This window comes from Coptis chinensis, chromosome 6 (assembly GCF_015680905.1).
Source record: "Coptis chinensis isolate HL-2020 chromosome 6, ASM1568090v1, whole genome shotgun sequence".
In the NCBI taxonomy this organism is placed as follows: domain Eukaryota; kingdom Viridiplantae; phylum Streptophyta; class Magnoliopsida; order Ranunculales; family Ranunculaceae; genus Coptis; species Coptis chinensis.
In genome coordinates, this window is record NC_141461.1 from 56,068,162 (window position 1) to 56,140,250 (window position 72,089).

A 72,089-nucleotide genomic window follows, 5' to 3' on the forward strand; every position below is an offset into this window, starting at 1 on the left:
AAGGAAGCCCATGGCCCATTAGCAATCCCGGAAGGTCAACTAAGTAGCATAGTGGAGCAGTCCAATCAAAATTTCTTATATGGAATCACCTTTTGGATGTGCTGTGAAATGTTAGGAAAATAACGCAAGGGTCTAACACTCTAACATATGCTATTTGATTCATTTGCGCAGACCTAACACACATATATATCTTTCCAGAACATGGCATTTAAAGTTGGATTTTGTGAAATTTATATAAAATTTCAACCCATATATGCAACAAAATCTTCAAAGTTTAAAAAAAACAACCCATATATGCAACAAAATCTTCAAAGTTTAAAAAAACAAATTATAAGAGATTTTACCTGTGACCGATGAGATGATTTTGGAGATTTAGAAGCGGATGGTTTTTGTAATTTATCTACCTTAGGACACACCTTCATCCTCACGTTTGGATTTCTCTCCACGACACCCTTTCCCATCTCCAAAGTTGCACTTGCTTTTTTGTTTTTACCCATTTCTTTTCAAAAACTTAATTTGATTGAATGGAAGTTTTGTTTTTGAACGTGGGGTTGGACTAAATAGAAGCGTGTCCTGTAAGATTTTGGTTTAAACCAAGGGAGGCAAAATACACGTGTAATGCACATGCCAGGGCAGTTTTCAATTTGTTACATTTCGTAAGGAAACTCCTAAAATTTTCAATTTTCGCTTTCTTTTGTGCTCTTTTTTTTTCAGTGATAACCCTTTGATATTTTCGATATATAAACCAAGGCCCAAATTACCGTCGAGATTTGAGGTATGTGATTTCATTCGTGTTTATTTGTGATGAGTTATTTAATATATTGGATTATGAAAAATTTTATGTTAGGATTTCCAATTTTTTTCTGTAATTGCACGTGATCATGTGTCTATAGTTCCTTCCGAGTCACCCGACCCACACCGTATCAAAAGCCGTTGACCCAACCCTGTTGATCTGCACAATTTCAAGACTCTAACTCTAATATTTTTGAATTTTGTTTATATTTTCTTTTAACTTTTGTAGGAATTTGGGAGATAAAAAACTTATGAGTTCAACATCAATTTAAATATTCAAGTTTGAACATTGGGCAAATATCAAGAGTTCAAATTCAACTTTCGAATTTTGGAGAAGATGAATCATTCATCCTTGTATTAATTTCGAAATCTTTCAGTTGATATTTTATTGTTTTGTACCATAGATCCTCGTTGCCATCTTCATTTTATCATGTTGTGGAAAATAATCAATGTACAAATGGTAAATCATGAGAAAGAAAATTCGAATTTTAAGATATGGCTTTGGGTTCAAGTTTTTTTTTTTTTTTTTTTTTTCATTGATCGATTCTACTTTTTTTTCTCTATATTGTGAATTGGAAAGATATTATTACCTGCAGAATTAGAATTATAAAGTTTTTATTTTTGTAAGAAATAAAGATCTTCGTCATAGCCCAATCAAAGCCCAAGCCCTTGAGCTGGAGATGGCTATTTAAAGAATCAATAAGTAAGAGCTCATGGAATAAATTGTGCTATCAAGAATGGAAGGAAATCTACAAATTAAAGATAATTGCAACCACCTCCATATTTTATTACCATTTTCACATCATGAAAACGATTATTTTGCAATTTTTTTTAATTTTTGTTGATTGACAAGTTCTATACAACATAATTAAATATTCAAACAATTTTGTGCAGCTTTTCAATGTAATAAAGAGCAACAAATTGGTCTATTGTAAGTGCCTTCTAGCTTAGTTGATAAAACCTTTGGGTGGTGACACCATAGGTATGGGGTTCGAACCCCGCTACACACAATTGAGTTACTGGATCTCTTTAAGAACAGGCTTGCCCACTCATCAAAGGTCTGGGGTTCAAACCCTGCCAGCATCAAAGCATTACTAAACTCATTTAAAACAAGCTTGCCAATAAAAAAAAAAAACAAAACAAATTCGTCTATGTATTTATTTCGAATAAAATAAGATGTCTAGATTTTGGTTAATTTTATGCCTCTGTATTGTGTTATATTTTATTGCGATGATACATATTATGTAGCATACATTTGTAAGGATGATACATACTATATACCATCTATTATTATAAACGACCCCAGAAGATCGTTTGGCTCTATAGTCCAGCGATCTGAGCCGGTCGTTAAGTCCAGTTTCGTCTGTATTGCCAAAGTATGGATGGTACATACTATATACCATCCATTATATGGAATGTTACATACCATATACCATCCTTGTGAGCACCATTATCACTTGGTTCTCACCATTCTTACTGAAACTTTTAGACTACCAAAGTAAGGATGATACATAATATATAGCATCCATTATTACAAACGACCCCAGAAGATCGTTTGGCTCTATAGTCCAGCGATCTGAGCCGGTCGTTAAGGCCAGTTTCGTCTGTATTGCCAAAGTATGGATGGTACATACTATATACCATCCATTATATAGAATGTTACATACCATATACCATCCTTGTGAGCACCATTATCACTTGGTTCTCACCATTCTTACTAGAACTTTTAGACTGCCAAAGTAAGGATGATACATAATATATACCATCCATTATTACAAACGACCCCAGAAGATCGTTTGGCTCTATAATCCAAATGAATGATCCGGTCGTTAAGGCGGTTTTTCTCGTATTGCCAAAGTATGGATGGTACATACTATATACCATCCATTATATAAAATGTTACATACCATATACCATCCTTGTGAGCACCATTATCACTTGGTTCTCACCATTCTTACTGGAACTTTTAGACTGCCAAAGTAAGGATGATACATAATATATACCATCCATTATTATAAACGACCCCAGAAGATCGTTTGGCTCTATAGTCCAGCGATCTGAGCCAGTCGTTAAGGCCAGTTTCGTCTGTATTAATTGCCAAAGTATAGATGGTACATACTATATACCATCCATTATATGGAATGCTACATACCATATACCATCCTTGTGAGCACCATTATCACTTGGTTCTCACCATTCTTACCGAAACTTTTAGACTGCCAAAGTACGTAAGGATGATACATACTATATACCACCCCAGAAGAACGTTTTGCTCTATAGTCTAGCGATCTAAGCCGGTCATTAAGGCCAGTTTCGTTTGTATTGCCAAAGTATGGATGGTACATACTATATATATGTAATGTTACATACCATATACCATCTTTGTGAGCACCATTATCACTTGGTTCTCACCATTCTTACTGGAACTTTTAGACTGCCAAAGTAAGGATGATACATACTATATACCATCCAGGTCGTACATAACCATAGAAAACGATCTCCACATATCGTTCACCGACAAAACTAGCCTTAACTACCTCCTCAAATCGCTTGTCTATAGAGCCAAACAATCTCACAAGGTCGTTTAGATCAACTTGAAGCGGTCTCTAAAGGTCGTTTAGAGTGACTCCGAGAGGTCTACCCAGATCGTTTAGAGTGATTCTGAGCGGTCTGACATTATCGTTTAGAGTGAAATTCAAATTCAACATCGCGGTATCCTTCAAATTCAAATTTAAATGTCATATTCAAATTCAACGTCAAATTCAAATTCAAATTCAAATGTCATATTCAAATTCAACGTCAAATTCAAATTCAAATGTCAAATTAGAATTCGACGTCAAATTCTAATTCAAAAGTCAAATTCTAGTTCAAATTCAAATTCAACGATGTTTGCAATGTTGTAACATTCAAGGACTCTAAGCCCGAAGGCTTACGTTGCCCGAAGACTTATCAACCCCGAAGGGAACCTAGGCCGAAGGCTCTAGCCAATACACCATTTTGAGTAGACCCAACCGCCTCCACTTTGTCCATGAAGACTTGCTTTCGCTTCTCAGTCCACCCATCGTAGCAGCACCTAGTCTCTAGCTCAAAGGCCCATTACATAATTACACAAGAAAGAAATCCCAACCAACATTTGGTGGGATTTGAACTTGCAACATCTATCTCCCATGAGGAGAGAGGTGCATAACCAATTGAGCTAGAAGCTCTTGTGTTGAATGAAATAAACTACAATGACCTTTTTATATATATATCCCAGCCATACTTGATTAATAAGGAATGAAACTAAACTTCTAAATCTAATTAAACTCTATATAGATGTCAAATTGGTCTATTTATTTTTTCGAATAAAATAAGATGTTGTACTATACTGAATATTAAATTTAGTTTATGCTGCCTTTGTTTGGAGTTTGGGGCAAGGACCAAAATATCAAATTCGAGCAATATATCGTGTACCCAAAAAATCGAGATATATTAGATATTTAACAAGTATTTGACAATGTCAAACATGAACTAAATACTCAAAACTTGATATTAAGCTAGTAACTAGTTTGATATTTAACCTTATCAAACTTGATACTAGCTTAACATGTCAAACTTGATGGGGTCAAGCACTTTGGTATGCCAAAGTAAGGATGATACAGACAATGTATCATACATACCTGTCATTCGTTGTCTGCAATATGTGAGAAAAATGTATCTACTTGGGTAGCCGCCTCTAAAATAGGGTTCTTGTCATACAAATCCAGAGACATGGTAATTCAAAGACATAAATCCAACAAGTCATGGCATTCCAAAGACAAATAATTCCAACAATTCAGTCATCCGAAGACACACAATTCCAACAAGTCATTGTCATCCAATGACAAAAATTTCACCAAATTCGTATAGTTAATTACATTAAGCAACAAATAGTTAATTACTTGTCCAATTCTAAATCATGAAGTTGCAGTAACAGGTCGCGGCATGCACTAGCACTTTCCTAGGTAACACAAAGTTCAGCAGCCAAGGTGTTCTGTACCGTACAATCTATCACTTCTCGTATACGTAGACGCCTTTTAGATGTAGAACTGGACCCTTGTTCACGTCTTTCAGAAGTAGAACTAGAACCTTGTTCTGAGATTGGTGTTCTACTATCAACCAATAGACAAACCCACAACCTTTTGATTGATCCTGTAGTTAAATATTGGAAGTTTACAACCCAATTAGATAAACATGTTTAATAAGAAACAAAAATAAAATGATACACAATTTATTCCTTTACAATACATCATACAACAACCGATCTCGTGCAAATACAATATCGTCGTTTTTTTTTTTCCATTCCCAGTCACACCAAATACCTTACAAAGACCACCTCCACAAGGACATAACACGGCTTCGTCGGCCCATAGGAAAAAATCACAACTTGATTTTTGGGATTTATTTGAAGATTTAAGCGTCCCAGGCTTCTAAAATAACCCAAATTACATGTTAAAATCACCAGTTAGAATCCAATATAAAATTCTTCAATAATTCAAATTAGTAACAATAAACAAAAATGGCTCACCTAATTGGGGCAGTTGTAGTACTGCTCACCTGGATTGTCGTTGCTTCTTGATACGTGTAAACATGACGCGTCAAGAGGACAATAACATCTTAAAAATTGGGGGGCAGGGAGGGATTATGTTTTCCTCGGCCATCCTTTTCTGGCTTACAAAAAAATCAAACCCTAGTAAAATTAAATAAATAAATCTAACTCACTAATATCAAAATCAATTATTGAAATTAACACCTGAGAGCGGAAGAGCAAACAACCAGAAGTGGTACGTTGGTGTTGTGGGTAGAGAAAAGTAGTAGTGGAAAAACTGAAGGAAAATAAAAATAAAACAGACTTTATTAAACAAATGGCACAAAGAGATCGTGACCAACCTTATCCAAGATGTTTATGCCAGCTGATATAGAAACAGATTAACAATGACAAACAACCTTCATATGTATTTACAAGACCAAACCAACCACTGTATGTGTAATCAACTAATATGACAACAATCATGAATAAAATTATGAACTGAGACAAAACAAACAAAATTATTTAAAGATAAGTAAAATCAACTAATATGACAAGAAAGATAGATAACAGTATGAACCGAGAAAGAACGAACAAAAATTATTACTAAACATGCATATATTATTAGTTTGCTAATAATATAAAAGTAATTGAAAAATCAAGGTGTAACAACTCAACCTTTAGTACAAAGTTAGTTTGCTAATTCAAACATTGTCGAGACAATTTCAATTACTAACACGTATTACATTCATAATTTCAATTACAAATCATCTGAGAACACTGTTTCTTTGTCAGAAATGCCATCCCACGACTCCACCCCCCTTCGTCTAAGTGTCTACCATTGGCCAAGAGGAGAGTACAAATGTAGCATGCACACAGGTTTCCAAGTGACATCCTATAAACCTAAACATTTCTTTCTATATCCAGTCATAGTTAGTGCTTTAACCTATGCATACAAGCAGTCCAATAACCCATGTACCTTGATTGATACTGCTTTCTTCTCAATGTGTCTCCAGATCCATTTATACTATAACTTGTGTTTATACCGAGATTATGGCATCAATTTGCATATAAACATCAAATACACGGATCTCCAGAAGAAACCCAGATAAATACTATATACTATATTGAAATACTAAAAACACATGAAATAAAAAAGAGAAAAAAAAAGAGAAAGAAAAATTTTAGGCCTGTCGATTTAAAACAAACTAACTTGAAACCAATAAGAAATAAGAAAAATCTAATACTTGTCGTGCTGAACCCCTCTTCTTAAAACTTGATGATTGGAATTAGGGATTTGAGACAAGAGGGTGTAAAGAAAAGAAAGAAAGAGATGATGATATTTTTATAGAGCTTCTACTATGCGCAGGATGAAATTGATCAGAGAATGCTGTCGAAATTGAAGTGAACGGTTAGATTTTCTATTTGACCGGAGGGAGAACGAAAGTAGCTCCAAAGTGGAAAACCTTTTCTGTTTTTTTTTCTTGTTTTGTTTGTTAACTTGTTTGACAACTTGTTCACTCATTCTTCTAGTTTTTCTAGTAGATAATGCTAAGCTATCACTACTTGTTTAAATCGTTGTTCTGTCCTACTGAAGACCAAAACAAGGAGATAACTAGATAAGACTATGAATTGGTCTAGATCATGACTGCTTCAAAGTAAATACACAACTTGACATACTCATTTGAGGAACTGGAAGAAGTAATGTTCGAGTTATATTCACTAATACTCAATAGTTATTTGGTGATGAACTAATGATAGAACTGGAAGAAAAACTCCTTGAGTACTCGGCCGATTAGGCTCGATTAGCTGATAAGCCAAGTAATTGTGTTCACTATTTCAACTATTTCAATGTTAAACATTGAACTCGACATTTCGCCGATTCGACCAACCCTCGATTCTATAAAGTTCTACACTTTAATCCTATTTTTTTTGGTTGATTGACTGTTTTAATTGTTTATTGATTGAGTGGGTTCTTAATTGGCTTCATTATGTTGGTATTTCAAAGTTAAATATATTTAATAATTATTTGTAAAAATAATATGGTGTTATGAAAAATCGTTCGATTAATCCTGATTAATCCCCGACTGATTACACCTACTCGCTACTCGCTTTTCAAACGAGTAGCGATCTAATAGCGATTTAACTGCACAGATAATGCCTAAAATGAAGGAAACTAACCAACTGATGGACTATAGACATTAGACCTATGATTCTAGATTATGCACACAGAACATAAACAAACACCCAATCCCAACAACCAACTAATGCTTAAACCAAAATAAAATCTTAAACCAAACAATCCCCAATCAAACTCATAGTTTCTAAAAGAAATCGACTGAAATAGTAAGTTTAACTAATTGCCACAAAACAAAACAAAAAAACCAACTGATTCATGAAGAATTTGGATTAAAAAGAGATAGAGAGAGAGAGAGAGTACATTTTGCGAGCAGACGGTGGGTTGATGTGGCAATAACACTCGATGATTGGAATTAAGGATTTGAAAATGTAAGAACACTAAACGAAACTAGCGATAAAGGGGAAATTTTCGTGTTTTTTCTTTCTTTCTTCGTTAACCAGTTTTGGGCAACTTGTTCACTAATTGTTTCGGTTTTACCCTCGCACAATATGTGGCTGAGAAGGCTACGCACCACATCTATAGTGCGGCATGCGTACTATAGAAGCCCTAATATAAAAAGGCATGGGCTACCACGAGAATATTCTCATAGGGATGAGGGTTCCAAGACCGTTGGATGTGTGATCCAACGGTCCGAAAATCAAAAACAAAAAGGAAGAGAGAATGTGAGTTTGTTTTTTATTTTCGGACCATTGGATTGGATGCACATCCAACGGTCTCGGAGCTCGTCCCTATGGATATCATCAGGATAAACGAACTCATATAAAAATGGCAATACAATTTGATATAGGGGCAAATATGTAATTGAGTCAAGTGAGTTATCAAATCAAATCTAGCTTTAATAAATAAGTTTTGACAGTTTTGCCCCTAGCCTTTTTGTATATTGACGATTTTACCTCTCACTTTCTATGATTGTTTTATTGCAAAATCTAGAGTGCCTGGAGTAGAGAATATGGGCCCTCCTCTCAGCAACAAAAAGTGTGTATATACTGCCCCACAAAGTCTTGAATCAAGAGTCCTGAATCCAGTGCACCAGTCTAGCGCACACTAGAATCGCTATTGTTTTATCCCCTTTTTTTACTATATTAACAATTTTACCCCTATTTTTACTTCAAAGAAATCGCACTGTCCTTCCATCTAGTTGTGATAATTTGTGATGATAATACACTTTCAGTGGGTCACCATGTGCTTGGAGTCTTGGACTCTAGCAGGTTGTTGATAATTATTCCATGTACTTTTATCTTAGTGTGTAAGACCACGTTTTCTTAATGTTGTAAATATCCAAGTAGTGCAACACTTTTTTTTTTAACGGAAAAAAAAATTTTCATTAAGATAGAGCAAATAGTTCATACAAAGCATTCTGGACTCGATGGTATGAACATAGTTGTTATCCTTCAAGACCCAACTTCGCTGAGTCAGCCAAGAGGTGAAGTGGGGAGAGCCGAAGCAACGACCTAGGACAATAGACAATCGAATGAACATAGTTGTTATCACAAGTAGTGCAGCTTCCACACCTACTAACTTAATATTTTATATTTGTAACTACCCTCGTCCTTTCCATAACTAATAACAACATCGGTGTAGCATAACGAACTTGTGCCAAACAATCGTTTGATTTTGCTTGACTTCCCACCAACCTCTAATCAGTATTTTATTCTCTTGGAAGTTGGAAGACTGGGATACCAATGCATAGAATTCGCCATGCTGTTGCTAATTAGTTTATACTAGCAAGATGCACGTGCTCTGCACTCGATGTCAAATAATAGAGCTAAAAACATGATTGTTTGTAATTCACTAATTCTCTATTATTTAAAAACATGATTGTTTGTAATTCACTAATTCTCTATTATTTAAAAACATGATTGTTTGTAAGAGCCAACAGAGAGCATAAGACTATTACGAGAGAAAAGCATATACGCTAATAGAGCAAAAACAATTGCCATTTTAATGCAAAATATTTGCTTTGCCCAGCATATGGCTTGCTCAAAAAATAAACAGATGGAGTCCTTCCTTTGTTATGTGATGAAGCTGAAGGAACAATTGGTGATCTGGTAACAGTCGCACCTATGCTAATTCCATTAGATCAACCTCGAGTCCCAAATGGCGCAATAATAATCACAGATGTATTGCTCGACTTCCACGTTCCGCTTTCCTGACTAGGGAGCTTCACACTATAAAGACGTACACAACTCTATCAACGGCAAAGTAAGAACATATATATGTTACCTCAACCAATACATGTATAATACTATAATGTAATTCTTACTACGTATGTGTCACCAGTCCCATGTGATGTACATTATACACTCCATACCTGCTGGTGCCTGTTCTTTTCTCTTTGTTGGTCCATTTGTTTGTTTGTTCTTATTAACCACCTACAAGGTATAGGCCAATTAGACTTCCATGTAAATAATTTGACTTACTAAGTGTGCAAATTACTTGCGTGTGCAAATTAATTTTCAAGGCTATTGCATTCGTCCTTCCCTCTAACGTGACTCCAAACTTATAAACCTTGTTATAAGCTCTTTTCTTTTGCTAGAGGATTTTCAAAAACAATACTTCTGAGTAGTGTACTATGACCTCAAACTACCTAGCTACTCGTCTCAACACCAATTGGGTTATGTTATAAGGTCATCATACAAATATCCAATTCAATATAAGCACAATATTACAATATGAACTTTGGCCTGAGGCATACATTTGTCATTAGAATTTAAATAACAGCTAAATCATAGTTTACCCTCCAATTCCAATCTAATTATTTTTCGGAAAAATCGCGCGGATATCGGAACACAAATATTATGGCCAAATTCAGAAAAATATCGAATCGGAATTTGGAAAATTGGGTTTTCGGAAAAAAGTGGCACCCCCAATCGTAGGTCCTCACGTATTTTTGAAGAAGATACATACAATGGTTACAGAAAGCCAAAACAATGTACTCACTATAGGTCCATTGCTCATAGCATACTCCTTTACAAACTTGCATGCCTGCTTCACTGCGAGAGCATCCATACCGTCCACCTGTTACAATACATTCACATGTGAGAATCCATTGGTAACAAAAATAATCTAAAAATAATTACTTAAAAACCACTATAACTAATTAATCTTTCTGTGTCATGTAAGTCTTCTGGTTTGAATTGAAATAAAGTTCCAAATACTTACTGAATATAACGAAACAAATATGGCTATGAATTATCAGACCATGACGGAAATTATTCCTTTCCACCTAAGTAGTAGCACCTATGACACTTAATCAAAACTATTACCAAAAAGGTACACACAATCTAGGTTCCGACTTACTTGAATAAAGTTTGATCAAGCATTGAGGTTTAGATTCACTGACGCGCTCAATGGCATATAGTATGTAGATACAAATAAAGTAAAGCAAAATAAGGAAAGAAAAAAAGGTTGGAAGGAATAATGTACATGTGACAAAGCTAGAGAATTAATCTTGTACTATTAACTTTACAAATCTGAAAATGCAACCACTTCTCACCTACAAGCGCTATGGTGTTATGACACATGCATCACACAGCATGTGATTCGGTTTTCAGAAGTTCATAGGATGAAGAAACTCATATTGCTAGGACATGTTATAAGGATTTTCAACTTACAAGAATAGCGTCAACCTTCAGAAACTTGGAAGCTGTATAAAGGATTAAGAGTAACTTCAATCAAATGCAGCAACTAATATTGCTTTCCTCGAAACAACCATGTTAATGTACAGGAAGTATTCGTGTCTTAAAGGTAAAACCAATTCCTAGTTGTCACAAAAGTTATCATTCGTTTTAGTTTGGCAAAACATATCCTTCTTTTATGTAAATCCTAAGAGCTACTTGACTCCACCTCGCCTGCCCTAACATGGTACTAAGGAAGGACATTACCCTGAACCCACACATGTTAGAACATCATCAATTATCCGAAAATCTCCAATTACAAAAAATTCTTTGGAAAATCAAAATTCTAAAATATGAGCACGCACCCCATAGCCAAATCATAAAAAAAAAAAAGGCATCTTTATGTCGAGAGCAACCTTTGGCACTCTCAAATCATCGCTTTTGGAGTTTTGGGAAATGACAAAACCTCAAAATGCATTATGTTCCTGTACTCCCACCTTTGAAATAGTACTAAACATACTAACACTAAATGCACATCAAGACCAAAATGATAATTACAGTTTTTTATGAGCAAACTATCTGTTAAACAATGCATGGACGTCTGTCCCTAACAGAAGGAACAAGAGCGATAGAACATCTTGCAATGGAAGATTTGTAGAGGAATAACTCACACAAGGGCGGGTAAAACAACAGAGGCTCACTTTTGGAGTTTTGGGAAATGACAAAACCTCAAAATGCATTATGTTCCTATACTCCCCACCTTTGAAATAGTACTAAACATACTAACACTAAATTAAATGAACATCAAGACCAAAATGATAATTACAGTTTTTTATGAGCAAACTATCTGTTAAACAATGCATGGACGTCTGTCCCTAACACAAGGAACCAGAGCGATAGAACATTGCAAAGGCAGATTTGTAGAGGAATAACTCACACAAGGGCGGGTAAAACAGCAGAGGCTCATGCTTTGTTAGTTCCAACTTCCAAGTCACAAAATCTAATTATTTTAAATTAGCAGTTAAAGTTGAAGAGGATCTCATTGCAGAATCCCAATTACAAACAAAACCTTGGAACTTCAATCTTCTAAAAGATAAGGTCCTAATAGCACAATCATACAAGACCTCTTTTACATCAAGAACAACCCTTTGGCACTACCAAATGACCTCCCGAATGTACATTGGTAACCAAAACAGCATAGAAACGCAAAGTCGTAGAGGGTATAGCTTACATAATGGAAGGTAAAACAAAAGAGACTACGGATTTCTGATGAAATTATCAGTTAAAGTTAAATAAGATCTCATTATTATCAGCAACCATAGATTTAGTGCATAATGCTAGACATCGCACGAAGAGGCTCAAAAAATGAGTGAAAAATGAGGTGTAGAAAGGTTTAGTTGTTATATTTTAGTTTCTTCCTACTTCTCCATAAACCAATTTTTGTTAAAATAGATGCATGCAAGCATCATAGATCACAACCTTGTAACTATTTACACCATCTACTTAGTAGCCGATATGAAGCTTCATCAAATTTATTACCAAGACAACTACAACTAATCCACAAATTTGCTACCGACCGCCCAATCCTACCGGTTCTTATACACTTATAGAGGCACATGAAGTCCAAAAGTGTGATACACAAACAACCATCACACTTGCAACTTCCATACAATGAGAACTACAATGCACAAATGCACCTCATTTCACCAGACAAACAAATGCCTATTAAACCAAATCTTAATTGTAGACAGTTTTATACGTGATAAAACTTTAGCAAAACAAATACGAAGTATGGAGGTTGGTATTTTTGCATATATAATTGGTATAAATCATGGTGCAAATGTTTAACATCTGAGAGCACCTTAAGGCATCAAGAGTTACCTAAGTAATAAGAAGAGTATCTTGCTAATTCAGCCAATCATAGGGCCAAGGCCAACAGACCGCAAGAATAAAGGATAGTGACAGGGATAAGTAAAACATTTCTAATATAATCATTTAGAAGGGAATCTGATTCCAACCTTGAATGTGTGTTCAGAAACTAAAAGATGATTGTGGAACTGGGAAGTTCGGCTCTGCAACGCCAGTTAAGTGTTTAGTAGTTCTTTCTTATGAATCAAGTGTTTGCCTCATATATCTCGAGAGCGGGACAGCTTGGCATTGCTCTTGCTTTCCTATCCGGAGGGACCCCGTGATAATATCATTTGTTCATACACGATGGAAGGAACACGGTTATCAAGCACATTATCAAATTCTTGTTAAGATAAAACTTAAAAGATTAATCTAGATGAAGAAATGCTAAAACTTAATAAAAATCGCCATTTAGAATGAGGCACAGAACTGCACAGAGATTAAAGTACAAGTTACCCAGGCAATCCTCCATATCAAAATACAGGGTAAGAGGCACATAACTCACAGATCAATTATAGTCATGCTAAAATAATAACTCTTTTTTATCATTGTTTCCATGATGTCATCTCAGAAGCAAACCAATTTCTAAACTAACACCTTCTTACTATTCACTTAGTTAGTATAGGACTCATGGGGGAGTCATGGGATCGTAAGAGGTGGAGAGGCCCTCCATAAAGTGCATGAGCATAAAAATTGTCCTCATGTGGCAAGGAATATCCATGTGGAGCAGTGGTAATTGCTCAAACAAAATCCTTCGAGTTACACTTAAAAGAGTCCTCCAAAGCTACGGGTGGGAAAACATCTGAACTAATGTAGCAACATCTGAACAACTGAACTCTTTCTAATTCAAATTTGAGAACCAGCACCAGTTGATACGATTCTGACAGACATTCTGACATGTTCCCCACACTAAAGGCTGCACCTACTCATTGACAGACTTAGAAGGTATAATTCTAATCAGTACACATCCAGAGCCCCTTACCCGTTTTTATAGTGGGCAAGTCAAACCCCTAAGAACATGACTAAACAACTAATAGCTAGTATCGCCACCTTCCACTGATTTACACACTTAATGTGTGTTACTATGTGTGTGTGCTTAATGTAAAGAACATAATAACCACAATAAAATAAATTTTCCCTCACCTTCAATCCAGGTACATAATCACCACGGCTTATAATAAGCGGACTCTTAGCGACTCTCCATTCCAAGCAGTCCCCATTCCATCTACAAAACAAAGACAAACCCAAATAAAAAACACATAAACCACAATGAAACAATCCAAAAATCATCCAAACTAATACTAACAATGATTATTCTCGCAAACCAAAATCACAGGAAAATCCCAAAGAGTGTTTTAGTTATTAGCCAAATAATTACTATCTGTCTGTCAACCCCTTAGTTCTTAACTAATATTTCCAAATAACCTTCAAACACTCAACCATATATATAACCAAATCCTAGTTTAGTAAAAGCACAACCATAAAAGAAAAAAATGTTACTTATATCACAAGAACTAATATTTGAATCATACCAACAGATCTGTAAGTATTTGTATCCTCGGGCAATGGTCGTAATTCTTCCAGTGTTTAAAAAGCACGTTTTTTCTCCGTCTCTTTGTTTCGCATTTGAGCCACCACCTGAAAAATACATTTAGTGTAAATTAAAATATAATATAATATAATATAAATGAATACAATTTGAGTACACTAATTTATTTTCAGAGTATTACCTGTTTCAACTTGCCAATATCTTCTATCATACGGCCTTGAATCTCCACAAATGCCTGAACCCGAATGGGTTAGTTTGTTTCGACTAAATTTATTTTCCGAAAGAAAGAGTTTATAAAAAAAAAAAAAAAAAAAATTACTGCTTTGGTTATTGTTTCGACGTCTGCCATTTTCTGAGTGAATGGGAACACACACTTTGGAAGACAAAAATATAGTTTGCAATAGAATGAGAGTAGTAGTTTCATTGTGGGAAAAAAAAATTATGAGAAACATAAGAGATGGGAGAGAAGGGAAAAGAATCGGTTCCAATTCTCTAATTAGACTTTTCCTTTTCTTAACCTCTTATTAAATAACCCAATTATTGCTAATTAAATGACATTTATAGTGCATACAATTGAGAAATGCGTGGATTTGGTTTTCTAATATACTGCCACATGAAAAGACTGATTGCTCCTATTTAAAGGTGTTAAGCAATATTTTTATTTAAGGACAATACCGGTACTGAAAATTTATAAAGGCATTAAAAGACAAAGTAGTCCTCATTAATAAATATCTAGGCATCTGATTTTATTATTCATCAAGGGCATTACGCGTCAGAAAAAGACCCGGATGAATTTAAGAGGCTAAGATCATTATAGGATATACTACTAGTAGAGATTATTAACATCTGGTCATTCGTGGATGAGTATTATTACTAACTGTACGTTTATTCCATTTTACCAAGCAAACCAAAAAATCTTTAATTGAGTCCTTAGAACATATTTACGAGAGAAACCAAAAAAACACCAAATTTTTTAACCAAACCAAACACCAAACAAAAAAAAACACCAACTAACTTCAGGAGCAACATCAAATATTCGACATCAAATGTCGTGGTTTTGGATAAACCGCACCATATAGCCCACGCGGTTTTTTCAAAACCACGTCACTGAAGCCCATCTTAAAAGCCCAAGCCCACACAGTTTTCCAAAAACCGCGCGATGTATTTTTTTCTCTCCCCAAATCTCTCATGCGGTTTTGGCAAAACCGCGTGATTGAAGCCCACTTAGAAGCTCAAGCCCATGCGGTGTTAGAAAAACCGCGCGGTGTTTTCAACACCGCGAGAGAGATTTGATACAGCACCAAAGCTGGAACCAAATTTTGGCCGATTTGGTGTTTGGTTTGGTTTTTTTTTTGTGTTTTCATCAACATGTGTCTCTTCTGAAGATGAAAAAACACCAAATTGTTGGAAATTTGGTGTTTGATGTTAAGAAAGTATCTCTCCTAAAAATGCTCTTAGGGCATCTCCAATGGTGGTGTAAAATTACACCTCCACGTAGGCTTCATTTAAATGCTATTAGGATTTAACAACTTCACACTAATTTATAGACTATATATATCCACACTCTATAGCTCCCAATGGAGAGAAGTAAAAACAAAAAAGATTTAAAACTCAAACGTCAGTTGGAGTGACGCCCTTTTTTAAATATGTCAATATGTCACTCCAAATGACGCACGAATTTAAAAATTAGAAATCAACACTTAAAAACTAAAGAGGTAGTGACGTCTGGGCATACTTTAAATTCGGACGCCACTTCGAGCTTTTTAACAATTTGTATTTGGGTGAGGAATTCTTCACTTACTCTATTAGCTATTAGCTTATTAACTACGGTTTACAACTTCCATTGGAAGGAATTTTTTGAATTTAGAGTGTAAATTTTACACTTTATACTATTTACACCTCAACATTGGAGATGCTCTTAGGGCATCTCCAATGGGGGGTGTAAACCGTATAGAGTGGAAATTTTACACCTCAAATATATAAAAACTCTCTCTAATGGAGGTGCTAAACCGTAGGTAATAGTGTATTAGTTAATAGAGAGGGTGGGGAATTCCCCCTCTCGCTATTAGTTAATAAAAAGCCCGGACGTCACTTAAAATAACGTCCGTTTAACTTAAAAACTCGGACGTCACTTCAACACACGTTTGAAGCTTTATTTTTTAACTCGGACGTCACTTGGAGTGACGTCCCAGTTTAAATTAAAGAGGGACGTCCGAGTTTAAAATCTATTATTTTTACACTCTTCCATTGGAGAGTATAGAGTGTGGATATTTATGAGTTATACAATACTATACAATTAGATGTGTAAAATCCTAATGGCACCTACGTGGAGCCTAGGTGGAGGTGTAATTTTACACTCCCCATTGGAGATGCCCTTAATAGGATAATTACAAAAGGTTGCCACCTTTCCCTACATTTTATATATATATTAATTCTCACGTCTTCTTGTACATCTTGTCGAGCTTGCTATATTACCGTGTTTTACATGTTACATTACATACAGTCAGAGACTCTTTGATGTATAAACTTCAATAGCCATTTGAACATATCACCTGTCCTCATGAAAGTGGATATATATATATGCAGGTTGCTTGATATATTATTTGTCTTTGTTTTTGCTGAAGGGACGAACAATTTTAGTCTTAGATTACTACTAGTTTAGATTAGGAAGTCGTAACACGCAAAACAATCAAGTTGAAGTTGCTCAAGTGTAGTGGCAGTCTCAGTGATACACTGATACATGTATATACCCATAATTTTCACATTTTCCATTGATTTTTTAACGCCTCTCTCACACGAGGATCAACATAAGGTGGCCATCCCTATCTTAAATTTGATATGAAATATTGTACGTAGGTGATGATAGTCTCAGCAGCCATCTAGAAGGGAGTACTGATATGAAGTATTGGACGTAGCTGATGATAGTCTCAGCAGCCATCTAGAAGGGAGTACATCCACATTCCACCAGAAGGCAGTACATGCAATTTTATTTTCCACCGAAGTCCCCTTTTTCACGTTTTCTAGCCCCATGCCGATACATTTCCATCCCTGATTCCTAGGACTTTCCTTGTTAACGTGTTGCTGCTTCTAGCCTCTTTCAAAGTATTTTCCCTCTAAAATTCTGTGTTAGGGTACTATCAGGCTTGGCAAAAATGGTGAATTACGATGGGTTAAATGAAGATTCATTCTTTTCTTACGACTTTTTCTTTGCTAGGTAAAAAATAGTTCATTAGAATAATGTTCGGGACACGATTAGATAAACACAGATTATTCAATCACTTGCAAAATAAGTATGTACCAATTGATTATCCATGTTTTTATATCTGTGGTATCTTTGTTCATACACATCAACATATTCCTATTCAATTATTTTCAACCCAAAATTGGTCCCTCCAAATGTTAGACATCTGGAGTAGTTTAGGCATATTTCAACATGATACTCAATTATTCAAAAGAGTCAATCTTATTAACAACAAGGATTTCACCCAACGCTGTTTGTAAATGCTCTTAACAACCTTCTTTTAAGTCGCCTTCACATCTCTAACAACTTGTATTCGCTTCTTGACTTCTTGTTTTGCCTGTCTATCCGAATGCATAGACATGGACACATGCAGTGCTGTCAAATGGGCCGGGCCGGGCCAGCCCAGCCCCTCAAAACTTGGACTGTCTGGCCAAAACGGGCTAATAAAAAAATATAGCCCTTCGCCCCTTCAGCCCATTATATCCGAGAGTCGGGCTGAGGGCCAGGTTATGAGTTTTTTTTACTCACTAATACCTCTTACAGTCAGGACTGGAAATTATTTAATTGCTGAACTCTTGAAATTAGTTTCTTCTTATGATCACCTTAGTGATCAAACAGACATTCATAGATGAATTGTTAACTTCGATCTTCTTGTGGGATTCATTGGTAGACATTAATTTTCCTCTACATAGACACAGTCATTCATCTTCAACAACAATTTGGTAAAGCACATCCATCTTTTTCGATCTTGACCACTTCATTACAATTTACACCTATCAAGCTTCTTTCACAAATAGTTCAAACACGTTTATAGTCCTCAACACCTCACTAAGTTCCTCCATAGGTGCCTCTGTTTCCTCTTGTTCTTTCAAGGGAAGGAGATATTTTTAACTGCAAGACACTAGCCAATCAACGAAAACACAGAAAACAGACAAATAGAAAAAAAAAACATTTCGTGTAATTGTTATATCAGATACCACCTACATCTTGATTCAAATACATAATGTTTTTCTATTAATGAGTATCATTACCATTTTCCCTGGTCTAACTAATCCCTATGCAACTTCTGCAGCAGTGTTGGCAACCGCAATAACATCAACTTGCCTTCCCATTACCGGTCCATCCAAAAGTACATAAGCGTGAGCTACTACAGCTATGTGACATCCCATATCACTGCCAACAACTCAAATCCATCAGCATTAAAACAAAATAATAATTCAAATCACTGGGTATTAAACACTTACATCTTCAAAATATCCACAGCTACCAAAACAGACTCATCGCTAGCAAGTGGAGAAAGTGACACAAGGCATTGTTCACAGATAAGCATGTCAGAAAGGCCACTTCCCTCTTAATCTTCTTCTTAACATTCTTGTACACATTTCGGGATGGAGTGATTTTCATGAAATGATATTAGTTAATATTTCGTCTTCGGAAAGAGAGGAGCCATTGGTAGATACTTGTTAGTAGCTTTGTAATACCCAATACTGCACAACATTTAGCTTGATATTGGCTTACAAAGTTCTTGACAACTTTGGGTCAGGTGAGGATAAAACCATCAGAAACAATGCATTTTGATGTGGTAAACATGTACTGTTTGTCTGTTGTCTCTACCACCCGTAATTCCATCACCACAGCCTTGAGGTCGTGCACATTGAACATTAAAAAACCGCAGGGTAGAATTACTCAGAAAGATGTGGATCGAATACCGGCATGGTTCTCTAAATCTTTGGGTGTGGTCAGCAAAAGACAGACGAAGACTTCAGACTCCAGCAAATTCAGGAAATAAAAGACAGTGTACAAGTGTACAACACATTTGAAAAGAACACTAGTGCCTATATACTCAAACTTAGCCACCAGCCCACCACATCCTAAACTTTCTTTATTTGTGGACTACAGTTCTGAAAGACTGTATGTCACATTGCACAGAACAATACTCTACTTCCTGCTTCAACGAACGTCTGTCATGATTCAGCAATCAGGTCATGACTTCAAGGCATACCTGAACATGTAGCACAACGAGTCAACGACAATATACATGCCTTTTAAGAAAAATGTGGTCTGTAACCAACTTAATTATTACAATAAACTTCATACACATTAACAAATAAGAGAACTTGGCGTACCTTTCTGAGTTCAGTGTTCTTCAAGTGACCAGTGCTACTGGAAATGAAAGATAATTGCATAAGTTAATAAATTGGAAACAGGTGAAATAACCACTATACCTCAAGGCAGTGCCGGAGGTATTGGGTTAGCAGTACTATATATTAAGAATAGAGGTTACAGATTTCAGGATTCAAGTCATCAATTGGGAAGTCCTAATTAACGACTAACATAATTACATCGAGGTGTTGTACTGTTCGGGTCATTGCGATGATTCCGGGCTAAACAAGTCCGGCGGTGTGATTTTTTTTTTTCTTTAGACTTTTATGTCAGCTAGTAGATTGTAATATGTTTCTCATCAATAAAGTTTTGTTCATTAAAGGAAAAAAAATTTAAAAAATAAAACTATTTGTTTACCTAAAGAGTTTGGTGACATGAATGCCCACAAGGTTAGATTTAGTCGTGGAACTACGTGTCCTACTAGGAAGGGTAGACATGCACATTGGCGACGTCTAGTACTATTTATCTTCAAACCTAAAACAACATCTTGTTACAAGTGTAAGTGAACTCGAAGTGCTTAATGTTTCTAAGCAATACAATATTTACTCATGGATGAGAATGGTGATCCAGCTGAACCATTGTTACTACAAAGACATGATTCACAAGTTGGGCTAGCTGGTCAGTCATCGGATGCAATCGAAGAGTTACTTGCACAAAATAAGACCGTACCTTACAGATGGTGGCTTAGTCTTGTGGGTTGGGAGTCTAGAATATTGTGGTTCCTTTCAGGAGCTTCAATCATTGTTTCAATTTTCAATTTCATGCTTAGTTTGATAACTCAGATGTTTACTGGGCACTTGGGTGCATTGGAACTTGCTGGAGTCTCAATAGCCACTGTGGGAATTCAAGGACTAGCTTATGGAATCATGGTATATATATGCTTCCCTTATAATGACTTCTTCAACATCATTATTACTGATTTATTGTCATTATCATCCCGCAATTACATGAAGATTTGCGTAAGTAGGTTACTCGCTAAGTCGCTAACAGTGATTCAGTCTCAGTGTACATTATGGCTCTGCTTGTCCTTATAAAAAACAAAAGAAATGAAGAGGCCGGACATCCCTTCTCATCTATGAAGTTGACTTCATTAAAACAAAGAAGAAAACTAATATATAGTTAGACAAGCTTGTAGACTGAAAAACTAATTGATCCGCCAAATTAAGTCAAAAGCCATAATGCACTCAAAGAATCTTGCGTGTAAAATACACTGATTTGAGCAGCCAACTCAGATGGCATAAACCAATTGTATCACTACCAAATATGCAAAATTTACATTGCAAGTCTAAAAAATGTGAAGGCAATCTCAAGTATCAGGACAAGGAAATTAAGCTACATAAGTACATAACTAAGCAAAATAACATAGAAATCACCTGTACACCATCAACTATTCTTGAAAGGTAACACCGAGTCACCGACCCACCATAGCACTACACAAATATATGACCTGAATATGCAATGTGATACCTATACCACCACAATCAGCAAACATAAAATTAAACTTAGTAAGACATAGTAATACTTAAAGAATAATAATTATTATAAAAAAGATATTGAAAAAACTAATCGTACCCTTCCAATAAATGGCCTAGTCACTAGTCAGACCATTCATCTCCCCACCAAAAATTTATCCAAAATTACCAACAAGTCTGAATTAGGAAAATGAAGCATGTACTTAATACTTGTTCGATAATGGAACACAAAATGTAACCAAAATTTTATCCCCTTGTCCAAAACTCCAAAATAGACATCGAGTTACAACTCGAGATCTTGCATCAGCTCTTCCATCACCTTCACACCATGATCTTGGAGCCCTTCTTCAGCTTGAAACCAATCCTTCAAGCACATCAAAGCCTCAATAGTCTCCGGCAACAAAGAGCTGCGGTACTTGCTGACCACCCCTTAATCGGGCGCTTAAAAGTCGATTCGATGGAACTGTAGAAACAGGTGAAGTTAGTAAATCTCGAGCCATTGCCGACAGAATTGGATAAGTACCTTCCTGAGTTTTCCACCAATCCAAAACGTTAAATGGTGGCTCTTTGTCGACTTTAATGACTGGCTGCTCCAAATAATGTTACCAAATCGGACTTGTTAGTATTACTAGAAGATGCTCTCATTTGTAACAACAAGTCAAATACAATGTCATCATCATCACCGAATTAGGTACCTTTGATTCAAACCAAATTCAGTATTACCCATTTTCTTTTCATATTCTTCAAAGAGCTCACCAATTTGGTTTTATAAGTCTTCATTTTCAACTGATTAAATGTAAGTTCGAGAGTTTGGTACAACTTGAGGCTCGATTCATAATTCAGTCCACACACAACTCAAGAATCGTGAACTTGTATCGGGGGATCCATGCATGAAGCCGGCCCAAGAACCAAAGGAACATCTTTCCAATATCTATCATATTTTTTTCTCATGCTAGTATACATAGGTTTGAAAGCAGGTTCACTATCACATTTTTTCAAGACCAACAAGATTTTACTCAACTGATAACAAAAGGCACTAGATGTAACATACTGACTCCCTGAAAACAACTTAGTCGCATCCTGGTAAACCTTGAAAAGATCTCTAATAGCAACAGCATTTTTCCAATCAGCAAGAGTAGGAGTATTTGCATACTCCTCACCATAAAAGAAGAGATCAATAACTTTTTGGTACGGTATTGCATCTCTCAACATTATAAAGGTGGAATTCCACCGAGTCGGAATGTCAACGGGCAATCTTTTTGTCTTCATGTTCAAAGATTTACAGTTCTCAAAAAACTTTTCCATTTTACCTTGAGAAGACTTGAGATGTTTCACACTCTCTCTAATGTTATTAAGGGACACCTCAACATGCTTTAATCCTGCTTTTACTATCAGATTCATGACATGTGCTGTACAACGAAGATGACACAACTCTCTACTTAATGTAGCATCACCAAAAAATTTATCTTTCAACTGAGACACAGCACTATCATTGTTAGACGCATTATCCAAAGTTATAGTTCCTATCCTATCACATATCCCCCAACTCAACAAGTTGGCATACATTGCATCACTAATCGCTCTTCCAGTGTGAGGTGCAGGAAGCACGGGGAAGCTAAGGACTCGTTTATGAAGTTTCCAGTCTTTAGTTATAAAGTGGGCAGTTATACACATATATCCTAGCTTCTGATTTGACGTCCACAAATCTGATGTTAAACAAACTTTACCAGGAACACTTCTCAAGATATCTTTCAAAGCAGACCGTTCTTCTTGAAAACTCAACATCACATCACTTCTCATTGTTGAACGACAAGGAGGTTTAAACTGCGGACCAAATGCCATCTTAATCCATCTATGAAAGGTTGGTTTCTCAACTTTCACAAATGGTAATTCCTCAACGAAAGTTTCTCGGCGGGCAATTATCTTATTAAACTTAAAGGAATAAACCACACCATTCTCAGTTCTACCAATTATTGTTTGACCGCTTCTCGGTTGAAGTTCTAATAACACAAGATTCTCGCGATGCCTAATGAAGGTGACTAGTCCCTCCCCTACCCCAAGAGAAAGAGGAGTTTCACAAATTTTACAAACAAAGACTATATTTAACGGATCCATCGTTTTTACTTCACTACCATCGTCATTCTTATCACCTTTAACATTAAAATGGTCCCAAACGTAAGATCTTGGCGTTTTTACCAATGGATCTTGAAGTAATCGTACTAGTAGGGGTCGGAGAACCAACTGACTCTACAAAGAATCGAAGGTTCAACTAGAGATTCTACCTCGAATCACAATCCAATATGTTATCCATCTAGTAAAGAAAATATAACAAGTCAAGGAAGCAAACCTAAGGAAATAATAATTTGTAACGCTAGTCGCAGTTGTCAACTCTGCATTTTAAAACAAATGAGTATATAATAGAATATTAGTATTTATTTTGATCGATGAGAGAAGTAACTAATTTGAGGGGCGATTGAAAATCATTTTACCTCGACAAAGACACTTTGATGTGATTCAAGGATTTCTTATAGCTTGGTTCTCCACCACTACCAAAACAACAACCTGGACCATAAACAAAAAAAAACCAAAAAAGGTAAGGAAAAGAAAGCATATGAAGCTTAAACTTAACTTGATTGACTTGATTGGCTGTAAAATCTCGCCCACAACTTCAATTGTTACAGATCCAAATCCAAATCCACCATTTAAGGTCTTTGTTAGGTGGATTTTACAACGATATCGAAGTTGGTTTAGGACCTCCTAAACCAAGAGATAGGCAAAGAAGAGCAGAAATGACGAAGATGAAAGACAATGGTACGAGAAAGAAGAAGAGCTCATGATGCACAACGGAGAGAGAGAATGACCGATGAACAAAGAGTTGAACAAAGAGGCGTGTAAGAGGAAGCGGAAACGAAAAGAGAATTGACCGAACTTGAGAAGGTAGTGCTTAAAGAACGAAGCGCGAGCTCGTGATAGACAAAGGAGACAGAGTATGGTGATGAAGAAAGAGCTCGACAGAGAGAACTTACTCGTATGTCTCAATCAATAAAAAAGAATAAATTTGAGCAAAGAGCAACTCGAGAAACAAAAGGAACAAAGGGCTATTGCTATGCGTCGCCGGAGAATCAATGCCAGTAGACTTTAAAATGAGTTAGCTTCTCTTTCTTTAGCCCATGTTTTGTTGGGCTTAGACGTTGGCCGAACACGTCTTGTTTTCCGTCGATAGCGAGGATGAGACACTGGGAAATGAAGATGGAGAAAATTGTGAAGGAAAAAGCTGATTTCAAAAGAGTTTTGGCCATGGAGAATCAGTTACATAACTTCCTATAAAGATGGAATTTTGTTTAGAAAGATTTAGTGAAAGATGCGGAAATCTAAAGTACAAACTAAAGATATAATTGTATTTATTGCTCCCCCAAACTAAAGGAACGTCAGAGATGAATAATTGAGTCGCCAAGAAATACAAAAGTGGAAGATCTAACACAAAACAACAGGTGACAGAGAGACCATTTCCCGATCTCTCACTAGATATTAAAATAATTGAAGTATAAAAAAAATGAAAACTAATCTTGAGAGATTCAACCTGTCGGCAACCATGGTGAAAATGAGGGGCTGGGAAAATGAGGGGTTGGGAAAATAGGGTTTGTTGTTTAGTACTTTTTATATTAAGTACAATGACAACTTTACCCAATTTCTAAAGGGTAGATATTATAACCCTAAGGGTATTTTAAGTAAAACAAAATTTTAATATTGGTAATAAGGTAAATAGGTAATTATAGATGAGGGGCTTATCATGGGCCCTGAATGAGGGCCTAATAGGGTCGGGTTGTGGGCGGGCTTAAGATTTGAAAGTCAGGCCCTTACCCTCCCCTCATATGTTTGAGGTCGGTCGGGACCTACCCCTCAAATCATGTGGTGGCTTTGTTTTGAGGGCTTTTTCAGCCCATGGGCCGGGTCGGGCGGGTCGGGCGGAGGGCTTGAGGGCTGTTTTGACAGCACTAGACACATGGTAGTATGGAGTATGGACTGTCTGGTACCAATAAATACTATATCCGAGTGTATTTCGTATTCTTTAATCTGACAAATTTTAGCAGTCTAAATAATACCAAGTCGTTGCAGCCGAAGTTTGGTAGGTACATAAAAAATGACAAAATAACATAGATACTTGTTGGCTTTACGGGATTTCTAAGCAAAAACAAGCACACGTGACGTTCACGTAATCACGTTGAATCTATATTTGCTAAACATTTTTGGAGACCAATGTATTATAGGGGAGAGAGGCAGGAATATATTCGTAAGTTTATTTAGCAAAACAAAAAAGTAAATCCCACTCACTCTCTCTCTTACTGTCTTCTTCAGTTCTTTGCTAGATGACTAAGACCTCAACATATCTTTTTCTAGCTTCTTCTTCATATTATATTACCCTTCTTCTTCTGTGTTTCTATCTTCAAGAAGCACACCTTTCTTTCTTTTTTTCTTTCTTTCATTCATGTTTTAGTCTCTAGCTAGTTTTCTTTTGAACTAGCTTAGCTTCTGTGCTTTTTTGAATCTTCTTTTACATTTCTTTACGGGTGTACTGTTACTTATTCTTCAAGGTTGATTTTCAGTAAGATGTTTTCAGCTCAACCAACAAACCTGTTGCAGTCAGGGATCATAACACCTTCCTCTACTAGATCTCTTAATGATGCAATATTTGGCACTAGGAAGAGTGCCAAGATCAGAAGTAGGAATCATAAACTGGAGTTTAGCTCACAAGTAATTGGAGTAAGTTCAATTCGAGCTGTGATCAGAAGTGGAGATAAAAATGTAGGGACAAAAGAGGTGCCAATGAAGGACAGTCACGGGGCGTTGACGTCGAAGGGTGGAGAGGCAATAGATGTGAAGCTTGTGATGACAATAAGGAATAAAATGAAGGAGAAGTTGACTGAAAAGATTAAGTATAAATGGGAGTCATTTATAAATGGTATTGGACAAGGCATCTTAATTAAGTTGATTAGTGAAGAGATTGATCCAGGTTATTTTTGCTAAATTCCCCTTTGTTTTTCCTTATTGTTACTAATTTAGAGAAATTTGATTGGTTTTGAATTAAACATGTTGACTTTGATGCTATATGGTTTTCCCCCTTTTCTTGTTTTTTTCTTTGTTTGATCCTTTGTTTCTTTTCTTTTCTTGTTTTTTCTGGTTTTTTATTTGATTATGTTGAATTTGGATTTCTATCACTAATGTTGATTTCTTTGTCCCTTTCCTTTCTGTCCTTTGATAAACAGATTTCATGGATTTCATATAGAAATGTAGGATATTTTTTTAGTCACATATTCATTGATTTGTGAGTTCGAAATTTGTTGTGTTTGATGGAAATGGAATTCTGGCTCCTTTGTGTTTGCTTTCGTGTTAGGTAGTTTAACTCGCTTGTTTGGCTAGCTAGGAACTGCTTCGTACACAATAGGTTACTGTTGTGAATAGAACAATGGGAAAACATGACGTTTTTTCTCTCTTTGGTGTTAGCGCGCCCAAACCATGTATGCCGGAAGTTTGCCGCTTTTACATTAATTGTTTTCTTTGTGAGTGAATTGAGAGATCTTGTAATCTGTTTGTTACTCTGGGCATCTAGTAAGCTTGGAACTCGCAGTGTGAACGTTAATTTGAAGTGTCTTGCTAAGTTTGAAGTAGAAAAGTTTAATAGGAAGAATAACTTTGGGATTTGGAGAGTCCAAGTAAGAGACATCCTCATCCAACAAAGTTTGCACAAGGCTTTAAAGGGGATTAATTCAAAGGCTGCGAATACGAGTAATGATGATTGGGAAGAGTTCGATCTACAGGCTTGTTCATCAATCCAGTTGTGTCTTGCTAATAAGGTCATGTATAGTGTGATGGGAGAAAATACCGCTGCCGGTATTTTGCTCAAGCTAGAATCTATGTATATGACCAAGAGCATGACGAACAAGATGTACCTTAAGAAACGTCTTTATCGGTACATAATGGTGGATGGTTCAACGATGCAAGAGCACGTTAATAAGTTCCGTCGACGCCTAGCGGATTATTTGAATGTTGGTATGAAGATGGATGATGAGGATCAAGCAGCATGTTTAATATTTTATTTGCCAGAAAGTTATGAGCATCTAATGACTACATTTATGAACAGAGAAGATGTTGATCTTGACAAAATTCAGAGTGCACTTCTTTCTTATGAGTTGATGAAGAAGACATGTGTAGAGAATAGCATTGATGCAGGACAGGGGCTAGTGGCAAGAGGAATGTCGCATGAAAATGCTTCTACAAGCAATGAGAAGTCTAGGTCCAAGTCAAAGAAGCCTTTGATACATGTGAAGTGCTATAATTGCGATGAAAATGGACATTACGCAAGTAATTGTCCTCACCCGAAGAAAGATAACAAGTACAATGCTAAGAAGAAAGGTAAGGCTAAAGTTAAGACAAGTTTTGCTTCAGGCTCTGTAGGGGACGATGTGAGTCTCTGTGTGTCCACATAACACTATATGGCCAAAAGCTGGATTCTTGATTCCGGATGTTCCTACCATATGTGCCCAAATAGAAAGTGGTTTACTTCTTATGAGAGCATTGATGGTGGTTCCGTTTTGATGGGTAATGACGTTGTTTGTAAGACGGTAGGAATTGAAATTATACGGGTCAAGATGCATGATGGTGTAGTGAGGACTTTAACCGATGTTAGACATGTTCCTGAGATAAAGAAAAATTTTATTTCTCTTGGTACCTTGAATTCCAAAGACGAGAAGTTTGTGGGGGAAGGTGGAGTCCTAAAGATTGTCAATGGCTCTTTAGTTGTTATGAAGGGTCAAAGACATGGAACCTTGTATACTTTGATGGGTAGTGCGGTGATAGGCGATGTAGCAGTGGTTGCATGTAGTGATGACTCTAAATGCACTAAGATGTGGCATATGCGACTAGGGCATATGAGTGAAAAGGGTTTGTCTGAGCTATGCAAGCGAGAGTTCTTGAAGGACTTGAAGAAGCCAAGTATGGGGTTCTATGAGCATTGCGTCTATAGGAAGCAGTGCAGAGTCAAGTTCAGTTCAAGCAAGCACACGACAACAGGCATTCTTGATTATGTGCATACGGATGTTTGGGGACCCTCTAGAGTGGCTTCAAAAGGAGGTAACCGTTATTATGTCTCATTCATTAATGATCATACTCGTTATGTGTGGGTGTATATGATGAAAATGAAAGATGAAGTGGAAGGCAAGGGTTGAGAATCGCACAGATAGGAAGGTCAAGACACTAAAGTCTGACAATGGTACAGAGTATATATATGAGCCTTTCCAAGAGTTTTGTGCACAACAGGGAATTGTCAGACACTGGACAGTCAAAGGCACGCTTCAGCAAAATGGAATGGCAGAGAGGATGAATATAACTTTGCTTGAAAGAGCGAGATGTTTGTTGTCTAATGCCGGTCCCCAGGCAAAAGAGTATCAAGGTGATCACGGTGTCCATGGCGTGTTACCTGTACAATAGGTCACCAGTTCTAGCTATAGATTGCAAGACACCTTATGTGGTAAGGTAACCCAGCTAATTATAGTATTTTGCGAGTGTTTGGATCGACTGCTTACTACTATGTGAGGTAACCCAGCTGATTATAGTATTTTGTGAGTGTTTGGATCGACTGCTTACTACCATGTGAGGGAGAGTAAGCTAGATCCTAGAGCTAAGAAAGTTATATTCTTAGGCTTCGCAAATGGGGTAAAGGGATATAAATTGTGTTGTCTAGAAGACCACGCGTCCCCGGGTCGCCAGAGATGTTACCTTTGATGAGACTAAAGTATTATCTTCAAGCAAGCCGAAAAGAGTCAGGGAATGGTGAAGTCCATCGGTTCGCTTTACCGAGCTTAAGTTGCGATCGATGCAGCAGATGACTAGTTGGTTTATGATGAGGTACCAGATCATGGAATCACGCAACAACAGGAAGAAGAGCATGAGCATCCGCAACTTGTAGTAGTTGACCCTAAGCCAAAGAGACAAGTTAAAGAAGTGCACAAGTATGAGCACGAAAAACCGGTGAAATACTATGGTCAGGTGGATTTAGTGGCATATGCACTAAATATTGAAGATGATGAGCCAAATAGCTTCAATGAAGCTGTTAGAGATGTTCTTTACAAAGATTGGTTGGTTGCTATGCAAGAAGAGATGAAATCTCTTGATAAAAATCACACATGGGACCTAGTTTTATTGCCAAAGGGTAAAAAGACTATTGGCAGTAAATGGGTGTTCATAAAGAAAGAGGTCTTTCCTGAGTCTGACAGTATTGGGTACAAGGCATGAGTGGTAGCAAAGTGTTTCTCATAGAAGGAAGGAGTCGACTACAATGAGGTATTTTCCCCGGTGGTCAAACATACTTCCATTCGTGTGTTATTGAGTTTAGTTGCTTACTTCGACTTGGAGTTAGAGCAACTTGATGTGAAAACTGCTTTCTTGTATGGGGACTTGGAGAAAGAGATCTATATGAGACAACCTGAAGGTTTTGTTGTTACTAAGAAAGAAGATCATGTGTGCAAGTTGAATCGGTCACTGTATGGTTTAAAGCAATCGCCAAGGCAATGGTACAAGCGTTTTGACACATTCATGATACAACATGAGTACACCCGAAGTAAGTCTGACTGTTGTGTTTATTTTTGTAGGCTTCGTGGTAATGACTTCATCTATCTCCTGTTTTATGTGGATGACATGTTTATTGCTTCCAAAAGCATGGTGGAGATAGACAAGTTAAAATCTCAACTTAGCTCTGAGTTTAAGATGAAAGACTTAGGTAGAGCCAATAAGATATTGGGCATGGAGATTGACAGAGATAGGAAGAAGTGATGGATAGTTGTATTTCAGAAGAAATACCTTCATAAAGTAATTTCTCGTTTTGGTATGGAGAATACAAAGTCGGTTTCTACACCTTTAGGTGGCCATTTTAGGCTTTTAGCTAAGTTCTCTCCTAGTTCGGTGGAGGAACAAAAGCATATAGCTCATGTTCCTTATGTAAATGTCGTGGGCAGTTTGATGTATGCTATGGTGTGCATATGCCCAGACATTTCACAGGCAGTTAGTGTTGTAAGCAGGTATATGGCAAATCCTGGGAAGCATCATTGGGAAGCAGTGAAATGGGTATTGAGGTACTTGAAGGGTACCTTGGATATGGGATTAGTTTATGGTGGAGGCACTTGTTATGTTAGTGGATATGTGGATTCAGATTATACAAGTGATCTAGATAGACGCGATTGACTACTGGTTATGTGTTTATGATGCATGGTGCACTGGTTAGTTGAAGGTCTATGCTACAGGATATAGTTGCTCTATCTACTACTTAGGCAGAGTATATGGCAGTGGCAGAGGCAGTGAAAGATACACTATGGCTTCAAGGTCTTCTGGATGATATGGGTATTGAGCAGAACAGTGTTGCTTTGTATTGTGATAGTCAAAGTGCTATTCATTTGGCGAAGAACCAGGTTCATCATGCTCGGACCAAGTATATTGATGTCCGTTATCACTTTATACGAGATGTCGTTGAAGATGGTGATGTAGCACTTGAGAAAGTGGACACCCATGACAATCATGTTGATATGCTGACAAAGGTTGTCACTGGAGTTAAGTTCCAACACTGTTTGGACTTGCTCCAAATCCTACATGCTTGAAAGAGCCTTTTGTGGGCATGGCCCTTCGGGGCGGTTGACTGCGAGTTTCGGATGGATGTGTTTTTGTTGGATGTATTCGGCTCGATTTTATGTGTTCAAACCTCACCGAGGTGGAGAATGTAGTGAAAAAAGACGTTTTTTCTCTCTTTGGTGTTAGGGGCGCACACGCCCCTATGTATGCCTGGACAAGGGCGCACTTGCGCTCCTCTCTTTGGCGACTTCTAGTACTTTAGGCGCACCCGCGCTTGACTTTTGCCTGGCCAAGGGCGCGCCCGTGCTCCACCGTTTTTCAGCACAAATTCGATTGTTTTCGGAAGTTTTCAGAAACAGTATAAATATAAGTTTTTTCTGTAAAAACTTAAACTAACCAAAACCAAAAAAGTGAGAGATTGTAAAAGAGCAATTCTTAGTGAGTTGAGTGTTCATTCTTTGTGAGTGAATTGAGAGATCTTGTAATCTGTTACTCTGGACATCTAGTAAAGTTTGGAACTCGCAGTGTAGGCGTAGGCAAATTGCCGAACCACGATATATCTCGTTTTGTGGTTTGTTTTTCTTTTACATTAATTATTTTATTTTTATATGCTTGTTATTTGATATTGAGAAGTGTTGGGATATTACTTGGAAGGTGTTGAAGTCTTGTTTAGTAAGAATGATCGATCTTTGTGTAGGATTGATCTATTTGTTGTGGATAACGTTGTTCCGTATTGTTCGATGTACAACACTAGAATTGTTAACAATAAGGTTAGTTGAACTTGCACGCTCCAAAGCATCTAATGTTTTTTTCATTTCGGATTAAGTTCTGCTCTAAAGTTTACAGATTGTGACTGTTCCTAAATTTTGGAAACCTCCTATTACGATAACAGTGAAACCGGAGAATGGTTTTTCAAACTTAATACTGAAATGAAACAATAGCACTGAGTTATTTGTAGAGCACAGACAATGAGATTCAAACTTTTCTTGTCAATTGGTGGTATTTACACTGTTCTACTTAGATAAATCTCTGTACAATGTCATGATAGTTAAATTTTATGGCTTCAAGATAAAAATGTGGGATTGCTTATGATTACCAACATGACAATTATGATTAACGACATGATAACTTATTCAGGTTCCTTTGTGTTTTCTTTAATGTTAGGTAGCTTAACTCCTTTTTATTGGATAATGCTTGTGTTGCTTCGAACTTCTAAGAAAGAAAAAGAAAAAGTTGTTTGCTGGTTTTATATGATAGTTCCTTTTCCGTTTACTTTTGATAGGTATTGTCCTTGATTTGCTACTCTCTATGGCTTGCTTCAAGTTTAATTCTATCGGTTTGATAAAAGTATTTACATTCGGACGTTACCCCTGCCCCTTCACTGCAATAATTGTTGTTCTTTATTTTTTATATTTTTATATTTTTGTATTTATTTTTTAGTTTGTTGTTTGTACTTCTGAGGTTCTTTGTTTTTTTGTTCCACAGCAACCAATTCAGGTAAAACCATAGACTCTTCAGTACGGGGTTGGTTGCCAAAGCAGTCGGACAATACTTATATTGCCGAGTATGCCACCAATTTCAGGGTTCCATCTGATTTTGGCTGCCCTGGGGCTGTTCTCATCACTAATCTACAGAGCAAAGAGTTCTACTTGATGGAAATTGTGGTCCATGGTTTTAATGAAGGCCCCATCTTCTTCCCTGCCAACTCATGGATCCATTCACGTGATGATAATCCTGAAAGCAGAATTATCTTCAAAAACAAGGTGGATAATTCTTCGTCATATCATTGTATTTTTCCATCCATCTACATTGGGCAGAATGACTCACATTTTATTATTGGTTGATATGTCTTGCTACTACCCCTTAATAGGCTTATTTGCCGTCACAAACACCAGCTGGTATCAAGGATCTTCGACGTGAAGACTTACTGAGCAATCGAGGGAATGGAAAAGGCGAGAGGAAGGAATTTGATAGAATTTATGATTATGCTCCTTATAACGACTTGGGTAATCCAGACAAAGATGATGACCTTGCTAGGCCGGTTTTGGCTGGTGAGGAAATGCCTTATCCTCGGCGTTGTCGTACTGGCCGACCTCCTACTAAATCAGGTTTAATAAATATTCCCTGTTATATATGTAGTGTAGTTATGTTAAAATCTTGAACGGATTAATATATTTATAGTCTGAAGTTACCTCATTGTCTCTGATCTTCGTTGGATTTTACAGACCCTTGCACCGAAAGTAGAATTGAAAAGCCAGATCCAGTGTATGTCCCTCGGGATGAAACATTTGAAGAAGTCAAACAAGCAATTTTTTCTGCTGGACGCCTTAAATCCCTGTTCCACAATTTGTTACCATCTCTGGCTGCAACCTTGTCAAGCTCAGAGATTCCCTTCAATTGCTTCACTGACATTGATAAATTGTACAATGATGGCGTTCTTCTCACGGCGGAAAATCAGAAAGACTTGTTTGGGAGTTTGCTACTGACCACGCTGATAAAAAAGGTCATGAGAGCTGGTGAAAGGTTGTTGAAGTACGATGTTCCAGCCATTGTTTTGAGTATGTACTAGTTCATGTTCTCTCACTGAAGGATTGATCTCACACCCATATCCAAGCTTCATATTTCATGGTCAAGTTTAAGTTGCACAAATCTATTTGTAAGACCTTAGTAGTTGTTGTTTTTGCTTCCAGGAGATAGGTTTTCATGGTTGCGTGACAATGAATTTGCACGACAGACTTTGGCGGGGGTCAATCCAGTAAATATTGAAGCATTGAAGGTATCATTTTATGTATTCACGCCTTTCTCCAATATAACTTTTCTATCCACATGTTGATATAGGTCTAATTAAGTAACAAAATATTTCGCAGGAATTTCCAATTATCAGTAAATTAGATCCGGCGGATTATGGCCCTCCGGAGTCATTAATTACAAAAGAATTGATAGATGAAGAACTGGATGGAATGAGTGTTGATGAGGTGCACTTTCATTTGTGTCTAGGAATACAGATTGAAGTTTCATATATGTGGAGATCTGTTAAATCCAAATGTTTTCAATTATCAAAAGCATAAAACTTAATTTATAATATTATCTTTGGTGTGGTCGATGATGCAGGCAATTGAGAATAACAGACTGTTTATCCTTGACTTCCATGATCTGCTCTTACCGTTCATTAAGAAAATAAACTCATTGCCTGGAAGGAAATCATATGCTTCTAGGACTGTGTTTTTCTACAACAAAGGCGTTTTGCATCCAATCGCAATTGAGCTCTCTGTTCCTCCTACGCCTTCATCATCTATAAATAAGCGTGTTTATACCCACGGACATGATGCGACGAAGTACTGGATTTGGAAGCTGGCCAAGGCTCATGTATGTTCAAATGATGCGGGTGTCCATCAACTAGTGAACCACTGGTATGCACTCAAAGTTTAAGCGTTGATTGCATTGTATATAGTTCCACATGACACTTAAATAAATTAATGTTATGTTTAAATAATCGTTTATTACAACTCTAATAACATGATGTTTGGAGCTAATCAGGTTAAGGACTCATGCTTGCATGGAGCCTTACATCATTGCCACACATCGGCAGCTTAGCGCAATGCACCCCATTTACAAGCTGTTGCATCCACATATGCGTTACACATTAGAAATCAATGCGGTGGCACGTCAGAATTTGATAAATGGAGGGGGAATAATTGAGGAATGTTTCAGCCCAGGGAAGTATGCCATGGAATTGAGTTCAGCAGCTTATAAGAGTATGTGGAGATTCGACATGGAAGCACTGCCAGCAGACCTGATTCGCAGGTAAGGGTTATATACAAATCTAAAGTGGCTTCATACCTATGAAAACGACTTTCCTAGTGCGACCAGTGCCACTGTATGGCTAGTCCAATGCACGAGGCTCCCACTAGTGTGGAGTCTGGGGAGGGTCGTATGCAATGTTACACCTGTGTAACGAGAGGTGTTTCCACCACTGTAAACAATGACCTCAGGTTTAAAGGGCATCGTTAAAAGTTAACAAGGATAATAGTGAAGCGGGGAAGAGTAAGAAAAAGCTTACATTATCCAACTTGCAGTACTTTGGGATCCATAGGGGCATATTCGCGAGTGCAGAATCAATCCTTTTCAGGTTTGGGATTTTGTTGCCAACAGGATAGGATTCATGATTTCTATGAACATTGTTACGCCTCTCTTTAATGCACATGTGGGAACTCTATACTATACCTGTTCAGTTATTTCTTGTTATCCTCTCCCATTGAACTTCAAACATAGCCCAAGCGTTTAACAGAATATAAAGCAAAAGTGCAAGACAGAAAATTATTCTATAACATGCACCATTTTGGAAATCAAAGGCCAACCTCAAATGAAGCTATGAATCCCGTTTACAATGACAACAAATACCATAAAGTTGTCTTGTATATGTAATTCACATCTCCTTTGACTTTAACTTCTGTTTCACCTCTCAATTTCGGATCTCCCTCATGTGTTCTACTTTTTTTTAGGAGGGGTGATTTGCCAACGTATCCCACCCTAACTTGGTATTCTTAATTTCATTATTGCGATAAACTTAAATTAGTAGGAACTCACAGCTTTCAGATAAATTAATTATAAGTGTTTTATTTGTTGTTGTGTTAGTCTAGCTAATGTACACTAGGTGACTAGGGCAGTCTCAGTGCTTCCTACTTTATTCTTACATCTGTTCTTATTCTTGGTAGAATCCCCATAATATATTAAAACTTTTTACTTTAAATTTCAGGGGCGTCGGAGTAGAGGATTCTTCAATGCCTGGTGGTGTGAGACTACTGATTGAGGACTATCCTTATGCTGCTGATGGGCTTCTGGTATGGTCTGCAATTAAAGATTGGGTCGAAGCCTACGTTGCACATTTCTATTTGGAACACAACAGCGTCTCCTCCGATGTGGAGCTCCAAGCTTGGTGGGATGAGATCAAGAACAAAGGTCACTACGATAAACAGAATGAGACATGGTGGCCTAAACTGCAAACCAAGAAAGATTTATCTGGTATCCTAACCACAATGGTTTGGATAGCATCAGGGCAGCATGCAGCCATAAACTTCGGTCAGTACCCCTTCGGAGGGTATGTACCTAACCGCCCTACTCATCTGAGGAAACTCATACCCCAAGAACATGAACCTGCGTACGATGAGTTCCTTCGAGAACCCCAGACTGCTTTTCTATCTTCATTACCTACCCAACTCCAAGCCACCAAAGTAATGGCAGTTCAAGATACTTTGTCAACACACTCCCCTGATGAAGAGTACTTGGGTCAGCAGCACCACTTGCATAACCATTGGATCGATGATACAGAAATTTTGAGACTGTCCGGGAAGTTCTCTTCTAAATTAGAGAAGATAGATGAAATTATAAACGAGAGGAACAAAGATATAGGTCTCAAGAACAGAAGCGGAGCAGGTGTTCCTCCATATGAATTGCTGCTTCCTACTTCTGAACCTGGGGTAACTGGCCGTGGGATCCCAAATAGTATTTCTATTTGATTGCTACACGGAAGGCTCGTTCATTTCCGAACAAGATCTTTCCCATATTTAAATTGTTCTGTCTTGTATAAATTCATCCAAGGTCTGCTTTTATCTAGTTTTGTTAAAATCCATGCCTGAACCCAAGTTCATGAGACGTAATAATGAAAAAGGTGTTAAAGCTTTGTGATTTGTATTTCGCCAGTTTGCAATATTCCTTCGGTCTGATTTCGCATTTGGCAACCACCACTTTTTCATGAACCACCAATTTTTCATGACCCTACTTTTCTCGAATGAAACCACTAGTTAAAATGTGTTATGGGTCTAGTCCTTGTCTTGTGTAAAAGGAAAGGTTGAGAAGGATCTACAGCTCTACACATTTTTATTATCAAAAAAAAAAAGAGAGACAGATCTACACATATAAAGCTCCTGTGCAAGTGGTAGGTGGTCTAATATGATTGGTGGTGTAGTGGCATAATGTTGGAAGTTGGACTAATTCAGCGGTACAGTGGATATGATGCAATATAACGAAGAAAAGGGAGGAGTAGGGAATCAGGACCGCAGAACTCTAGACTGCAGACGTGGCATGCGTATGGTAAGAAGGAGAGACATGGGATAACAAGACAGATAGACGGTCCAGATAGAGAGGGGGAGATATAAAAAGAAGAGGAGGGGGAGAGAAAAAGAGGCCGCTGGAGTGAAAGAAAGAAGGGAACAGTGAGGAAGAGAGAAAAAAGAGAGATTGTTTAGTTGAGATATTTAGGGTTCATACATTTGGCGCTGTATGTGGGGAGAGATAAAAGCAAGTTAGAAATGACACCAAAGAGAGCAGCGGGTAGGCCAAAGAAGGTGGTGGTTCAGGAGCCAATGCCAGAGGCAGTGATTGATGAGGGGGAAGAACGAGAAGAGGGGCGAGTAGCGGAAGAAACACGACTGATGCGAGAAGAGATTGAGAGGCTGAGATAGGAGAACGATGAGCTGAGAAGAGAGAAAGAGAAGGCGGAGGAAGAGGCCGGCGAAGTAAGTGAGGGGTCTAAAGATAAGGGATCTGAAGATGAGGAGCCCGGGCTAAATCTTGTGGAAAACCTGGTAGTTGGCTTGACAATAGAGTAAGTTCAGGAAATGATAGACAATGATAGGGAGGCGAACCGGGCAGGCGAAGGAGCACAGAGGAGCGGGCCAGTCGGTGGTGGCCGGGTTGAATCGCAACCCATTAGCAGATGACATATGGGCTTCAGAGGTCCCAAAGCGGTTCGCTTAGCCAAGGTTCGAGAGGTACGATGGCAAAAGAGATCCAGCGGATCACATCCATCATTTTCGGCAACAGATGCCACTTTGGCAGGAGGCTCGTTATGATGGTCTGCGGTGTATGATGTTCCCGGCTAGCCTTAAAGGAGGGGCATCGGATTGGTACTACAGATTACCAGCGGGGAGCATCAAAAATTTCCAGGAGTTGGAGCAGGCATTCATAGATCACTTCATACATCATAAGAAGTGGGTGGTAGATATCACGGCTTTATTCAACGTGCGACAAAGATCCGGAATCGCTTAGGAGTTTCGTCTTTGGTTCAAGCGAGATTAATCGAAAGTTGAGAATCTGGATGAGAGGACAGCGGTGATAGCATTTGAGAGAGGCTTACATCCGGGGACAGGAGTGCACCAGTCCGTGGCAAAGAATGAGATCGTGACTTTACACGAGCTGTATCCGCGAGTGGAAAAGTATATAAGATATGAAGATACCATGCAGAAGGATTCCAAGAGATCAGGGAAGGCAGTGTTGTCTTTGGAGAAGGAACGGGAACACCGGAGGGTGGAGACATCAGAAAAAGAAAGTGGGGGATACCGCGGATACTGAGCACGGGCAAAAGGAAGCCAGGAAGGCGCCTGAAGGGATCACAGGGAGAGGAAGTCATACCGCGAGATGGAACAGACTCCGCTGAATAAGCCACTGAGTGAGATCTTGCCCCTAATCAAAAATCTGCCGGGGTATGAAGGTCCGCGAAGTACGCCAATAGAGATACCAGAAAAGCCCTTCTGCGCATATCATCAAATACAGAATCATGAGACGAATGACTGTTATGCACTAAAATAGTTGGTTCAGAGGATGGTGGAGAAAAGGAGGATGAGAGAGTTTGTGAGAGGCGCCCAAAATGAGGAGCGCATGCCGCCTCAGGGAAGAATACTAGGAACCATCAATGTGATTTACAGCGGTGAGGTTCTGAGTCATAACGCTCATAGAGACAAGATAAGGCGAACCGCGAGTATCCAGCAAATCAATGAGAGAATGGATAGACCGTGACAAAAGGAAGTGACGGCAGCGGAAAAGGACAGAATTGTATTTAGTAGCGCAGACCTCAGGGCAGTGGACTCACCACATGAAGATGCGCTAGTTATTACAGTCGCAATGGGAAATTACATAGGTGCTTTGGAGGAAATGGGAGTCGATCCTAAGCAGCTGCGTCCTTCGCTAACCAATTTGTATGGATTCAATGGGAGTATGACAGAGCCCATGGGGGAACTCTTATTGCCCGTGACAACTGGACCAGTGACAGTTTTTGCCCGATTCATGGTGGTAGACTCTGCTTCACAATATAATGCAATTTTAAGAAGGCGGTGGATTCACGAGATAAAGGTGATCCCATCAACGTATTATCAAGTAATACGATTTCCCACACCTACCGGCATGTACGAGGTCTACGGTGATCAGGTAACTGCCAAGAACAGTCATCGGGGAACAGTGAAGCGGTTGATCCGCGGACCAGAAGGAGAGACTTTCAATCCTAGGAAGAGGCAGGCATAGCAATTACAGTGCGCCTCGGTAGAGGGGGAGGCGGAGACATCGGAAGAGGGGAAGAAGAGAAGTTCATGTCGATAGGATCTAGTTTGCCAGAAGAGTGGAGGGGTAAGTTGATACAGTTCTTGTCTGAAAATAAAGGTGTCTTTCCTTGGACAATAGAGGAGGTTACTGGGTTGGACCCTGAATTCGCTTGTCATCAATTACATATGAAAGAAAATGCTAAACCCGTGAGGCAAAGGATGCGCGGCATTCGGCCTAAATATGCCGAGGGAATCCGTGAAGAAGTCGTGAGGTTGAAAGGGGCGGGAATAATCCGAGAGGTTGAGTTCACAGACTGGTTGTCTAACATAGTTGCAGTATTGAAAAAGAATGGAAAGGTTCGTATGTGCGTGGATTTTACTAATGTAAATCTTGAATGCCCGAAGGACAGTTATCCCATGCCGCGAGTAGATGAGTTGGTGGATAGGATGACAGGATTCAAGATATTTTCCTTCATGGATGCATCGATGGGGTACAATCAGGTCGCAATGTATGGGCCAGATCAGGAAAAGATAGCATTTGTGGTGGAAGGCGATACATACTACTATACTAGGATGTCGTTTGGTTTGAAAAATGCGGGGGCTACCTTCCAGCAGTTTGGCGAGAAAATGTTCGAAGGCAAGATTCGGAAAGGGATTAAGATCTATATAGATGACATGGTGGAAAAAAGTATGTCGGAGGAGGAGCATATAGAGGGTTTGAGAGAGACCTTCGGGATACTACGGAGATACAACTTGAAGCTGAACCCTGAAAAGTGCACATTCGGGGTGACTACGGGAAAGTTTTTGGGTTATATCATTACTCACAGGGGAATCAAGGCTAACCCCGAGCAAATAAGGTCCTTGGTGGAGATGTCATCTCCGTAGAATGTAAAGGAAGTACAGCGGCTAGCAGGAAGGGTCGCGACTTTAAATAGATTCATTTCCAAGTCATCCGATAAATGTAGACCGCTATACAGGTTGTTAAGAAGCACACCGGATTTCGTGTGGACCACGAAGTGTGAGGAGGCATTTCAGGAATTGAAAAGATATTTGGGCAAAGCGCCTTTGTTCTCATGGCTAGAGACGGGGGATGTATTTGTATTTGGGGGCCACGGAATATGCAGTTAGCTCAGTTCTAGTCCAAGTTGTAGACAAGGTGGAGAAGTCGGTGTACTTTCAGAGCAAGACATTACTGGACGCAGAAACACGGTATAGTAGAATTGAAAGGTATGCCTTGGCGTTAGTTTTCTCAACCTTGAAGCTAAAACCCTACTTTGAGGCACCTGTGGTAGTGGTGGTAACGAATTTGCCTCTGAGGCAAGCATTGAAGGCAGAAAAATCTGGTAGAATGTTGAAATGGGCAGTGATGCTGAGTTCTTATGAGATACAATATCAGATAAGAACCGTGAAAAAGGCGCAGGCGATGGCTAAATTTCTGGTAGAGTTTTCTGCAGAGGACCCCACTTGGGGAGAATAAATGGTCATGGAACCAGAAAGGGAGGGAGAACCAGACCTCTTAGACCCGTGAGATAAGAGGAATGGATGAAGGGTATTTGGAGATGGATCGGCTACAGATGCATGCAGCGGCACGTATTGGTTACACCTGATAATGGTAGAATAGAGCAAACCATGAAACTAGGCTTCGCGGCATCCAGTAATGAAGCAGAATATGAAGTGGTGATAGCAGGATTGAGAATGGCCGAGGACTTGGGAGTGAAAGAAGTAACAGTATATTCCGATTCAAATTTGGTGGTGTGTCAAGCGAATGGAGGGTTCACCGCCCGATGCCCCAGGATGGCAAGATATTTATATGTGCTACACAAACGATCTGCAAAATTCACAAAGCTCAGGTTCATTCACTTGGGTCGCGGAGAGAACAGACATGTTGATGCCCTGGTGTATGTAGCCGCCGCAATTCCCGGGTCAGAAAAAAGAACAATACGAGTGGGAAGGTTGGAGAAACCGAGCACCGAGGACGCAATAGAGATTTGTCAGGTCGCGGAAGAAAGTGGGAGATGGATGGAGCCAATTAAGGGCTTTTTGGTGGGAAAGGAAGTGACAGATAAGAAGGAAAAAAGAAGATGGGAACAGACTTCTCGGATATACGTTTTGCTGGAAGGAGAGTTGTACCGAAAGAACTTCAATGGACCACTGTTAAAATGCTTAGGCCCGTGGTTATCACATGAGGTGCTGGCAGAATTACACGAGGGAGACTGCGGGAGCCATTCAGCTGGAAGAACTACGACACATCGATTACTGACACAGGAGTATTTATGGCCCCATATGAAAAGGGATGCAGTGGAGTTTGCTAAGAGATGTGGCAAATGTCAAAGATTTTCCCAGTCGATCTTCACCCCCGCAGATCCATTACATAACATCTCAAGCCCATGGCCATTCGCTATGTGGGCAATGGATATAGTGGGACCGCTACCCATGGCTAGTGGCAAACGGAGGTTCATGCTCGCAGCCACTAATTATTTCACGAAATGGCTTGAGGTCGTACCCTTGCAACAAGTGAAGGAGACGCAGATAGTCAAGTTCTTATGGGAGAATATTATTTGCAGGTTTGGACTGCCATATGCCATTATAGCAGACAATGGGACTTAGTTCACAAGAGCGAAGGTGACCGGTTTCTTGCAAGCCTATAAGGTGAAACAGGGGTTCTTAGCCCCTTACAATCCCGAGGGTAACAGATAGGCGGAGTCATCCAACAAAACTATCATGAACAATCTCAAGAGAAAGTTGGAAGATAAGAAGGGGGTGTGGGCAGATGAACTGAATCATGTACTATGGGCCTATCGGACCACACCTCGGTCGTCCACCTAAGAGACCCCATTCTCGTTGGCTTACGGTGTGGAGGTTGTGATCCCTTCGGAGATGGTGGCAGCTACAACACGAACAAAGGCTGTGGAGGAGGGCTCAAACTGGAGAATATTAGCAGCGGATCTGAATCTGGCAGAGGAGAGAAGATACATTGCCTGTATAAAGTTGGAAGAGTACCATCGGAGATTGCAGAGATAGTACAACAAGATGGTCAAACCGAGGCAATTCCAAGTAGGTGACCTGGTGCTCCGTCGAGTGACACCTAGTACCAGGAAGGAGAAAGATGGAAAGCTGGGTCCAAATTGGAAATGACCTTATACCATAGTGGATATAGGTGGGGCTGGCACCTACAAATTGCGAACACAGGAAGGCAAATTGATAAAGAAGCCGTGGAACATGAGAATGTTAAAAAAAAAATCACTTGAATGTAATGAAAATCTAAGGCAAGAGTCTGTAGCTGTATGCAAATATATAATACAACGGCACTTTTGAGAAGAAACTATTGTTTGTAAGGGCAGGAATCCAAATTACACATGGGGCATGGAATCCAAGCATGGAGAGAGACAATGGAGGGGATGAGCCTTTCACTGATACAAGGCTAGAGTTGAGCCTGGGGCAAGATGAGTTGCCCTGACTAGTTTTCTGGGGCTACAGAGCCCCCGGAATGGGATGAGCCCTTCGCGGATGAGAGATGCAAATTACAAGCGGGGGCAAGGAATCCAAGCATGGAGAGGGATAGCGGAGGGGATGAGCCCTTCGCTGATACAGGGCTTGAGTTGAGCCTGGGGCAAGATGAGTTGCCCCGACTAGTTTCCTGAGGCTACAGAGCCCGCGGAGTGGGATGAGCCCTTCGCGGATGAGAGATGCAAATTACACACGGGGGCAATGAATACAAGCATGGAGAGGGACAACAGAGGGGATGAGCCCTTCGCTGATACAAGGCTTGAGTTGAGCCTGGGGCAAGATGAGTTGCCCCGACTAGTTTCCTGAGGCTATAGAGCCCACGGAGTGGGATGAGCCCTTCACGGATGAGAGATGCAAATTACACACAAGACATGGAATCCAAGCATGGAAAGGGACAGTGGAGGGGATGAGCCCTCCGCTGATACAAGATTAGAGTTGAGCCCGGGGCGAGACGAGTTACCTCGACTAGTTTCCGGAGGCTACAGAGCCCGCGAAGTGTGATGAGCCCTTCGCGGATGAGAGATGCAAATTACAGATGGGGCATGGAATCAAAGCATGGAGAGAGACAGCAGAGGGGATGAGCCCTTCGCTGATTGAACGCCATAACTGAGTTGGGGGCAAGATGAGTTGCCCCAACTATCTTCCCGAGATATACAAACTATACGTGGGGCATGGGACCCAACCTTTGCGAGGGATAGCAAAAGGAATGAGCATATCGCTAATAAAATGCACGAGTTGAGCAGGGAGCAAAATGAGGCCCCCAATGTGCCTCTAGAGATAAGGGATCCCATCTACAAGAGATGCAATTTACACGTGGGGCATGGGGATTAGCCTACATCTGGCTGAGTAGCCAAACAAAGAGAAGATGACAGGGCAAGGGCAAAATCTGATTAAGACAAAGAGACAAGACCCCAGAAAAAAGGTGGAGTTGTGGAAAACATGAAGATAGAGATACGACACAATTTAAATGAGTAGCAGAATCAAGAGATAAAGGGGTAACAAACATACCGGACAAAATCAAACTTCACATTAAAGAGAATAATGTCAAAATATTAACAAAACGAGTAGTACTGCAACTAGCTAGTCAGGTTGGGGTAAAAGTGACTTATTACAGAAAAAGGATCTCTAGTGCATCTCAGAAAGGGAGTCATTATTGGAGGACATTATATCAGTGACTTCTTCGGTGGGTGTAGTGGTGTTCTCCGCGGTGACATCCTCCAGGGTTGCAGTGTTGGTCTCTTCAATGGCCGCTGCAGGGGTGGGAGTTTCTTCTAACACAGGGAAGTTGGGGAGGGTCTCAGTGGCCGCCACTTCTTCTCTTGCGGCCTCAGGGGAGTCTATCACTAGGGTGGTAGGCCTTTCGGGGAGAAGTCACCCTTCCTATAGGAGTCGTGCGTGCTCCTCTTGGATCTTCTTGGCTACCCTCTTGTCGGCTAGAAGCTTTTGAAGCGTTCGCGAAGGGAAGCCATGTCTGCTTGTTGTTGTTGTAAGAGGGCGGCGGCAGCATCCTTATGTTCTTGATTGAGGGCGTCAATGGCTTCCTGGTGTTGTTGAGTCAGGGCATCCAGATTAAGCTGATGTTGTTGGAGCAGCATTTCCCTTTGACGACTCAGGCGGTCGTTGACTGTATCCATGTATTTTTGGTGAGATGACTCCGCGGACTTGAGATCATCCTGGGCCTTGAGTTTAGCCAAGTTAGCAGCGGCTAGATCTGATTGGAGCCCGGCATAGGCAGCTTTTATGCCAGAAGGGCCATTAAGCTCTTTCTCCAGGGCGGCTAACTTGGTCTTGGCACTGAAAAGGCCACGAATCATGAAGGAAATGTCCAAGCTTACCTAGGATCAGAAAGAGAGATGTAAAAAAAAAAGAAAGAGAGAGAGAGTGTGTACCCTCTCCCAGTTGGTATACAGAGAAGTACGATGCTGATCAAACGACCCCCCATCTGCATATGCTATGTCCTTGGGCAAATGAGCGTTATAAAATAGAGAAGAGGCTACAGCCGCATTATCCAAAGCGGAGTCCGCCGTTGTCACCCTGTGGTTGCGCACATTGAAGATAGGGCAGAAGTCCTCTACAGGGGTCGACTCAGAGACTAGAGCTGCAGGTGGAATGGGTTCTTTGCTAAGTCAGCGTGTGTGGGGGGAAGAGACTGCGGGTTGAAGTGGTGAGGTGATGGGGGCAGGTTCTTCAAAGGTTAAGGTCTGCTGAGCGATAGGGACAGATTCTTCAGAGGCTAAGGTCCACTGCCTCTTGGATGGGGGAGTTTCGGCAGGAGCCCTCACTTCTGTGGAGGGAACCTCCATCACATCGTCATCATCGGAGTCGCTGTCAAACAATTTTTGTTTACGAACATCCATATCCTCAGGTGGGGAGTGGGGAGAGGTGTACTGGCCGTCCCAGTTAGAGATGGAGTGGTAAGAAGGGATGTCTTTGGGAGCAGAGGAGGTAGGAGGATCACGAGATTTAAGGGAATTGGAGGACGGTCGGGGATGACGGCAGCGGGAGGAAAAGACGCGAGGTCTTTTTCTTGTAGGTGGAGAGGCTCTGAGTTTCCACTCCTTGGGAGGGGGAGGACGGTAAAAGGGAGCTGAGAAGCCACGAAAATTGTGTAGATCAGGGATTTACAACAGTGGGGTGGTGGTAGTTGGGTGGATGCCCAGGCGGTCCGGCTTGAGCAGGGACGAGTTCGCAGAGTCTTTGGAAAATAGGACAAGAGATGCCAGAGTAGAGTTGGGATTTGGAGTCCGGCAGCCAACCTGCAAAACAGAGAAGAACAGCGAGTTAGAGCATAACGGAAACAACACGTCTAGAGAGAAGGGAAGAACAAAGATACTCACCACGGATGATGAAGGCGAGATGGTTAAGATTTAAATCTGAAGGAATGTTCGCGGACAGAAATTGCTCTGATACATATAAAGGATAATGATGCCACACTTTGTCTAAGGATGTGATACAGAGCAAGAGTGATGGCTTCTGAGGGCGTACACAAAAAGACTGGTACCCCACACCGACATCTTTGGTATTTTTCTTAATGAAATAGTGAGAGAAGATGTCGCGGCTCCTGATTTTAGGTTTGCCGGTTTTATTGTATGAATTTGCGGCATACATGATCCTCCAAAAATTTCCTATGCCTTGACAGGGGAGAATGTTGAAATAATTACACACCTCGACGTCCAGGAGAGTGAGGGGCAGCCGTAGACCGGCGATAATTTGACCCACAGTGATTATAAGGTACCCCGGATGTCAGGGAACCAGGTGGGGATAGTGTGTGATAGATGGCACGTGTTCTAAAGTTATGTTGGCTGGAATGCCATAAGCTGCCCTAATTGCGTCCAAATTAGGGCGGCAGCACCGTGAGAGTGGTGGCAGCAAAGGGACTTGGCGCCCGGAGGTGGATAGGGCCGCAGTAGGGGCAATAGGAGGCGGAGACGCTATTATATGGGATTGAGAAGTGGAAGAGTCGTCGGAGTCAGAGCCCGACATTGGAAAGGTAGAAGAACAGACGCGAGATATGAACAGACCCAAATATTTAGTTCGAACAAAAATAAGTAAAGCCTAGAAAATACCGACTGAAGAAAAGAGAGAATGGTTATGCCTGAGTAGAGGCCAGAAAGACGAAGGAACCACCAGGAGACTGAGGAAGCGCACACAAACCGGAGGCTGATCGGAGAGGGGAAAATGGTAGAGCAGTGGAAAGCAAAGGGAGAGGGGGGAAATAAAATGAGAAAGAGGGAGAAGGAGAAGAGTTTAAATAGGGGAAGGGTAAAAAAGTAATTACAGGGAGTTAAGGAACTCGATGAGTCAGGCAGACAATCCAGCCAGTGTGAGACACGTGGAAGCACGAGATACGAGGGGCAGCTAAAAATGCGCGTGATGAGTGCAGTCCACCTCACACGCAAACCAAAGAAAAAGAACGTGGGCGATGGAAAGAGAATAACAATGAGAGTTCTCGACTCCGGATCCATTAACAGGACCGCAGAGTCGAGAAGGGGCATTTGTAGTGGCATAATGTTGGAAGTTGGACTAAGTCAGCGGTACATTGGATAGGATGCAACATAACGAAGAAAAGGGAGGAGTAGGGAATCGGGACCGCGGACGTGGCATCCGTACGGTAAGAAGGAGAACCATGGGATAACAAGACAAATGGACGGTCTAGATAGAGAGGGGGAGATATAAAAAGAAGAGGAGAGGGAGAGAAAAAGAGGTCGTTGGAGTGAAAGAAAGAAGGGAACAGTGAGGAGAGAGAGAAAAAAAAAAGATTGTTTAGCTGAGATAGTTAGGGTTCATACAGGTGGCTGGCGCTCACTTTCTACACCACAACAACCACACTACACCCGTTAGTAGAACCTTTACTATGGCGTTGCAAATCGTCATAATCCACATGAGCCTGGAAAGAAGTGTCTCTCTCTTAGCACTGTAGGCGAATATTGAGGAGCACATGTCATCATTTACACGAATGCTTGTCTCATATCTCCTACGCAGCTCATCCTGAAATAATTATTCATTAATAATTTATGACATTTTCATAATAAACAAAAATAAACAAAAGCCAATAAAAATAATTACCAGAGGTAGATGTCCAATGTCAGGCTCTAACTGTACGACGTGAGTGTCATAAATAGAAGAAATGGGATGGTAAATCACTAAATCGTCTGGCCACTCAGATCACTCAAACTAAAAACCCAAGGCCACTCTGACTGAGGGGGATCTGGCGCTAAAACAAATGTTTGTACAGGTCCCTGCTGAAACGTCGGTTGTAATGGCCAACCAATCTGATATTCACGTCTGACACCCATTCTGTTAACCGTATGAATGTTGCCTATACGACCCACAGGTGAGAGCAAATGACCAATAGATACCTTAAACCAATCATGATAATACTACTCATAAGTCTGTAATGTAACTAGGTCAGAAGCTACTGGTCAACTCCAATCAACGTTTCTTTCGATGACGTGATGTATGGTAATGTCCTTAGCCTTTGATACATGGGCAGGTGGATGGGTGGGTGGGTGGGTGGGGGGAGGGATATCAAAGCATGGTGTGAGCTGCATGTAACATCTATCCCCTAAATACCACTCCATATCGCTCCCGCAAGTGAATACTATCCTCCTGTGAGAAATGAACAATGCATATTTGCAGTCATTCACGTCGACGTGCACAGATGTCCACCAAGGCCTCAAAACAATAGAAGCCTGTGTGCTAAGCTCGATCTGGGTTCGAACAGAAGTTATGTTATGACTAATCTCACTGGTCAGACGAGCTCGACAAGGTTCATGCCAAGCCCTGAGCCTAGGCCTCTCGTCAGTGTACTTTATAAGGCACGGAAATACTCATAAGACCATACCTCTAAAAGAATGACAAACCCTCCAACTTGGGGACTAGTGACAACACCAATCTGATGAGAAGCCCTATCTAAACAACGCAACAAATTACAGTATATGACTCCACCAAAATCAATACCGCCCAACTCATGCAAGTGCTCAAAGTTGGCTAGATACCCCAAGTTAATCGTGGAATGGCTAGAAAGAATAAACAAGACGCCCATCAAATACATATAGAAAGCTCTGACATACTCATCAACATGTGCTTGACCATCATCAGAATTAAGTGACAAATAGTTTATTAATTAAAAATTGCAACCCATCATCATTAGTCAATGGCATAATGTATGCAACCTTGATGCCAGAAATCCTAACACCAGCATTGTCATATGACTCTTCGGTCAGACAAGGGAAGAAAGTCATTATTTAGGTGTAACTCTGGAAATCAATGCTACATCTCAACGACTGACCTAATCTTATACTCCAACAAGATATTATACAAAAATCTAGTGGAGTGAAGCTCAACTCTCCCTGAGGGAAGTGAAAAATATGTGTACTATCCCACCATCTCAATCTCAACTAAATCATTGATAACTCCCTGAATGTCAGTCTTATTATAAGGTATGTCAATTAGATGATCGAAGGGAGTTGCTAGAATTGCATCTCTAACATGGTCAAGTGCACTGACTTTTTTAATATCATCCCACCACGTCTTAACAGCACGTGGAGTGCACCGAACCCGATACATAACATATCTCTGATGTACGCAAAATGAAACTAAAATTAAAAAAATAAAAATAAAAATAAAAATGTACGTATTAACTACTAAAGTTAAACACTACTGCTAATATAAAATTAAAATACATACATACTTGTTCAAGAACTCTTGACGCATGCTTATCATGCCACCTCCTAGACACCAGTCTAAGATGGCTAAAATCCATAAAATCTATAGGAAATTCAAAATCAACTTGCTGATATTGAAGTAGCAATGGATCGTCCGGCTCACCTCCCTGGTTTCCAGGTCCAGAAGTTCCTGGTTCATCATCTAGATCACTCATGGGATTGCTCCAAACCAGTGCACTAGTACCACTATTTTGATCTTCCTCACCATCACCACTCCATCTTGCTTGGTTATTATAGATATACTCGTCGTCGGAATCCATATTTTTTTAGAACTAGAGAATTACCTATGTTGAAAACAAATGTGTGAAATGGCAACAGTCGGACTGTCCCGTGACATTTATTTTCGCATAGCATGCGATATTGGTAATGTCGCATGACAGTACCAATGGCACGCGGGGTAGACCCTACATACAAATTTGTGACTGATATTTGCCTTCACCTAGAGTTGGTCAAATTTTGAGGATACTTTCCTCTAATTTTGGCCTCAAACATGAAGGTGATATTACCACCACCTAGATATGCTCTAAGATCATTATAGCAACAAAATAACTCACAATAACCAAGGCCCTAGAATAAGAGCAGTTTCACTAAAGTAACAGGATCAACTTAACAAGTAGGTGTATCATCATTGTATGATTTGCATCAGATCAATAGGTTTTAACTAATACACCCAACAGGATAGATGGTAAGGAGGGCATTGGTGTGTACTTTACCCCCATGAGGTCTCTAGTTCGATTCTCACGAAGTGGGATCATGCGGAGTCTGTCCACAACGGGCCTGGGTAGTTGCTTCTAGGCCGGGTCTGGTTCCAACCACACAAGACACACATATCTCCTTGGCGATTATATAAGTATGGTATAAGAACACAGTTGCTCTGTATAGACTAAGAGCATCTCTTGGTGGAGGGATCAAGTGTCAATTTGCCTCTACCAATTGAAATTTTGGTGTAGATGTTAATGTTTTATTGGACAACGACCTGATGATTTGGGTGATAGGGAATGGCTGCACTCTTCTTGGGATAAGAGTTGCCTACGTATCATGTTTCTCGGGATAAACTTGAATCAAGCCTTACGTAGTTCATCTCTCTCTATTTATAGATGTTTGAGCTGACCTTCCATATTTTCTCTGGACTGTTATGAAGTGTAGATCTACCTTGTGTGCTATCTTGATTATTTGCTATTACTCTGCTGTTATAAAGTTAATGTCTCCATGATTGTGGCGTTGATTGAGCTCCAAGATTGTGCTAGTTGGTTTGCTTCCATAAATGGTTATAACTGATGTTGTGAACGACCTGGGTGTTGGGTTGTGGTACGATTTGATGGTGTGGGACGAGTTGAAGGAGGACGACTTGGTATGTAGACACGTGTACTATAGTGTGGAACGGAGGGTACTTACACAGCCCCTTTTATTTTTTATTCGTTCTTTGGACAGCTGTTGCGTGGAAAAAGAACGGTTTAAAAAGTAAAGTTTGAAATCACGTGTCTGACAGCTGTTTGTTTTGAATTTAGGTTTCGGAAAATGTGCGGAACTGTTGGGCTAGATTCGTGGGCTCGAAATTACGGCAATTTGTGGGCTAGTAATGATTTAGGTATTTGGGAACACGAAACGCTTTTGTAGTCTCTCGAGGTTTTGGCAGCTGAAGGGTTTTGACTTGTTAAGGGCTTCTCTTTCTCATTTCTCCATCTAGGAAAAGAAGGAAAAAAATAGAGCGAAAGAAAAAAAAAATAAAAGAAAAAAACTTTTCTCATCTTCGGTATCAGGTGCGTCTTTTGATCTTGCAAACTTTGATCTTTTGTTTATTCTAGAACTCGTAATGTCTGCTACCAGTGATAGCTTGAGTGGTGAAGTTGAAATTGATGAATGGAGAGAGAGAACAGTAAGTGATGAAGAGGAAGATGTTGAAGTTAGGTCTCGTAGTGGTGATGAGGCTTCGTCGTCTCCATTGTTGGAGATGAGGGCTGAGGATGCGAGGAGGCCTAGGTCGGAAGATTGTTATACTTCTCTGAGGGAGGAGTTTGGTTGGGTGAAGACCGACCTGGCCATGTACGACTTGAGGAAGGAGAGGAATTTGTTTAATAGTGACTACGTTCCTTGGGGTAGAGGAGTAGTTGTTTGCTATGGACAATTGATGGCTGGGATGAGGTTGCCTCTTTCCCGTCTTACTGTGGAGGTGCTGAATTATTTAGGAAAAGCCCCTTGTCAGTTCATAGGGAACAGGTGGAGGATTTTCCATGTGTTGGATCTGTTGAATGATAGTGGTTACACTACAAAAAAATTGAGCTTTGGCCACAGGTACAACCTAGGTTTAGCCACGTCCACGGTCATTAGCTGTTGCCAGGGTCCAATGGCCCAAAGCTGTGGCGAAGTTTTTAAGTGGCCGTCGGGTATTGTTTGTGTATTTTGGGTTTACTTCGCATTTTGGCCACGGTTGTGTCCATCGTTTCATCCACCGTTAGATTAGACTTGGTTTTTGATGTGTGAAAATAAGGAGGAGCCGCCAAAACCACTACCAAAAATCGAAGAAGAAGACTCGAGTAGTTCTCCAGGTTTGTTTCCTTTCTTTCTCTCCTTTATAAACATGAGCTTCTCTTCTCTCCTCTAATAGATCTTCCCTTCCCCTCTCTATCTCGTTTACCCAGGCTGAAGATCGAGGACAGGCATTTAGTTTTTTTTTTCTCACATACTCTCTCTCTCTCACTAGGGTCACGTGTACCAGGTTCGATTTCACTCTCATATTCGTTTTTGTTTTTACTTATTTTGATGTTAGATGCTAATTTAGGGTTTTCTAATTTTAATTGTTTATGTTGTTATATGATATTCATTTGATGAAATAAGTGCCATGAATACTATATGTTGTTATGCTGATTCTTATGCCACCAGACATTGTTATCAATAGAACCTTGCTTGTTTAGGATGTTCATGAGAGATTTCAAACCGAATCCCATTCTGAAGTAATTGGGCACTTTAATGAGCGCTTCATATTATCTCTCGCGTCCTGCAAGTCTTGTGTTGTTATGGACGATTAGCTGATCAATATTCTACCGATTTCATTAAATCTCAATTTTGAGGAGGTATGTTTCTACCATTTGTTTCAAATATTTTTTTTAACATTTTCTGAGATACGATGTAGTAACTTACCTGTTTTAGTGAATATCAAAATAGATATAACTAGGATCCAAAATGAGTGCACAATCACCATCACCATCACCATCACCATCACCAGTAACCTGCAACCTCCACCCTACCCACCATTGCTGCTGTCTGCTTTTCCATCAACAATTAACATGCATTTTCAATTTATTTTGGTCTTAATTCTTTGATTAATGGCTGTTATTAGTAGCTATATTCAGCCTTTGCTCAAGTTCAAATGAAAGATTCTCAAGAGAAGCATGTGGTTTCAAGGAAACCATTATAGAATTCCATGAATAAACAAAATTCTGCGTCCCAACCTTTACAGAATTGTCCAGTGTGTCTCAGAGATACTAAGAAGAGAGCTAGAAATAGAAGGAGTAGAGGAAAAGGCAAAGATATTCAGGTGGTGGAGAATTTGAAAGAAATAGGGGTTCATCATGATCTTCAGGTGGAACCTTTGGTTTCAAGTAAAGGTCTTACGTTTCACCGTAGGCCGGGTTACGGACAAGCTGGTACTAAATGCATTGTCAAAGCGAACCATTTTCTTGCAGAGTTGCCAGACAAAGATTTGAATCATTATCATGTAAGTACTAAGTAGTAGCATTCTTATTTATGATTGTTGCAAATTTGTGTGAATTGGTTAAAACATTTTTTATTGTTTTTTGTTGGTTTAATTTACTAATATATATAAGTAACAATAACTCCCGAGCCTCAGAGTGAGTTCCGTAGATTGAATAGAGCTATAATGGCTCGGTCGGTAAAAGCTTTATAGAAAGTCTGATTTGGGTGTGAGGCTTCCCTTATGATGGAAAGAATAGCCTTTTACATTTGGATTACTTCCTTTTACGTCAAAGGAATTTTGTATAAACGGGTCGATGAAGGTCATAATATTAACGATGCGGTTAGTTTTCCATTACTTGTGGAATTTGTTTTCATTGAAAATATATATATATATATATATATATATATATATATATATATATATATATATATATATATATATATATATATATATATATATATGTATGTATATTTTAAAATTTCTCATGGGTTTGATTTGTGGTGATTTTTTATCCATGGACCTTGTTCGTAATTGTAACAATACCTCTCCTTAACATATGGGAAATGAGACTGCAATGGTTTTTCTCCTCCATGTGTTGTAAGAGAAAAAAAATTGAACAATTAGAGCAACTAGTTATGCTACCTACAAAAATGATAAAATTTGCTTCCTTCATGCTAGGGTTGTTGCGGGGCATTACTCCATAATATGACCAGATTAAAGTAACTGTTCTCTTACTTAATTGACCCAGTACTACTTGCAGTTTGGAATCATTTAAAGGATACAAAGCTGCTGACCTTTGGTTCACTTTACAATCATCTGAAGGTTCTAATTTAGGCTTTTTTGAAAGCAGACAAAGGGAATTTAAGGTGACGATCAAGTTTGTTGCTCGTGCTAACTCTGCAAAGACTTCTGACAATTTTCGGGCTGGAAAAGTTGTTGATACTCCTCAAGAAGCTCTACAAGTTCTTGATATTGTCTTAAGGGAACTGTCCACCCAAAGGCGAAGTTTCTTAAATTCTGTAACATTCTCTCCGGTGGTAGTTGTTATTCTAGCGCCAAAGATTTTTCGTTAAGAGGTGCATTGATGTGATTAATCCAGATTGTACATCTCATAGACTACATTTCTTAATCGGCCGTGGATAGTCTTTTCCATTTCGTTTCCCTTTGTGTAAGATAGTTAACATTGGCTAATTAAGGTCATTGATTTCCCAGAAGATGAAACAATAAAAGGCGAATGGAAAACACATTAGTTAGAATCAAAATCTATTGAACAATGATCCTATATGAATTAGGACTATTTTCATAGGTTGCTTTCTTTTACGTAAGTTTTTACGTCAAGTGTGTAACATTAGAGCATGTTGATGTGGTGAAATACATTCAAGTTGAACTGCTTCACACCACACCTCACCCTACTTATTAAGAGATAACCCTACAGTTTGGAAGATGCTAGAGTATCACTTACTAAAATACCACCTTGCCACATGTTTGCACAGGTTATCCCTGTTGGACTTGGTCATTTTTTCTAGGCTATTACATTGATGTAAATTTTTACTTATTGTTTCCTTTATTCTCTCGTCTTTTGGCAGTTTTATGTGGCCAATGGAGAGCTATCATGTCAAATGTATTAGAAATCTGCAGACCTGGGTCTTGGTGTGCCTTTCAACATTGCATCTTATGCTCTTCTCACATGCATGATTGCTCGTGTTTGTGGTATGTGTTGTTCATCTTTAAAACCTAAATTTATTTTGTCAGCAATTTTAAGCTTATTGCACGATTTCTCGATCGGTCGCGATAACTAATGATGTATCACAGTATCAGTAGTATCAAGAATTATTTATGGGAGTCCCCAAATAATCGACTTTAGAATAGCTAGGCATGGCCTCTTTTACAATGATGATATTGCATATGTAATGTTGTGTACTCTTTGCACTTTCCTAATAATCACACATCTAAAGGCAGACTTGTTAGTTTTGGTAGAGAACAAGTTAACGAAAAGGAGAAAAGAAAGACATAGGGGTTGAAGAGATCCTTTTCTCCTTTCCTAGTTTTACTTTTGTCGAGTACACTTTTTATTGGTTTAGTAATGTGATAATTTTCATTAGTTACTTCTGTAATTGGATTTGTTTTCCTTCACACCCCGATGTTGTTCCTGGTGATTTTATCCATGTTATTGGGGATGCTCATGTCTATAAAACTCATGTGAGGCCTTTACAGGAGCAGCTTCAGAGGCTCTAAACCATTCACAGTGAGCAAAGGCTGGTGCTGATATTTATTAGTGTTTTGTATTATTAATCTTTCTATTTGATGATGACTGAATCTTAAATATCGACTTAATTTTTCTGTGAAGATGTGTGTGTAGTTCAAGTTCTAATGATTGATTTTATATGGTTTTAGCTATATCTTCAATGCCTGTCCTACTGTCCAACATGATGAGGTATAAGCAAGCGAACCGGAATATGTGGACTTTGATCCAAAGAAGTTAAGGTGCTGTTTAGATGGCTAAGAATATAGTCTATCGAGTTTGGGCGCTATGTCTGGTGATGTTTTCATTTTTTTGGGGGAGTTCTAATAATATTTCAAATTTCTTAAAGAGTACTATATTTTTTTTCTCTATGTTAGATTGGATTTCAAATGGAATCTATGATGTAAAAACGTTCATGTCAAGTACACATTATGTATGAAATGTTAAATTATGAAGAATTATGATTTTTGTGGGTTTGAATGGAATTATATATCTTTGTATGAATTACAGGTGTTGTATAAAGGCGCTGGAATCATATTTTTTTTACCCAATTCAAAACATTTGCCACGGCTTAGAACCGTGGCTAAATTATTGATCTAGTTCAAGAAAAACAATCCCCACAGTTCATCTAAGCATTGGCCACGATTAACAACTATGGAAAAAGGGGTATCTGCCACGGCATATGGAACGGTTAATAGCCGTGGCAAAAGGTTAGCCACAGGCGCATTGGCAACGGTCGTGCAACGGCCATAAACCATGGCAAAAGGGCTTTAGCCACGGTCTATGGCCGTGGAAAATGCTCAGTATTCTTGTAGTGTTATAACATCTGTTTAACAGATGTGTTGGAGCACTTTGTTGTGAGGAGGTCGGGTGCTATGAATTTCCGTTTTCAGGTCGGTAAGGGGAAATCTCCTGTTATCGTGGGGGTGAGTAAGGAGAAATGGAGTCGTAGGCCATTTTTGGTTATGGGTAGATATTGTCCTCCTCGTTTGGAGTTGGCAAATCTTGTTGTACAGTTTGCTGGTAGGTCGTTGGTTTTAGGTCATAACGTATGCATGGTATACTATGATTTGGACGTTCTGACTTAATTGTTTTGTTTTTGCAGAGGTTTCTATTTGTGGTCGTACCAAGACCGGTGCTATAGAAAGGTTTGCTTGTTTGAGCTGGGAGGAGAAACGAGCTCTGCTGGGGGAGGTTGCTCATTACTTTAAGAAGTTAGAGCAAAAGAAGAGGGCTTGCAAGGTTGTCTTTGGTCTCTCTGATTCTAGCTCGGATTCTGCCATGGAGAGGGAGAGCCAAAATAAAGCACCTATTCCTAGAGTAAGAAAGGCTAGAGGGGCTGGTGATAGCCGTTCTAGGGCAGCTAGGACGGATGGCGTGGCTGCTGAAAGTCGTTCTGCATCCATACACACTGAGGTGGGTGATGTGGATCGTTTGGCATCCCAACGTTCTGAGCTCGGGGATGGAGGATGCTCTGTATCCAACCACTTCTCTGCTGGTGATGCAAATCGTTCTGCATCCAACCGCTTCTCTTTTGGTGATGCAGATCATTCTACATCCACCCATTCTAAATCTGGTGCTGGAAGTGCTGGTGGTCTTGCCGTTGATAATGCTGGAGGAAGTGTTGGTGGAGATGGTGATGCTCCCACTTCGTTTTGGAGGCCTAATCTGAAAAGGCGCTCCAAAGTGGTTGAGATAGAAGGGGCTAAGAGGTCCCGAACTGAGTCTGAGGAACGACCTAGTACTGTGGAAGGTCGTACTTCTTCAGGTCGGGTACCTTTGAAGAAGATGAACCTGATTGATTTGGCTGTTGACGCTGGGGTAGCTGAGGCCCGTGGTAAGAAGAAGGTTGGTGATGGTGAGCCTACTGCTCAGTAGTACAAGAGGTCAGGGAGTGTGGCCCCAAGCGACAAGAGTGGAGATGACGTTCTGAGCAGGCTCGTCATGTATGATGACCCTGTTAGTTGTCTGAGGAAGTTTGTGAAGAATGAGGACTGTAGTTTCAAGTCCACATTGGTTGCTGGAGGGTTGCTAGAGAGCATTGTTCTTGATGGAGATAGTCGTAAGTTGGATGGTAAGAGTCTGGAGGTGAACCTGAAGGAGATAGATCGATCGCTATGCTATGTGAGTGTTATTCCATTCTGAGCTTGTTTTCTTTGGGCTTTGTCAATATTGATCTGATCTAATCTTAATTTGTTATTTGTTACATTCTGGCCATGTACAGAAAGTTAAGGGAGATGGCATCTATCTCCAATTTGTACAAGAAGGAGTTAGATGCCAGCAAGAAAGCTTATGGCAAGCTGGTGGCCGAGCAACAGGTGGAGAGGGCTGAGGACTCAGGTGCAAGAGCTGGGTGGGAAAGTGGCTCTGTTGCAACCCTCTTTTAACTCTACAAAGCTAGAGGTTAAACAGTGGGTCACTGAGTGCAAGAAGGCGTGGGCCATTGCTGAACAAGCTAAGACTGAATATAACAACCTGGTTGATTTGGTGGAGGGTGGTGATACTTACGTTCTGGTAGATGATTTTCTGGAGCTAGATCATAAGTATGAGCTCCTCAAGATGTCAGTTAAACGTGGGGCTGCAACAGTGTTTGCTGAAGATACTGGTACAGATGCTAGTAGACGATCTGACCTGCCATCCGACCTAGGTGCTGCTCCAGCTACCTCTCTTGGTGGTGTTGTTGAAGATTTGTTGAATGTTGGTGATGATCCGGCTAGCAGTGCTGGTGCTATACAGGGCGGTGAGCTGGATCCTTTGAATGTTGAGCAAGTTTCCCATGTTAAGTTATCCTGATCTTGTGGTGTGCTTGAATTTGTGTTGGTGATTCTTTGAACAATGTTAACACTACTCTGGTTGTGATTCTGATACAATATATTTTTGCTGTGAAGATACTAAGGTCGTTTTCCCAGGATAACCTGGGGGCTTCCAGTATTTAACCAAATTTGTTATTTAAGTAGAAATATTTAAATTACTTACTTGTTGAGATTGTGCCTGAGGTTTGCCTGCATGTGATTGCTTTTGTTATCTTTGTTTGTTGTTTGACGACCTGCGTTGTATAGTGGTAGCATTGATGAACTGCTGAACTTGGGTAGGTCATCTGATTGTAATAGGTCGTATGGCTTTTGTGTATGACCTGGGAGATTTGCATAGTTGACATATAGGCTTTGCCATGTTTAGGTGTGTGTAAGTCGGTCGTTCCTTTTGGGGGAACTTGCTACAATTAGCCTTTGAATGGCCATTATAGTTGAGTCTAACTTAAACGATTCTGCGATTGTAAGCTGACTTGGGGTCCTTTTGGGGGTCCCCTGGATTGTATTTGTCTGATAATTGGCCTTTGAGTGGCAATTACAATTGAATCATACTTAACCCTAGCGTTGGTGTTAAGTTGATTTAGGGTCCTTTTGGAGGACCTTGGTTTGAGTTGATTGATAATTGACCACTGCGTGGTTGTTGTATTTGAGTCGTTCTTGGCTTCTTCTTTGATGTATGACCTGACCTTGTGATGTCCTAGGTCGGGTTACGTAGTGCAAGATGCATGGTACTCATGTAATGTAAAAAATGACATCTGTACTCGAAATATTGATGAAATTTTATTTATATCGACCTATATATCTGGAAAAAACTTATTGATAAAATCGTTTTAGGAGAGTTGTATTCCAAGGTCGGGGAAGCATGTCACCGAGCTAAGTTTTGATCCAGTACGCACCGTTTCCAACAACTCTGTCAACTATGTATGGTCCCTCCAAAGTTGGGTCGAGTTTGGCTGGTGCTAAAGTTTTTTTGAGGACTAGGTCACCAGCTTGGAAGGATCTTGGGACGACCTTCTTGTTGTATGATCGTTAGATTGCCTGGTCATACCGAGCTAGGGATATTGCAGCTGCTTCTCTTCGCTCTTCTAGGAGATCGACTTCTTTGGCTAAGATGTTGGCATTGTCTCCTGATTCAACGATGTCTGAGTGTGTGGTTGTGACTGTGAGCTCTGATGGTATTACGACTTCTGTTCCGAAGCAAAGTGTGAAAAGTGACTTGTTCGTGCGAACTCTAGCTGTTGTTCTGTATGCCCATATAATGTTCTCGAGCTGCTCTGGCCATTGGTTTTTCTTGCTCTCCAATTTCTTTTTGAGATTTTCTTTGATTACTTTGTTTGTGGCCTCTGCCTGACCATTGCTTTGTGCATATCTAGGTGTAGAAAATGCTTGAGTGATGCCCCATTTTTGTAGAAAAGCCTTGACTTATGTGCCAGCAAATTGGGTTACGTTGTCCATGATGAGGGTGTTGGGTAGACCAAATCTTGTGATGATATTGGTCCATATGAAGTTGATGACGTTGACTTCCTTGACTTGGACTAGTGGGATTGCTTCAACCCACTTGGTGAAGTAATCTGTGGTTGCTAGGACGTATTTGAGACCTGTTTTCTTTTGTGGGATGAATGGTCCCAGATGTCTAGCCCCCACATGTGGAAAGGCCATGGGCTTCAATATTGATCAATTCCCTTGCTGGACTTAGGTGGTTGTGGCCAAATTTTTGACATTGGAGATATTTAAGAACGACATTTTTGCCTCTATATGCATGCCTGGCCAATAATACCCTTGGGCTATTACTTTATGTGCCAGAGATCTTGCTCCTGCATGGTTGCCGCATTCACCTTTGTGGATTTCGTCGAAAATGAGTTGGCCTTCGCGTGGAGTTATGCACCTTAGGTAGGGCCCTCCTGCGGATTTGCAGAATAATTGTCCATTGATTACTATGTATCTTGGGGCTCGAAATTGTATTGCACAAGCATTCTTTGCCTCAGCCGGCAGCTAACCCTGTAAAATGTATTTCAGGAATGGGCCTATCCAAGATTGAGAGATTTCTTCTTCAGATGAGGCCTGAAAGTCGGTGAGGCTGTTGACACTTTCTTTCTAGTATGCGGGTCTTTCCAGGATGTCAATATAGACTATGATGGGGCAAACCTCTAGTGTCTTTGAGGCTAAGAAAGCTAGATTGTCTGCATGTCTGTTATCTTCCCTGGGAATGTGCTCCAATGAGAACGTTTTGAACGATCTGATGAGGTCATTGACAACCTGAGCGTACTTTGCCAGGTTTTCTCCATTCGTGACATATTCTTTGGTGATCTGCTTGACGATTAGATGGGAGTCGTTGTAAGCTTTAAGCTTTGGGACTTGTAGCTGTTGTGCCATACGGAGGCCTGTGATTAATGCTTCGTACTCCGCTTAGTTATTGGACGTTGCAAAATCGATCTTGATTGATTTTTGTAGCTGGGTGCCTTCTAGTGATGTTAACACAGCCCCCAGTCTACTGCAACTGTTATTGCACGCTCCATCTATGTAGAGGTGTCATGTGTTTGCGTGGCTGGTTGATGGAGTGAAATGATAGGCTCAGGTTCCCAGTTGGTGTCTTCGATGGGGAAGTCCGCAAGGAAATCAGCAATGACCTGTCCTTTGCGAGACATTTTGGGAACGAACTCTATGTGGTGCTCTCCGAGCTCTTCAGCCCACTTGGCCATTCTAGTGGTTTTGTTGTTGGAACTCAATACATGCTTGATGGGTATATCTGTGATTATCTTAATACTGTGAGATTGGAAGTAAGGTCGGAACTTCTGAGCTGAGTAGAGTAAAGAAAGCATCGTTTTCTCTATCGGAGAATAGTGCTTTTCTGAATCTGCCAACGTCTTGCTGGTGAAGTAGACTGGCTTTTCGACTCCTTCGTGTTCGCGAAAAAGAACTGAGCTAATTGCAAAGTTGGTTGTTGCAAGGTAAAGCCCCAGTGTTTCTCCTTCCTCTGGTTTAGACAAGAAGGGTGACGTTGATAAGTAAGCTTTCAGGTCGGTGAAGGCTTTGTGGCACTCGTCTGTTTATGTGAATGTTGCGCCTTTTTTGAGTATTTGCAGGAATGGTCTACATTTGTCAGATGCTCGTGAGATGAATCTGTTGAGTGCTGAAACCATGCCTGATAACTTGTGAATTTGTTGCTTTATAGTTGGTGATGGCATCTCAAGCAGAGCTCGTATTTGTTTTGGATTTTCTTCAATGCGCCTTTGTGAAACGAGGTAACCTAAGAATTTTCCCGAGGCTATTCCGAATACGCATTTTGTTGGGTTGAGCTTCATCTTGTTTTGCGAAGTCGTTCAAAGGCTTCTTGCAGGTGGGATATATGATCGCCCGCTTTTTCGCTTTTGACCACCATGTCGTCTATGTAGACCTCCATAGTGTCCCCTAGCAAGTCTTTGAACATTTTGGTGACCAATCTTTGGTAGGTCACACCGGCGTTCTTCAAGCCGAATGGTAGGACGTTGTAACAGAACGTTCCTTGCTCGGTTACGAAGGATGTCTTTTCCTGGTCTTTTTCTGCAAGCGGTATTTGGTTGTATCCACTGTACGTGTCCATAAATGATAACAGCTCGTGGCCGCACGTTTGATCTACCAGTATGTCGATCCTTGGTAGGGGAAGCTGTCCTTTGGGCAGTGCTTGTTGACGTTGGTGAAGTCTATACAAAGTCGTACCTGACCATTCTTCTTTGGAACGGCCACAATGTTGGCTAGCCAGGTCGGGTACTCGACTTCTCTGATGAATCCAACATTCTTAAGCTTTTCTATCTCTTCATTGATAGCTTTTTGAAATTTGAGTGCTAGTTTCCTAGATCGTTATTTGACAGGCTTGACAGTTGGATCTACATTTAACTTGTGGCAAGCGACCTGAGGGTCGATTCTTGCTTCTTTGGGACGTCTTTGTGTTCGACGACCTGAGGCTTGGGTAAGGTCGTTGTGCTGACGTGATTGCATCGGTAAGCTTCTAGTTGGTTGCTTCTGAGCTCCATGATGCCTCGGGGTCCGAGGAATCGCAGGACCTGGTGTAGGGTTGATGGAATTGCTTGGATCTTGTGAATCTATCGGCGTCCTAGAATGGCAGTGTAGGACGACTTGACATCGATCACACTGAAGCGTGTTGAAGTTTTGACCATGTCTTCCTTTTCTCCAATGGAGACTAGCAGGATGACATCTCCAATGGCATCTGTGCGATCTCCGTTGAACCCATAGAGCGGTGCATTTGATTCTATCATCACCGAGTCTGGCAAGTGCACGTAATTGTAAGTTTGATATAAAAGTATGTCGCACGAGCTACCTGGATCTATAAGGACTCTTTTGACTGTCCATCCGTTGATTTTGACGTGCACTACCAGGTCGTCATTGTGGGGTAGGCACACCTTGTCTAGATCCTCTTCAGTGAATGAAATTGTTGTTGTTGTTTGAGGGTTGGTGGGATTAATCACCTCAGCTTTATGTGAGAGGTGGTAGATTTCTTGAAGCGCTCCCACTCTTTTGCGCTTCTCCCGACCTGAGGTTTCATCGTTTGAGGTGTTTGTAATCATATTGATTACTTTCTCCTCATCGTGGTAGGAGGAGTGTTGTCTCTTGTTGTGCCTCGACCGACCTGGAGATTGTCAGGCTGCTCTGCTCCTGCTTCTGTTGTTGGCAGGTCATTCGTTGCGTTGCGGCTCTTGCTTCTGTGGCGTTTGACATCCAGCTTGTGCCTTAGGTCGCTTTCTGGTAGGAACTCTTTTAATTTGCCTTCCTCCACTAAGTCTTGGAGGTAGTGCTTGAGGCTGCAACAATCATTGGTGTCATGGTGGTAGAGCTTGTGGAAATGGCAGTATGGACGTTCTTGAATGGTGATCACTTTGTTGATATTGGGCTTGAAGTATGGTGCTACATATATCTTCTTTAGGATCTAGCTTGGCATCCTGGAGAAGTTGGAGAATTCCCTCTTTGTGTAAGAGGGTTTGTGGGAGCTAGAGCTCTTGTTGTTGTTCCTAGAATAGTGGACGCTTTGTTTGGGCTCTTGTTTGTCACTCACCGCGAGGACTTCTTTGCCCTTGCGCTGGGCCAACCATTCTTCGTACTTGATGTACTTGTCTATTCTGTGGTACAGTTCGTCTAAGCGTTTTGTTTTGTTTCGCATTAGAGACCCTGCTAGGTCGGAGTCATCTAGGAGAGCGTTGGTGAATGCAGAAGTTGCAAAGCTGTCCTTTAGACCTGCCTCCATTGAGAGGAGCTCCTTTTTAAAACGTCCTAGGAAGGCGTGTATCATCTCACCATGTGCTTGCTTGAGCTGAAATAGGGAGTCCAGGTCGGCTTGCTTATTCCTGTTGTGAACGAACTCTGCTGTGAACGACTCAGCTAGCTTGTCGAAGTTGCTGATTGAGTCGAAACCATTCCAAAGCTCCGTCTTTCAGGCTGGTTGGAAAGAGTTTGCACTTCAAGTAGTCGTACTCTGGAGCGCTGTATAGTGTGAGGATCTGGGTGAAACGAGCTGCATGCTGACCTGGACACGAGCTGCCATCATACAGCGGGAACTTTGGCTGGATGAACTCTGATGGAGGGTGCTTATCTCTGATTCAGCTATGAATGGTGACGCCTTGTACGTCTGGAGGATCTTCTGAGCGATCTGGAGCGCGCTTACCTTGTCATTCGACTTCTCCAATCTTTATTCGAAGTCTTCTAACCTTTTGTTTGTGGTTGTGGTGAGGGTTGTGACGGCGTTGTTCTCCACTGCGTTTGGAGTGTCGTTGTTGTTGTTGGAAGTGGTGTGCTTGCACATCGTCTGGTTCTCTTGCTGAAGCGTTATGAATGACTCTTGTAGCATCTTCATCTGATCTGCTAGTGCTTGTAATTGTGCTTCCATGGTGGCTTGTTTGTGACCAGCTTCGTAGGCTTGAGAAAATGGTATGTGTATTTTCTCAAGAGAACGAACCGATAAACGGCGCCAATGTAGATGTTAGTCTTTATTGGACAACGACCTGATGATTTGGGTGATAGGGAATGGCTGCACTCTTCTTGGGATAAGAGTTGCCTACGTATCAAGTCTTTCGGGGTAAACTTGAATCAAGCCTTATGTAGTTCATCTCTCTCTATTTATAGATGTTTGAGCTGACCTTCCATATTTGCTTTGGACCATTATGAAGTGTAGATCCACCTTGTGTGCTATCTTGATGATTCACTATTACTCTGTTGTTACAAAGTTAATGTCTCCATGATTGTGGCGTTGATTGATCTCCAAGATTGCGCTAGTTGGTTTGCTTCCATAAATGGTCAGAATGGCGATGTTGTGGGCGACTTGGGTGTTGGGGGAAGTGCGATGCGATCGATGGTGTGGGACGAGTTAAAGGAGGATGACCTGGTATGTGGACACGTGTACTGTAGTGTGGAACGGAGGGTACTTACATTCGGCAAAAACCATCTCTAGGTTGCTGTTTCTGATGCAGATGCGGCGCAACACTCCCAATATCGCGCGATAGTGAGAGTGTCACATTTTTTTTTTTTTTTTTTTCAACTTTTTCAACTTAAGGCGACAGTGGAAATGCAGCGAGAGGTTTTTTTTGGGCAATGATAAACGTAAAATGATAGTTTTACCTACGAATAAGCGATTAAACTCAACGCAAGTAAAACTAAAACTAGACTTGATTATATATGTTATCAGAGATTTCTACTCTCGATTTTATAGCAATATAGTGGGAATAGAAGATTCGTTCCATTCCTAGTTCTTTAGTATTAGCGTTTTATATTATTATCGGTCCTATCCAAAGTTAATGAGAGTAATGTGGGAATTATACTACGATGCAAATTATGCTAACAAGGTACGGTAATTTAACTAATAATACTAAGGTTTGAATCTAGATAAAGAATTAGGGGGGATTGAATCCACCTTGAATCTAACTTAATAAACTAGCGTAGATTGTTGTAATCCAATTCTTACGTTCTTACGATAAGAATTAGTCGTTCAAACGTAAGAATTGGTCGTTCTAATCCCTAATCATTCATGGCAATCTCTACCAACTAATGACTAGCATGTGAGGAAGTTCAACCCATTCTCATGGTGAATCAACTACCTTCTAGAGTGGAATAGACTCTTACAACTATTTCTATACTACACAATCAAGTTTTCATCAAGGCTTCATCAAACCCCTCTAATGGAGGTTATTTAGCTTTGATTCATCAAACTATCATTTCCAATCGAATTCAAACAAGACATAATATAAAGATTCTAAATTTACTAATTTGAACTAATCAAGAATTCAAAACTAAACTAATAACTATGAAATGATTAATAACCAAATGACTAAAATTAAATCTAATTAATTTAATAATTAAACTAGATTATGATTAACTAATTATGAAATAAAGACAAACTAATTTATGAATTTAACAATACTAAAACTAAATAAGAATTTAATCAATAAACTAAATCAGAATTAAAAACTAATACTTTATTATAAACTAAATGTGATTCTCAATTAACAATCAACTTGTTCTAACTAATTAATTGAAAAGTAAAACTAGATCTAAAACAAGATATGAAAACTAATTAATGGAGTCTCAAACTAGATCTAGAATTATATGCTAATGGCTACCTAATTTTCTACTTTCTTAAGAGTTAAGTCTTATGTGTTGAAATGGAGGAGACCAGATCCACATTTTCGTGCATGGGCTGAGGAGCCATGTTTTGGGCCGGAAAATCGAGCCCAAAACCCAATTTCTTCAGACCATAGAGCACTTTTCAGTTGGATTTTGCTTTAATAGACTTTTCATCCACTTTTACTCCTCTGATTGGGTCAATATTTAGACCATTGGAAAGCTCTTTTCGAGCCGGTCATTTTGACATAAGGTAGGCCCCATTCTAAGGTCTGAGTCTAAATATACGGTCTTCGGAAGTTCTGCTAACTTTTGTGCGCTGTTTCTACCCGAGTTGACTTTGACTTTTCAGCTTTGACCGGGCTTTAAAAATGCTGTTTCTCCTTGAATCTTGGCCTTTAATCACATAACTTCTTAGCAACCAACCCTTGCTCCTTTATCTCGCCAAAGTGACACATTTCTGCACATAATTGACTCCAATGCCTGAAATACATAAAAGCACGTTATCAGCATTAACTTTTATTTATTACTCGCATAATTGGTCTAAAAGTATTATTGTTAGGGGATTTAAACTACAGTTTTGGGCTCTTATCAAACCACCCCCAAACAGCATTTTGCTTGTCCTCAAGCAAATATGAGAAATTAGAATAAGTGACCAAAAATGGAGTTCTAACTACTCTCGTTTCGCCGAGTGCGATTGCATTGACTATATGCAACAAGGCCTTCAACCACTAAGAATTCCCTAATGGACGAGTTATAGCCTCATGAGAGTTTTCCAGTGAAGGTACTCACAAACTTCATCTATACTACAACAACTAAGAAATAAAACTATTGTTTCCTTATTTATGCCTCAACTATCTATACATCTCACTAGCAATGAATACAAAATAGTCAAGTCGAAACCTAAGCTAATATATGTATAATAATCAATCATCTACGAATAAACATATATACAATGAATAATACTATGAAATGCACTAACAGGTCCATTTCTGAAAACTCGGAATAGCGTCTTTAAGTAGGTCCTCACATAAATGTCAAGACAAAAACCACTCTGATTTTTCCGCTCAAGTTTAAGCTACTCGATTAATGCGGTCGCACACACTTTACCTTACAATCTCAATGACACATAAGGAAGTCGGAGTCGACCAAATACATCTGCCACTTACTATCACACTAATCTATTCCTAATTGAGCTAGAGGTCTTTATTAGGTGTTGCGGGGATTAGGAGATGGTTTAAGAAGGAAGGAAATGGATATTCAAAACGGACAAGTCTGAGATAATAGAGTCTTCATATTATGTAACTAGAGAAAACCTTGTTCTTTACTTTTGCTTCTACACTTTGTTTCCATCCTTAGCCATTTTTTTTTCTTTTTATTTGGCTTTTGACTCCTTTTATTTATTTATTATTTGGATGGAAACTTTCTTTTCTTATCTGAAGCGACTAACAAATTCTTGATTTCAAAGGTCTTTCTCTTTTCTATTCTTCATCTCTATTCTCATACTCATTCAAAGAATGGGTAGGCTGATTTTTTTTATTTTGTTTTGTTTTTGTAATAGGGTAAAGGATTTGCGGTTTATGAAAGGCTAAAGAAAGGCTCAGAGGGGCGACTAACGGAAAATAATTCATAGGTTTGAATTTCTGGCTATATCGATCCAAAGAGGGCCTAAATTTTCACTTAGGATATAGTATAGTGATCAAGCAAGTGGACGTGTGATTTCTCTATCCATATATTACTTCTCCCTTGTGTCATTTCTCAAACGTTTCACTCATATAAGGCTTTAGGCAATATTCTCACAGGATTTGTAGAATAAGTACTCTAACCTAAATTTCAGAAACTTCTACCAAACAATCATTGATACTCATGTAATATATTTATAGATAGATACAAAGATTATTACCTACATATTAACCTAAGTTTCTAAAAATTATTTTAATGCAAAAGCTACGTGAGACTTCTAGATTATTTAGAACATAGAAAAAGAAAACAATACCAATATTCCTAAGTGTATAGCATAACTTTTTATTTATATTTTTGAAATTTTTTTTTATCTGAAAACAAGTGCATATTGTACATATCTATATCCTAACAGATGCCTTAATTACACGTGTTTCTATGCCCCCCCCCCCAAACAAGAAGCATGTTTTGTCCTCAAAGTATTTAAATAAAAAGGGTAGAGAAATACCATAGAAACGCGTGAAATTCTGGAACATCTGCAAAACAAGGTTAAACATACTAATATAGAAATAGAAAAACAGACGCAACTCTATATGAGTTCCACCCGTTATGGGGTTAACAAGAATCAAATTGCTTGGGACATAAGCAGACACTAACTGAAACTAAAAACTTGCCTTAACTCCCATTTAAGCATCATCCTCCTCATCTTCCTCTCCAATGAGATGAGGTTCCTTTGCGTCCTGCCATGCCATGATAACTTGCCAAGCACGTCACTATGTGTCATCAACTTTTGTTAACCTGTCGAGTGTTACTATGTCTGATGGGATGTAAGGGGCAACCAAATGAGGCTGCACCTGCCATCCCGGCCAAGTCATAACTCGAAATGAACGAATCACCCAATTGGTGGGTCTCATGACTTCAACCCTTTTCCAATCTGAGAACTGGGTACAGAATACAGGTAAACAACAACGCATGATGCGGCAAACCAAAACAGGCATAAGAATATACTTATGCCTCATGTTTTGGGCTCTCTTAAAACTAGCCACTAAAACTCAGGGAATGTCATATCGGCAACGTCCCTCAGCTAAAGCAAGATAAACGTCACCAGCGGTACTATTTGCAGAAGTAAACTGCCACTCCCCTAAAATATTCATCAAGATGAATAACATGGTGGTGCCTACATTCAGGGACAGGCTGCCAAGGGCTATACTATATCGCCCTTGGTCCATTACATGAAACACCCCTCCCTCATAATACTCATGGAAATATGTATAGTCATAGAGGTATGCCTTATCGGTCATATATCCCCACGTGTGAATAGGATCAGGTATTGGTAATCCCGAAACTAACGCTACCAAATACTTATTGAATTCTAGTGGCGTGTCATCAACTACGACGAAGAATTCTTGTTCTCCATCTTGCTTACAATGGAAACTAACATTATTGTAAAAATATGCAGTAAGCTGAGGTGAATACAAGTCGTTATCACTTACTAGTAGATGTCTCCATCCTAACTGCAAGATCCTGTTGCGGAACCAACCTCCATAAGTCTCGCTTCCCAACAAGTCTTCGAAAGACTGCTCCGATATCATTATAGGAGATGTCATCACAAAACTACTCTCTAGAACAGCTGCAAACGATCCTGAAACAACCCACAAAAAATTGGAATTTTTCGTGCCTACGGATGTCAGAGTGCAGGGAGCGCTCAAACTATGCCTTGGTAGGGCGCAGGGTGCACTCAGGCTATGATCGAGTTCCAGGCACTTAGGCGCAGGGCGCGCTCACTTTTAGCTTGGGATGGGCGCGGGTCACGCTCTGGTGAATTTCGAGTTACGGTGGGGAAGCGTGGTGGGCGCTAACCGAGGCGCTCCGATGCGGTGAAGTGCTAAACTGAATAAGAAAATAGGGAAACTTGGGAGTGAAAGGTGAGAGATGAAAGTGGGATGTAGTGTGGGTTGTGAGTGTAGAATGAAGGAAGTTTATATAGGTTGTGAGCTTCCAAAACAAATTGGCAAGTTGCCAACAAGTTTTAAGGCAATTGCCGAAAACAAAATATTTTCGAAACCGAAAACGGAAACAACCCATATTCTTAATTCTAAAACAAACCTAATATCTTTTAGATTGAATTTAGAATAGTAACTTCTAAACTCTTTTAGATTTCATCCTACCACCATATCTACTCATAGCCTGCCAATATCGGCAATATTCCCAACAATCACTCCAAAACAACTTCTAAAATTAAGGATCATATAAAAATCATGCTAGAATAAATAATAACACCCCCAAACAATTCGGGGAGGTGGGATTAACAATAAAATCAACGCACAATTTGAAAAGAACCAGATGACATTAAAATTGAAATTCAAATACAATTAACTACCGAATTCAAATTTAACTACGGAATTCAAAAATTAACATCCGAACTAATAAAAACAAATAAAAAACAACATCAACTCATAATATCCCTAAACCACGCGTTGATGGTAGAGGATGGAGCCTGAGATGAGGATGGGCCCTGAGCTCCCGATGGGCCGGAGCCATCCGTCCTTCGGCGACGACGCTCGTGCCTCACAGACGCCTCCTCAGTAGAAGAACCCCCGTGGGGTGGGAAGCGTTCAAGCATATTTTCTCGGAACTTGCGTTGTGCATCCATCTTTGTCTTCATCTGTTCCCAACGCTCATCCTCGTGCTGGGCACGAGTCTCATAGTTACGATGTATGACAGTCTGGGAGTCCGAAGATTTTCACAAATAGTATTGAGAGAACGCATGCCACGATGAAGTGCCGACATGCGTTCTGCATCAGACGTACATCTCTCCAAGGCATCGGCATCAAAACATGCCGTGTCCTCCTCATCATCATCCGAATTGAATCAGTCTCTTCTATGACCCTCTCTCCAGGCAACCTCCAAACCTTCTGAACACAGCCCGTATATGCTATGACATTCGTATGCAACTTAATCATAGTATGCTCAGTTTTTGGAGTTGCTCTCAGAGTCATCATGATCTTTGTTATCAAAACGGGGAGAGGTGCAATACTCTTCCCAACTCCCCTAATAATATTACTCAAAAACTCGAGAATACAGAATTCATACTTCTGCTCCTGGAGTATCCATAGAACGTGAAGGCAGTTCAGACTGATGTCACTGACCATCTCCTTCCCGATGACATTCCTACCAATCCACTGAGCTACAGCCAATTGGTTGGTTCGCAGAGACGACTGGCGAACACAATGCGAGCTCGCATCGTAGTTTCCCTCCAATACCGTCGCGTTCATCAAAGGCTCGATCCCACTGATAACCGTAAAATGTATAGTTTACCTACGAATTGAACGATGAATTCAAATGCGTAAGTAAACTAAAACTAATCTTTTACTATCTCAATTATCAAAGTTTCTACTCGATCGAATTGCACTAAGTGGAGTAGGAAGTTCGTTCCACTCCTAGTTCCCCTAGCATGGATTGTTTTCTAAGTCTAAGAAATCAGTCTTAAGTCAATGAGAGCTTTCTGAAGGAAATTATACTACGATGCAATATGAAATTGATTATTTGAATTTAAACTACGAATGCTATGGAAATATGATTGTTTGAATCTAGATAAAGAAATTATAGGGGAATTGAATCCACCTCGACTCAACTTAATAACCTAAGCGTAGAATGTTGTATCTCGATTCTCACGTTCTTCTGCAAGAAATTTGAAGTTCTAATCCCTAGTGTTCATGGCATTCCTACGGATACTAACTAGCATGTGAGGTCGTCCACCCATTCTCATGGCTTAAACACGACCTTCTAGAGTGGAATAGATTCTACAACCAATTCTATACTAAACAACTAAGTCTTCATCAAGGCTTCATCAACCCCTCTAATGGAGGTTTTAGCCTTGAGTCATCAAAACATCATTTCCCATATTATTATAACTAAACATACTATCAAGATTCGAAATTTACTTAATTTAAACAATAATGAAATCTAATTTAATGACTAAAATGAAATAAGGACGAGGAATTGAAATTAGATCTATAATTGGAAATGACAAAATCGAAATTGATAAAGAACACTACTTTATTTATCTAATCAAATTGAAGAGCAAGATTCAAAGGTTTAATCTAATACAATAATTTAAATGGAACTAAACTTAATTAAAACAATTAAATCTAGATCTAGAAGCTATTCTAATGGCTACTTTCTATATAAGCTATCTACCCTAATTCTCTACTAAATAATCTACCATTAACAATGAGCTTCCTAACCTAACTGCCATTAACAATGAGTCAAGCTTTTGTTTTTATACATCCAGATCCAAAATCGTGCATGGGCTTGGAGCCATGTTTTGGGGCGAGAATCGGGCCCAAAACCCAATTCTTCGATCCAAATGGCCTCTTGACTAGATTCGACTTCAACAGACTTTTCGTCCACTTCTGCTCCTCTGATTGGGTCAAGGCTTGGACCATTGCAAAGCTCTTTCCGAGCCGGTCGTTTTGACATAAGGTGGGCCCAATTCCGAGGTCTGAGTCCAAAGATATGGCATTCGGAAGTTCTCACTGACTTTTGCTCCTTTATCTCGCTAAAGTGGCACATTTTCGCACATAATGGACTTTGAAGCCTGAAATGCATAAAAACACGTAATCAGTATTAGCTCTTACTTATTATTCACATAATTGGTCTAACAGTATGATTATTAAGGGGTTAAAACTACAGTTTTGGGCTCTTATCAAACCACCCCCAAACAGCATTTTGCTTGTCCTCAAGCAAAGATGAGAAATTAGAATAAGTGACCAAAATGGAGTTCTAACTACTCGTTTTCTTGAGTGCGATTGCATTGACCATATGCAACAAGGCCTTAAACCACTAGGAATTCCCTAGTGGACGAGTTATAGCCTCGTGAGAGTTTTCAAGTGAAGGTACTCACAAACTTCATCTATCTACTGGCGACTAAGAAAATAAAACTATTGTTTCCTTATTCATGCTCAACTAT

The 72,089-nt window shown here is 39.7% G+C and overlaps 3 protein-coding genes and 2 long non-coding RNA genes across 5 annotated transcripts; 3 read left to right on the forward strand and 2 right to left on the reverse strand.

Moving 5' to 3' along the window:
• Positions 1–19,561: 19,561 nt before the first annotated feature.
• LOC147493675 (uncharacterized) lies at positions 19,562–21,851 on the reverse strand. Its single transcript, XR_015198523.1, has 4 exons — positions 21,529–21,851; positions 21,330–21,423; positions 19,920–19,956; positions 19,562–19,795 (listed from the first exon to the last, which is right to left on the reverse strand). It is a non-coding gene; the product is annotated as an uncharacterized LOC147493675 (long non-coding RNA).
• Positions 21,852–22,283: 432 nt separating this feature from the next.
• On the reverse strand, positions 22,284–22,829 carry LOC147493676 (zinc finger BED domain-containing protein RICESLEEPER 2-like). The gene has a single exon (XM_086567903.1). It carries the CDS (start codon positions 22,827–22,829, stop codon positions 22,284–22,286), a length of 546 nt encoding a protein of 181 aa, XP_086424029.1.
• A 2,892-nt stretch (positions 22,830–25,721) lies between these two features.
• Positions 25,722–36,723, forward strand: LOX6 (PLAT/LH2 domain-containing lipoxygenase family protein). The gene is made up of 9 exons (XM_086565033.1): positions 25,722–26,439; positions 32,529–32,806; positions 32,914–33,151; positions 33,269–33,601; positions 33,734–33,819; positions 33,911–34,018; positions 34,155–34,453; positions 34,581–34,847; positions 35,800–36,723. The coding sequence occupies exons 1-9, from the start codon at positions 26,037–26,039 to the stop codon at positions 36,557–36,559; spliced, it is 2,772 nt and encodes a 923-aa protein (XP_086421159.1). The 5' UTR covers positions 25,722–26,036; the 3' UTR covers positions 36,560–36,723.
• Positions 36,724–40,933: 4,210 nt separating this feature from the next.
• LOC147493678 (uncharacterized) lies at positions 40,934–41,962 on the forward strand. Its single transcript, XM_086567904.1, has one exon. It carries the CDS (start codon positions 40,934–40,936, stop codon positions 41,960–41,962), a length of 1,029 nt encoding a protein of 342 aa, XP_086424030.1.
• An 11,738-nt stretch (positions 41,963–53,700) lies between these two features.
• LOC147493679 (uncharacterized) lies at positions 53,701–55,442 on the forward strand. The gene is made up of 3 exons (XR_015198066.1): positions 53,701–53,783; positions 54,370–54,493; positions 55,178–55,442. It is a non-coding gene; the product is annotated as an uncharacterized LOC147493679 (long non-coding RNA).
• The last annotated feature ends 16,647 nt before the right edge of the window (positions 55,443–72,089 follow it).

What these genes read in the sequence shown, in the direction of transcription:
- LOC147493676 (XM_086567903.1), bottom strand. Translation starts at nt 22,829, where the DNA reads ATGAATCTGATAGTAAAAGCAGGATTAAAGCATGTTGAGGTGTCCCTT.
- LOX6 (XM_086565033.1), top strand. Translation starts at nt 26,037, where the DNA reads ATGTTTTCAGCTCAACCAACAAACCTGTTGCAGTCAGGGATCATAACA. An exon ending in GAATTATCTTCAAAAACAAG is followed by an intron (nt 32,807 to 32,913) that starts GTGGATAATTCT and finishes ACCCCTTAATAG; the next exon opens with GCTTATTTGCCGTCACAAAC. An exon ending in TGTTCCAGCCATTGTTTTGA is followed by an intron (nt 33,602 to 33,733) that starts GTATGTACTAGT and finishes TTTTGCTTCCAG; the next exon opens with GAGATAGGTTTTCATGGTTG.
- LOC147493678 (XM_086567904.1), top strand. Translation starts at nt 40,934, where the DNA reads ATGCAGCGGCACGTATTGGTTACACCTGATAATGGTAGAATAGAGCAA.